The sequence below is a fragment of the Cupressus sempervirens genome, chromosome 9 (assembly GCF_028749045.1).
Source record: "Cupressus sempervirens isolate cs-2001-9-10 chromosome 9, ASM2874904v1, whole genome shotgun sequence".
NCBI lineage: Eukaryota > Viridiplantae > Streptophyta > Pinopsida > Cupressales > Cupressaceae > Cupressus > Cupressus sempervirens.
Window position 1 is genome coordinate 423,019,800 of NC_143126.1, and position 72,089 is coordinate 423,091,888.

Sequence of the window (72,089 nt, forward strand, 5' to 3'; positions counted from 1 at the left end):
TCATTACCTTTCTTCAGAATCTTCACTTCAACTACTTCTTTTGCCTTCATCTGAATAATCATCTTCAGAAGGGAAACACACTCTTCACATCTTCCTCTCTTTGTGGCCAGAGTATGTTGATTAGATGCGAGGTTATCTTTCTCAATCTCTAGTTGAATGATAACATTTTCAATCTGATCAATCAACATAACTCCATCCGAATTGAGCTTGTCAATCCATTCCTTCCTGATCTAACTGAAATGTCAGTCCTTTTGTAGCTGGGAGATGAAAGCTTGTACTTCCTCTACCATGGGATTTTAAGCAGTAGGTACACCAGTAATAGTTGCCAATGGGAAAACTAACTACCTAATGAACCTCTTAAGCTCTTCTATCTCAGACTTCATTCTGATCTTTGACAACTTGAGATCCTCCAATTGATTTTCTATGATATCATTACCCAATCTCCATAGGCCCACCTTTGTATCGTGCCTGGCTTCTCCAAGATCAATAGAATGCAGAGTAAAATCTCCAGGAGTCAGGTCTTCAATTCACCCTACCCTACTGGGTTTGGCAATCTCCATGGTCAGATGTCCTATTTCTGGATCTTGTCTCAGAATTGAAAAAGTTTTCTGCTTCTTGGCCTTCACCATGGTAGAACCAGAACGAACTATCTGAGACACAATGTCCTTTGCAAGAACATTTTCATCCTTTCTTTTCCTTTTTCTTTCCAGTGAGTCTTCAAGCCAAGACTTTGTTCCAATTACCTTAGAAGTTGCTCCTAATGATTCAATGCTAAACATCTTCTTCTTCACTGGAGTCTTCACCATTGTTTCTGTAGAGAAAGGATTCTTTGAATCTCTAGAAATAAGTCTAGATGAGCTTGGAGCTTTTTCCTCCTCTTGTGTTCCTCCTTCAGCCTTGTCCAATTTAGTGGATTCACTGCTACTACAGTCTCCATCTCCAATCTCTACTACCTGAATTGGAGAACAAGGTGGCTATAAAATGGGAGCCTTCTTAGATAGAATATGGCTATGATGAGGAGATGGAAGTGGTGTAGTATGAGGAGAAGGGACAGGTGTATTCTATGGAGATGGAGATGGGGAAACATTAGGAATGAAGAGTGGAGGAGAACCACTATCTTTTTCCTTATCAGTCTCTTTTTCTTCAGCAGTAGACTGGGTCCCAATAACTAGCAGAGAGCCACCTTGACATGTCAAAGATATGGGAATATTCTTCTTAGGTGGTTGATCTCCTCCTCTTCCAAGCATAGCTAGTCCTTGAGTGCCTGATATTGATACATTGGGTGTGGCACTATGAGAAGAAGTGGGAGTAGCAGCAGCTGGAGACTATTGAGAAGCTTTGCCCTTACTTCGGCCCTTCTTGGCTGTCCATTCTACCCATTTTCCTATTCTTTTAATGATCCTAGCCACCATAACATCAAGATCTTCATCTATATTAGTGTAGGGCTCTGACCTGACTGGGGTATTTCTCAACTTTGTTAAATATGTATTGCTATACATATTTTGGGCATCATCCTCTAGCCCTTCTACATCCAAATTGATACCATAAGTCTTTACTTGATCCATCATGAATCTAGCAAAGGCATGATCTCTACTCTCCAACTCATCTTTACAATTTTCCCAATAGTCCTCTATGGTGGTGATATGTTTGATCATGCTTCCAATCTGAAGCACATCTCGAGCATACCCATTCGGGTCAAACATGGGTCTCAAAACTTCATACACTTGTAATTTGAACCTTCCTTTGAATGCTTTCACTATGTTCTTAGCATCTGACCTGGATTCATAGTTGTAAGCTCCAACCTTTATAGGGAATTCATATCCCTTCTTTCGTAGTTCAGCACTCAACGCGTTCACTTGGAGAGCCTGTTTCACGATCTCCATCAACACGATCATGTCATCCGAGTATCTAGGCATCTTTAAGGGAAACCCATCAGATGTTGTAAGACGCAAATAGGAGAAGGATGAGAATTGTATAAAGAAGCAACCAAACTGACTGATTACTGCCATTGCTTCTGGGCTTAATTTCCACTCTGAACACCCTTGGAGTTCCCTACAAATTCTCATAGTGAACGCATCATTAATTCTAATAAAATCTACATAGCTGTTTTGTAGCTGTAAGCATGGATAAAATTCATAACTTTTAACATTTTCTAGCGCATCCTCAATTCTAGGAGGGCCTAGCCATAACTATGAGGAAGCCAACATATATATTAGGAAGGAAGACATATAAAATGAATTATAAAACTTGGCTACACTGAGAGCCCTAGATAATTGCTCACCGACCTCAAATGCCCAGTCAATATATTGCGAATCGGAGCAAATAATTTGCACCGAGAAAAAGTATTGCTCTACAAAATTAAAGGAATCTACCTCACCTTTGAGTTGATGCAAAAGAACCATAATATCCACAATCTCTGGCTTGAGATCAGTGCCAAACAAGGTTTTAGGGACCTTATTCTTGGCTCCCCTTGGTTTCTGGAACCAAAACTTCATGATTGCTTTCCTCCATACCATCTTTTTTAGAGAAAACTCTGACATAGCTCCTCCAACTATTAATGTGGATAACTCCTCACATTTTGGGTTTTGCAGACAGTTCACCACTGCTTTCTTATGAACTGAAATCAATACAGTCTGATCAAGCAATAGAATCTGCTTAGTGTCTAGATTGTAATGATTGATACATTCTACAATCAACTCCTAAGCTTGAACTACCATAGGAAATCTAGCTGCCTCCACCAGTCCACTCTTGTGGAGCTTCTCAGTAATATGATGAATTGGTTCAGTCCTTATCCTTCTTTGAAAATCTAGAATATCATAAAAGTGGAGTGAAGCATTTGTGGTGTTCTGCCATGTTGATCGGACTCCACCCAAACCATCAAATCCAGAGAAATAAGCCATTTAAACAAACAGATGTAGACTATGAAACTTGAGAATGTAAATAATTGCGAGAAATAGCTTTGCAAGTATTGTATTAGCAATGTTCAATTCAACAGCATAATGATTCAAAGCAGGAAAATGGTAATTTGAAAATCGGTTATACTGTTCTTTATATAGAAACCTCAATTTACCCGTTAGGTTTTCAAGATCCGTGCCACACAAGCGAAATAAATGATCAATCCACTAGACTGGTTGTTATAACAGGTTCCTCCATGTCTTTTCCCTTTTTTTTTTGGCTTAACAGTAACTTCTTTTATTAGTGACTTACTTTCCCATTTTAACCCTATTTCGGAAAAAACCAAAATGGAGTACTCTGTTGGTGGAAATCTGCTCAGCTCAATGCTGCATTTAGACTCCTTTTTAGATGTGACTATTCACTTCTCTTGTATCCTTTAGGCTTCTTTTGATTAATTTGTTACATAACCAAGCCTGCAAGATTAATTTTTTGGACAATGCAGAAAATCGCCTCTGAAGGTAGAAACTCCGCAAAGCAGAAGGCAATTTCCAATTTTCCGCGAAGCCTCCGTTATGTCTTTTCTATTTTAACTATTTTGTTTTAAGCCTTCAAAAAATAGAAAAAGTACTTCACCAATAGAAGTGGGGCCCACTAACTTCCTTTACTTTCTTTAGTTATGCTTGTTCAGAAAATTGATTTCTTGGTGCGAAAGCTTGTAAAAGGAGAAGCTATTTTTTAGTTTTTTGGAAATATTCCTTTTACTCATCTCAATAGGTTTTAAATCATTCTCATTATTGAAACACCCCAAAATTTAGATGATCTTATGCAAAACATAACTCTTCTTTTTGAATTCATCCTGTAGACTGCATTTACATTTCTGGCAGAGTTTCACCTTTCGACTATGAAAGTTCGTAAGAGGAGAAGTCAGTTCTGAGTTTTCTGTCAATGCCTTTTCTGATCACTTTGGCAATTTTTGAATGATTCCCGTGCTAGAATATGATGATAATCAACTAACTTATCCATAACTTCACTCACTTTTCTATTTTGAAAACTGCAAATTGTATTTAAAACTCATTGCGGAATTTTACCTTCAAGGTGCGAAAGTCCGCAAAAGGAGAAGGCAAAACTAAAATTTTTGCCCCTTCATCTTTCTTCATATTCAATCTGAATGATCTGCAAGTAAATTCATCTAAGGTAGTATCCTTTGAGAATGTCCATCGAGTAAGGATCTAGACTACCCAAATGAACCATGACCATGAGGAAAACCCACCCGGCTATACAATGTGCAAGAAGGGGGAAGGATGGAAACCTGATGGAGAAAATCATCACCTAAAGAGAGAAGATTTATTGACTTGACATGACCAAACATGACGGAACTCCGATCTCCACTTTGCAAAATTACTATGGGATTAAAAGTGGGGCAACACACTATTAAGTGGAAAATTATGTTCCTAACACCTTACCAAAACCTTTTCAAGATTCATCATTGCTTCCTCAAAAGTGACTCCAAATGTTGTGAAATCATCCATATATATTTCCATACAATCATGTGATATATCAATAAAGATGCTAATAATAGCTTGTTCGAATATTGCAAGAGCATTACATAGATGAAATGGAAAAATAGAGTATGCAAAAGTACCCCATGGGCATGTAAATGTTGCTTTCTCTTGATCTTTAGGAGAAATACTAATTTGATTATAACCACTATACCTATCTAGAAGAGAAAATTACTTCTTTTTGGCTAGAGTGTCTAGAACTTGGTCTATAAATGGTAAAGGAAAGTGATCCTTTTTGGTGGCCTTGTTCAATTCTTTGTAATCTACAGAAATTCTCCAATTTTCTCACTTTTTGGGCACTGTGACCAGGGGTGACATCCATCTACCATCAGATATAGGATAAATAAAACCAACATCAAGCAATTTTTGCAATTCAGTTTTAACTATTTCTCTAAGGCTTGGATTTATCCTTCTTTGGGGTTGGCAGAATGGTAGACACCCTTCATTGATGTATATCCTATGGGTGCACAATGTAGGACTCAACCCTTTTATATTACCATAGTCCCATTCAAAGGTCTTTTCATGCCTTTGAGGCAACTTTGTTAAATATTCCATCTCTATGCGTGTTAATTTGGGATTAACATGGACCTATAGATAGTACAATAGAAGTGGTAGACTCTATCATAGCATCTTTAGAGATTGGACTTGCTTCTAATTCACATGGTAAGAGTGGATGAACAATGTCAGGTTCTTTGAGAAGAGTACAACTTTAATCACATTCCTCATATGTGATTAATCCCAATATAGAACTTTTAGATACATCTTTTTCTACCACACAACTATTAATAAGGATACTATGAGGTACTAAATTTTCCTCTCGTAGCTTTAGAAAGGATTGTATATGTAACATCATGAGTTGTACTATAGAATTTACCTCTTCTTTTTCATCCCCTAAATCTAGCCAAATAGATGTGCTCAAATCTGGTAATGGTTGTGCTAGAGGATAGAAATCAAATTTATTTGTTGCTTGGCCATTAGATATGGTCATATTCCCTAATCTACAACTTATATTTGCATCAATTGTGGCTAACCATGTTGATGACAAGGTAACTAAATAGATTAACTTTGGGGGACAAAACCATGAAGTTTGCAAGATACTCTAGAAAATCTAAGTTTACAACTATATTTTCTATCATCCCATCAAGGGTGATAGTATTGTTTGAGTAGCCTTTAATCCTTCTACTTTAAACTTCTTCATAGTGTCCTTGGTCATGACATTTATAGAAGCAACAAGATCTATTAAAGTATTTTTAATAGATTGACCACTTACACTGACATTCACTATTGGAATGCCTAGATTAGAATATTTTTGTGTGACCAATTTTCTTAACATAATGTCAGCCAGTTGTCCCACAACATGGACTATGGTAGGGTCCTTTTTCTTCCTTCTAGGTTTCTTTACAAAGACATCTGTAATGACTTTTCATTAGATTGGAACATCTTTAATGGATTGGAATAGGGGTATTTAGACATGTATGTTCTTCAAACAATCAACAATATCAAAAGATTGTTCCTCTATTTGTATAGGTTTACTTTGTATAAACTTTTCTAGAAAAGGAGTTTCCACCACTAGTTGAGCTAAGGTTGAAATTGTGAAATTGGTTGGGTCATCCATTTTAGAGACTGGGGGTTATGATGCTATAGGAGGATATGATATTTTAGTTGTACCAGATCTCAGATGTATGTCTACAACACTCAGAGAAAAAGTAGAATATTGTTGAGCATCAGCACTATATATGGGTTGCTATGGCTATGGCTATTTAGATTTGGCTGAGGTTGTGTACGTAACTATGTTTTATTTTGAGGTCTAAGATTTGTAGGTGGTGGCATTAGAGCAGGTTGTTAAATTGGAGGTGATAATTATGGAGTACTGGTATTTTTGTTAGGCCACTATTGAGATCCCCTCCACTAGTTTGTAGACTACCAATTCCCTTGGGGTGGTTTCCATTGGTTCTACTAGTTTTGCTAGTAGCTTTGTTGATTCTACCATTGGTTATTCTATTGGTTGGGAAAGGATTGTTGGGAATTTTGAGGCTATTCGATTTTTTATAGATAGTTTTTCGTAGCATTATTTCAATTAGGTTGATATTGTGGAGGACCTTGGGGATTATGGTTTTTCCATTGATTACCATATGAATTGGAATCTTGTAAAGGATCTTGAGGCATACCTTGACATTGAGCCTATGGCCAATGTTGAGCAACAAAAAATGCTTGCTCATCATCTCCATCTATCTTGAGGTAATAAGTTGGAAGATGTTGAATCTCCATGCTTGCAACCAATTTGCATTGGCAATCCTTCTTCTCTTTTAGTAATGAGGTTAGTATTTAGGTAGTTGTAACTCAGCTTTTGCATACTTCTTCTTTGTAGTCATTTTGTCAAGATGTGTAGTGACATCATTGATGATGTCCTATTTGAAATCTAATAATAGATTAGATATCTCAAGCTTTGAAATACCTTGACCAATTCCTTTAGTGACTATGGAATGAGGTCCTCAAATTTTCTTCAGGGTAGACCTTGAATAGTTTTAAAAGATCTTTTTGAGGTCATCCCAAGAAGCTTAATATACATCATGACCAACCATTAGGTCTTCCAACCATATGCTGAGGGTTCTTCTGTAGTTTATATAAGAAATGTGAAACATAGTCTTACAATGTTTCTTCCTCCTTCTATGATATCATGAAGACATCATATCCTCTTGAACCAAATTCTTTTCAATACTCTTTATATTTATCCAGAAATAGAGTTTGCATTTCATCCCAAGTTCCTACTACATTGGCTCCTAAGCAAATAAACCATCAGCTTATGGGCATTAGTGTTGTAGTCAAAACTACAAAAAAGTATGTCAAATTCAAACAAGATAGTATCAGGCTCTTCAGTTGCAAGGCCATAGAACTTTGGCAAAGCAATTGCAGGTATATTCTTGAGATTTATAGTATTTATGAGGCTTGGGAGAAGAAATGGAAAAGTAGGTTGTCTCATTACTAGAGGTATTAGATTATGAGGTTGTTGCTGAAAAGGAACATTGAGTACTGGATTATTAAGAACTGGTGGATTTAATGTAGTATTATCAAGGAAACTAGCATAAATTTTAGTAAAAGGTTGAAGATTGCTTGTATCTATTGGTTATGCTCTTAAAGATGATGCTGTAAGAAAAATAAGGTTTACATCTTCAAAAGGCAACTCAACTTCTTCTTCTTCAATTTCTTTGTTCAAATTAATAGACTCCCATGGAAGAAATTTTCCATATTCATCTCATCATCTTTCTCATTGATGCATACAATTGAACTCTTCACACTAGTGAAGGAAGCTTTAAAACTAGTTATTTCTAAAAAAAACTTTATCTAAGAACTATGACTCAAGAATGCTCCTAGCTTGACACCATCCCCGATAATGGCACCAAAAATGGTCCACCTCAAAATAGGTGTATAATAATCATTCTCTAGGCCATGTTTAGGAATAATTATCCAATCTAAGGACTGTTTTTCCTACTATGAGGTGCATTTAATCTTGTCAACCTAGGGACGTAAACTCGAAATGGTCAGCACAATATGTGCACTAGGTCTCTTAATGAGTGACTATGCTTATGTTGTAGGAAAAGTAAAATGCAAGGAAAGAACTTAAACTATTATTTTAGGAAACTAACACACTTAACTCATTATGAATACTAGAAATAAAATGAAAGGCTAACAAATATTCCAACTCAATTCATCTACTATAATTGTTCTCATAAATGTTGTAGGAACATTCACAAAGTATGGTGCTACAGGAACTTACAACTTCTACTTGCAATACTAAAAATGCTTGGAAATAAATCTATACTATTATAATCTAATCCACCTCCCAAGTGGGCCCTATTGGTTGGCTTCTACTAATCTACTAACACAGGATAGAAGCCAAAAACTATTTCATTACATTTTAGAAATTCATTACATGGAAACAATACATAGAACTATAAAACCAACTCACTGCAAAAGTTAATAGTTTATTTTCATAAACTTTCTCCTTCTAACTAAACTAACACACTTGGTATGATCCCTACATATAGAAGATTGATGCCTATACTGAAACAAAAAAGTAAACAACCTAGCTATAAATTTGTAGGAGAGAAAGAAGGAAAATAACAGCTCAAATCAGGAAGAAGAGATATCAACTCAAGGCAGGAATAATAAAGTCTAAACAATGACTTGCCATAATAATAAATGTAGAGAATGCAGTAAGTCTTCATAGCTCCTCCATACTTTCAGCCATGTCCTTTGGTATTGTTATGATTTTTCTCCACCATGGCTAAACCTCAATGTTCTTTTCTCCTTGAATGGTATTGGTTGTCTTCAATGTTCATCTTTGAATTATTCCAATCATCTTCAACTTCATTGCTAACAGGTTAGTTATAATGTGGAGATAATTGTAAATAAGCATTATCAAATTAAATTCAAATATAAGAACACACATTTTGATAATTATATGAAATATTGCATCATACATATGATATTGGCAAAAGATGACATACTATATACTCATAGGTTAATCATTTGTTTAGGTAAACATAAGTTCACAAATGTCCTGATGAAAATGAAATAGAGTATTAACAAAGTGTTTAAAACTATCATCAAATATAGGCAATAATTAGGCTCATCACATATTATCATTATTAGCTAAGTGCCTATGTGTTTACCAACAAATAATATTTTTAGTAGTGTTTTGTTGATCTTAGATTGGTTTTGAAAAAGTGAGTGTATACACACTTAAGCCATTTACTTAGTTCATGCCAAACTAGTAATGCAAGTTGAGCAGAACATGTAAATATTAGACCATGCTGAGTTGAAATAAATGTCAAGTCACTCATGTGCTAATTCACTCAAGTGTCAAGCAGATAGACCGCACCAAGTGATTCAAGTGCCACATACACAATAGATGTTCATTAGTTCAGGTGCCAAGTTAGAATTAGAAACATAGTGTATTCTTAGCATTAGAGACTTCATATGCTAAGTGATGTAGATTAGACATATAAACAACTTTGTAAACCATCTTTTAGCTGACATAAAGATAGATTTTGATCTTTTGGAGATAAGGAAGAATCTATATGTAGATTCTCTATGCAATTACATGCAACCAATCAAAAAATGGGAAGGTTTAAATGGAAAAATGGATGAATTTTAACTATAGATTCATACCTAACCCTAAGTCACCTAAGTCTTCTTAAGGAGGAAAAAGCCCTACAAATTTGATGATGTTGAAAGCATTACAAAGGGGTGAATGATCAAATTGGAGGAGTGAACAAGATAGTTTTTAGAGCATTCAAGTTGACTTAGTAGTATGAGTGAATTGGAGAATTAGTAAAGTAATGAATAGAGGATAGAGGAAGATACAAAATTAATACATTAGATCATGAAGGATTAATTAGAGATTGGATAGAGGTAATCTATTATTAGGCAAGCAAGTGCTAACTATAGAGTCTATGCTGAGACATTTTGATAGGTGATTTTAATTAAATCTCTTAATAGAGTAGTCTTAAAAGGTTGTATGAAATCCTTTTATAGGGTGCTTACTTAAAATTTGTAAGTTCAAGTCCTCTAACAAGGTGGGATTTAATAGTCTTTGTAAGCCTTTAACAGGGCATTCCTTTCATAGGGTAGATCATGATTCATGGTCAAACCATTGTAACCTAAATTGGATACACTTTATTTCTACAATAGTGAAGATTTGTGGATGTCATCTCCATCGCAGTTTTACCTTCTCACTTGATAGGTTTGTAGGTAATCATATCTAGTGTTAAGTGTGTGCACTTGATCACATGTTTACATGATTGATTCATATGCTTTATATGTTATTTCAATATGTTAATGCATGTGATGTATGAATAATGGTGAAAGTTTTATGGGTCCAAGTTTAAACTCCTAATTCACCCCGTAGAAGTTTACTCCTTTTCCACTTGTAGTTCTAGCAATTGTTATGAAAGCCTTGTTCCCTAGAAGAGGAGCTTTGTAGCTTATAGGAAAGATCTTGAAAAGGAAGTCTACAAATTGGGAAAGACTTTTGAGAACCAGGAGATTGAAATAAATCTTATACTACATCAACTAATGATGCTAGAGATGCTTTAAAGAGTTCCTTGAATAGAAGCAAAGTAATTGCTGTTGTAGAGAACGACACACTATACAAAGAGATATACACCACCGAGCTATTTGTAGATGGTGATAGTAGTGAATTTGATGCATCAATTGTAGATCTAATGGAGAAGAATAGAATGCAAGTTAAGGAAATAAAAAATCTCAAGTTAGAGCAAGAATCACAAGCTATACTACTATGTGAAATGACTAAACAAAAGGAGAAAGCCATAGAAGAAAAATCCATGATTGAGGAAGACAAAATAATTTTAGAAAAAAATTTGGAGGAAAAGTCAATAGAGCTAACCAAGATCTCCACTATGCAACTAGATTCTCTAAGTCAAATGAGGAATGCCAACTATGAACTAAATGTCAAAGACATTGAAATAACCATATTGATGTTACAAAATGAACAATTGCAGAATGATCTAAAAATAGAAAAGAAATTTGTTGAAAGTTTAAACAAGCCAAATGAAGCCATCAAATGCTTTGAGCAATTATTGAGATCTCCTAGATCTAACAAAGATACATTAGGATTGGGCTACACAAGTACTAAAGAAGGAGAATCATCCCAAGTTGCTAAAGAAAGGAATAATCAAGGTAAGAACTCCAAAACTACTTGTCATAACTATGGAAAGAAAGTACATACGGCTAATGTGTGTATGAGAGATAATAAAAATCCAAATGTCAAGCCTAAGAACATGGTTCATTGTCATAAGTGTGACAAACAAGGTAATCAAGCACATGAATGCAAAGTCAAGACCATGCATAAACCAAGATTTGAAGGTTATTGCTACAATTGTCAAAAGTATAGACATTGAGCTTTTGAATGTAGATCCAAATCCATATAGTCATCAAACTAGCCAGCAAGGGTAAGAAGCTATGGAAACTCTTATAATTGGGATTACAATACAAGATATAGCTACCATGCCAAATAACTGGCAATTGGGATTTGTCACGAACTATAATGGCGAGGGGGGGGGGGAGGGGGGAGGGGGTTGTGACACCCCTTTCCCATAGGCAGGGTAGGGTTCTCTGCATGCACTAGCATTTTGGAGCCTATTCCATTAATGCAATGGAAAGCCCATCCATAAAATTCTAGATGGAATGGAGGTGGGGGATCAGGGGCAAGGGTGGCAAAAAATGGTGCTGCAAAGATAGTGGTCGGTGGGACCAAGTGATTGAAATTTTCCCTAACTTCTATAGGGGTTCAGGACACACTTCATTGGTAACTATAAAAGGTGGTTGAGTCAAACCACATGCTTTATTTATTTGAAAAATGGTCACCTTAGTAAGCATTGTCCAACTAGGTCAAAGGCACCAAGTTGTGAATTTGATAAAGGCAAAGGCAATGAAAATGTTGAAGACATTAGAGATGAGATGAACAAGACATGGAAAAATAAAGATGCTTGCAACACATGAAATGAAGTAGAGATCACTTCACCCAATGGGTCAATTGATCATACCTCATCAAATTAGACAATCAAGAGGTATGTGGGACTGATAATTAAAGTGTTATATCATACATTAGTTCCAAAAGAAGTTAGTACTAAAAGGACTACATTAGGATGAGTGAAGATGCAAGATGTTGAAAATTATTTTCATGTCATTGCTAAGCATAAAATGTTTTCAATGGATACCAAGGGGGATGCTAGTTGATGCCAAGCTACTACGCTAGCTAGTTGTTGCCTAGTTTCTAGTAGCTGTTGAGTGATGGAAAGATCTATGGATGTCAAGTAATTCTAAAATTAGTCGATGCTGAGTTTACAATTGTACAAGCACTAAGCATTAAATGTAAGGGTTTTGAAGGATATATGGTTTTTTCACTCATTCTTCATCATTTCAAATTTGAGCAAGAGCAAACATAGTAGAAAGAGAGTCAAAAACTTTTCCAAAGCACTTGAAAAGATTTCAATGAAAATCTTGCACTAGCATACAAATTTTACAAGGTATTTATCACAATTTGAGCTACGCAGTTTTATTTTGCACAAAACCCTAGTTTGACAAATGGAATCTAGTTGGAGGAATGTAGAAGGGAAAGAGGTTTCAAATGTTTAGCTTATCAATAGAAAAAACAAACAACCCATATTCAATATCATCCCTGACATATCATATAAACATGATTCCTCTAGCACACTTTTAATGATCTTGCCAAATGTTATTATGGTACAAGATGTTAGGAAATGTTAGAATTGTAAAATTAGTAGCATTGGGGACTTAGAAATTAGATAAGTTTATGATATATTATGTGATAATGGTATTCTAAAAGAAGAATATAAAATAGTTGAGAGAAAGGGTTTGACCTATGCCCTAGATTTTCCTAGCATTTTCAAGACTAAATGGATTAGAATTATGTTAAGTTGAATACATGATGGATCCTTATGGCTAGAAGGTGGACCGATTAAGATATCAAAGAGGATGATTCATAGGGTTGCTGGCTACCCAACCCTAGATCAGCCCAAGACTCTGAAAAGTGACTCCAAGGAAGTAATAGAGAGAAACACTGGAGCAAAATAGAACAAAAGGGGCATGATAATAGATACTATCATTGATTCATTAGTGAACTTTTCTATTAGGGTAATCTCACACAGATTTTATCAATCTAGTAGATTAAATACTATGCCCTGTATTGTAGTAGATGTTGGTTATAAAATTGTAAAGAAAGATCATACATATGATCTGATAGAACTTCAAATACAACCACTAATGGAGAACCTTGGATCTATAAGGAAAACCAAAAGTGCACAATGCAAGTTTGGTGCAATAATTGTCTGCATATTCTTCTATGCAAAAAATACATTTCCCTCTTTTGGTATAGCTAGATGGAATACCAATAGGTCAATTTCAATATAGATCAATGATTATATTGAATAGATGGGAGAAAATTTTGAGACATTGATGACTAGCTACTTTGAAGATTTTAAGAAGTGAATGAATAAAAAAATGAGGATACCTATTTATTTGGTTGAGAAATGTTACAATGATGTATGTTTTCTAGTTGATGTTGATTACACCTTTATATAGGTTGCCACACCAAGGGTTAGATGGTTAAGACCACTTGGATATGAGATCAATGTTGATGAAGCATCAACAATAATCATAGCACTCCTAGTAGATGAAATTGAGAAGACTGCTAAAATATTTTTGAATTATGATGAGATGAAATTAAAGATTGAAATGGAATCAAAAACTACATCCACACTCAAGAAGAAAGATAAATTGGTAAAGAAGCTAAAGGCTAAATTTGGTGAAGGTGCAGGTGAGGAAGAAAAGGAAGAAGATGACAAGGATGAAGAAGAAGAGCAAGAACAAACACAAGGACCTCTTGCATTGACCCAAGGCATGGGAGAGGAAAAGGAAGAAGAAATATAAGGTACCAAGGAAGCACCCACATGAGCCAAGCCAAAGAAGAGGAACATCAAGGCATGACTTGTGGCTAAGGAAAATAAAGTTGTCAAACCTAGCCCAACCAAGCCTACTACTCCTACCACCAGAGCAAGTACATGTGCAAACACACATAAGTCCAAGGAGGAGACTAAGGCTATAGATCAAGGAGGCCAAGTGTAGAAGAAATAGAGAAGAAAATATGTTTGACAACTTGATCCAGATGAAAAAAAGATTGAATTAGATGATTTAAGTCAATTCAAAGTGGTAAGTCACAAATCACTTTTTGATATTGAAAATGTGTGTGAAAATATAAAGAATAATGTAGATTTGTCTAGATTTGAGCACATTGATCTTGAGAAACTTGAAAACAAAAAATAGAAATTAGTAGAAGAAGTTGTATATGCAATGATGTCTAAATTTAAGACTACACCATTAGAATTTGCTCACTCAAAACCTAAGAAATTATATGATTTAGTTGAGCAAAATAGGCATTATAGTTTAAATTTGGAAAAACAAATAAGGTAAACTAATTTGGCCCAAGTAAAGCCAAAACTAACAAAAGGGAAAATTCCTAAGGCTACTAAGAAATGCAGGATTAGGTTTACACCTAAGTATAGAGCCTTCAACATTCTTCAAATTTTTTTTGAAGATGTGGTCAAGAAATCTACCCAAATATGGAAATTTATCTATGGGTTGACCACTATAAAACAAGGAGAAGCTTACCCTTTTGAGGTTAAAGATGATGATAAAGATGAATATGAAAAAGAAGATGATGAAAAATAATAAGGTGATAAGAAATATGATACAATGGGGAAGAAAATTGAGAAGCAAGATGATGACAAGGCTATAGTCGAATAGTAGCAAGATGAACAGAGTTTGCAAGACACACAATTGCCTAGTATCAGTTGCCCACATGACAGTCAACTCAATTGAAACTATTATTGTCAAGGATGTTCCTAACATTTCATCTCATAACATCAATCCACTGACTATAGATGACTTGATCAAAATAGTGGACCAATCTATAGTACATGCTAAGTTATGTGATAATCTAGTCTTGGTTAGTGTAGATGAGCTCCAAAAGATAGTAACTAGTATCACAAGGGACAAGGTGAATCCACAAGAACCACCTTCTACAATCCCTCTAGTTACTAAAGTGTAGTTCCTTTGATTCAAACTACAATAGATATATCTACTAATTTTGATACACATGTCATAGTTGAGTAGAAGTAGATTGCAAAAGAAGAGAAAGATACAAATGTACAATAGGAAGTAGGACAAATAGATTCATGTATAATTGAAGCATAAGGACAAAGTGTTATTCATGTCATTATATCAAACAAGAGCCAATCTAAAGAAAGTGAGAAAACACCAAAATTAAAGGAGAAAGAAGCCATCTAGGCATTGGTAACTCTACCTACATCCAACACTTCTCCTACAAAAGTTCTTAAGAAGCCAAGCATGGAAGCTATACCATTGCAAATCTTAGTGCTACGCTCAAGCTCTTCAAAAGCTGAAAGGTAATTCACTATAGAGGTATCGATCTTGATACATGAAAGCTCTTCAAAAGCAGAAGCAAGCACTTGAAGACATTAAAGACATCCTTTTAGATGCATTTAGTCTACATACTCCTAAAGAGTCCAAGCCACTACTAGAACAACTTTTAGATATAGTAGAAAAGGTAAATAATAAGGACATTGATACTAGTGCTAAACTTTTGGAGTGGTCTAAAATGAGATTCCAGAGCAAGGTCAATGAGAAGATATATCATGAGGTAGCACTGACTCAAGTTGCATTAGCAAAAAAGGTTGAGGATGTGAAGAAGGTACTTGAGAATATATTCTCATTGTACACCAAATTATGTGACCCCACACTCTTCACTCCCTCAAAACCCAGTATAAGTACAAGCCTACCTCAAAACCCAACTCAGAGTGAGAAGCATTTTAATACATAGCTTCAGTCTCAGAGTTAATTAGTTGTTTTAATAGTAGAAGAGGCTAGCATAAGAGAAAAATTGGCATATACTTAGGTTTCCCTCACCCCTCATATGGAGATACTGCATAAGGAGCTAAGCTATGAAGAAACTTTGCTAAAGAAAGACCCCAAAAATTCTACTCTGGATGGCCTAGTACACCTTGCTACCAAGCTTGCTATCCAAAAGTAGTCATTGGGTGTTGCATGTTACAATTGGGATGTAACTCTTAGAATTATAATGGAGGTCCATAAATCACTTTTGGATAGACACACTATACGTGTATAGCCCTCTTGACATAATTGTCAAAAAGTGTGAGATAGACAAAATGGGGAGATAGATTAAAAGGGGGAGATAGCCAAAAGGGAGAGAATATCTTATGGGGGAGAATAAAGAAAGGGGTATGAAATACAATGTAGAGATAGAATCAAAGCAGCATGAAATAGTGTATGTGCATTGAAGTCAAAGAGTATCAGTAAAGACAAATCTTCTTAGAATGGAGAATAGATTTTGGATATAGAGTAGACATATTAACTTAGGGGGAGTTATAAATTTTGAGGTATATAGGTTATTGCAAAATTTTGAAATTTTGAAGCTTTGTACATAAGCAAAGTCATGGATATGTTATAATTGAGAAGATTAGATTGATTATGTATATTCAAGTGTTTTTGACACTCATGTCAAAGAGGGAGATTATTTATCTTAGATTGGTTTTGACAAGTGAGTGTCAACACACTTAAGCCATTTACTTAGTTCATGCAGAACTAGTAATGTATGTCAAGTACAACATGTAAATATTAGACCATGCCAAATTGCAATGAGTGTTGAGTCACTCATGTGCTAAGTCACTCAAGTGCCTAGAAAATAGACCATGCTAAGTGATTCAAGTGCTAAGTAAATAGTAGATGCTAACTAGTTTAGGTGTCGAGTCAAAAGCAAAAATATAGTGCATGCCAAGTATCTGAGACTTCATATGCTGAGTGACATAGATTGAACATATTTGTTTGTATTTTTCAGCCAACCTAAAGATAGATTTTGATGTTTTAGAGATAAGGACAAATATATATGTGGAATCCCTATGTAATTAAAAGCAAGAAATCAAAAGAAGGGAAGGTTTAAGTGGAAAAATGGATGAATCTTAGCCATAGATTCATACCTAACTCTAAGTAACCTAATTCATCTTAAGGAGGATGAAGCCTTAAATTTTTAGTCATGTTGAGAGCATTTTAAAGGGGTGAATGATAAAAAATGAGGAGTTAAAAAGACACTTTGCAAAACATTCATGGTGACCTAGCAGTAAGAGTGAATTGCATAATCAATTAAGTGAAGAATAGAGGATAGAGGAGGATACAACATTGATACATTAGGTCATGAAGGATCAATCAAAAACTGGATAGAGGTGATATATTATTAGGTAAGCAAGTGTGAACCATAGGATCTATGCTAAGACATTTTGATAGGTGATTTTAGTTAAATCTCTTAATAGAGTAGTCCTAATAGGCTGTATGAAATCCTTTAATAGAGTGCTTACTTAATTTTTAGTTGAAGTCCTCTAACAAAGCATACTTCTAATATGGTGTTGAAATCCTCTAACAAGGTGGGACTTAACAGTCTTTGTAAGCCTTTAATAGGGTAGTTCATGATTCATGGTCAAACCATTGTAACCTTAATTAGATACACTATATTGTTGTAGTAGTGAAGATTTGTGGTGTCATCCCCATTGTAGTTTTACCTTCTCACTTGAAATGTATTTTGGGTAATCGTATCTAATTTCAAGCGTGCATGTTTGATTACATGTTTACATGAATAATGCATATGCTTTATATGTTATTTCAGTATATTAATGCATGTGATATATGAATGTGAAAGTTTTATGGGTCCAAGTTTAAACTCCTAATTCACCCCCCCTCCCCCCCAAAAAGTTTACTCCTTTCCCACTTTTAATTCCAACATGTTTATGTTCTATGATGACATTAAAGGATTCAGGGATTTATTTTTGTGGTAATGATTCACCCCTCCCCTCTCAGTTACTATGCTTATATTTCCAACATAAAAAATAACATAAAGTAAATTGCACAAATTGAGGGTGAATCCTCATTCCTCTATCTCCTTTGAGGGGGTTTGGTTTTGAGAATAGTACCACCAACCAATCATCTACTAGGAACCTATGTATCCTCTATAAGCAATCATTAGGGTATAATTTAGTGGCTAATATTCATAAATTGGCTAATTTTACAATTTTTTGGCTAGTATTTTGGCTAATAATTTAAGATTTGATACAACCTAAATCGCCATAGTTTTATAAAATTCAATTCTAGAATTTTAAAATCGCTCAATAATTTATTTCATTGAAAAATTTAAACTCAAATATTCAACACAATATTCATTACATGAATAGATTTGAGTAACCTAAATATAATTTATTATTGGAGAAATTAAATTGAACTAACCAATAATTATCATAATTATTAGTTAATTTAGGGATATATCACCAATATTTATTATTCACCATTGATTTAAAGTATATGTAAAGATTCTCATAACATTCCACAAGGTAAAAAAATGTTCAATTTTGATTTTTAATATTCCATTATGATTAATGAAATTCCTATTATTATTGAGATTCATCAATATTTTATACAAAAAAAATTATGATTCAAAAATAATTGCCAAAATTAATCATATTTAGAATTAAAAATTGAGAGTTTCGCCAATATAAATAATTTTGTGTTTTCAAAATAATAAAATATTCACCAATATTTTATATCTTTTCTTGGAGGTGGCTTTCTTAAAGTTTACCCTGGCAATCATCTTCTATCTCTTCGTTCGCTTGCACCTTCTTGTTCTACAAGCAATAGATAGCAGTAAGCATTCCATGCAAAACTTTGACAAAATGTATTGTTAGGGTAATGAACCTTACATCCAACTCTAATACTATCTTCTTTAGATTATCCACCTCCATCCTTATGATCTTTATCTTGGCTACATCTTGCATGTTTTTTGATCTTTGATTCATTTATGGATGATATTATGTTTTGAGGAAATGGTGAAGCTAAAGAGAACTTTTAATGTGAAATGAATAATGAATTTTAAGATATTGATATTTGGATAAATGAAACATTTTTTTGGAATTCAAATAACATATAGTAAATATTCAATTTTCATATCTTGGGATAAGTATCCTAAGGATTAATTATGAGGATTTGGTTTGGAAAGTTGTAAACAAAGTGGAAAGCCTATTGTGGTTGGATGCAAATTGATAAACAAGGATGATTCAATGTTAGGAAAAATAGGTACAAATCTATGATGCAAAAGGAATAGTTACATGATTTGAAGGAGATCCTAAAGAGACCCTTTTAGAAATGGTAAAATGGATATTGAGATATTTGAAGGGAATGCCAGATGTTGGCTTATTGTATGGAAGGTCTAATGGTTTTGTATTATATACATATACTGGTACCAATACAAGTAGCTTCATCTATAGATCTCTTTTCTTTTATTGTGGGTGATTTTGAATTATTAAAACCTCTTCAAAATGCTCATAATTTTAAGTGATACACACTTTGAATCCAATGTTTTACTATGAAAACATCCTTTGTAGGTCCATATACTAATTTTGTACAAGGAATTTTGACCTAATTACTCGTGTGGTACTCACAAGCCTTACTCCTCTTGCTAGACTTATTGTTACAATAAACATGGTACAAATTTTCATGGATATTTGAGTGATTTAGACCTCTTCTAGGAATCCTCTCTAGATTACAATTATTTTTTCTAAAAACAAATTTATAGCTTTCAAGAAAATTTTAGGTGTAGATTGGAAATCATTTTTTATTCTCCTAGGTGTTGTTTGTCTTGATCTTGTTTGCTTTATTTATTTTCATCTTGTTGCCAATGCTCATAGAATGATTATCTTTTGTGTTATGTTTTCTCTTTTAGTCTTTTACAATTCCTACCCTTGTTATCCCTTGTAGTAACCTTTGGTGGAGATTTTGAGGAGGTTCAGCCATTGCCTTGTCCTAGCTTGTTTGATTCAAACATAACTTTGGTTAGATATTTTTTCAAAGGAGAAGATAAGATGCAAAAATGTGTTCATGAAAATTTAAGGTTGCTCAATTATAATTTATTATCTTTCGACTTTCATTTTATTTTTCAATTGTTCCCTTTGTTAGTCACATCCCCTATTGGCTTAGAGGTACTAAATAGATTGCAAGATGTAAATGGTTCTATTGGTAGCAACTTTGTATGTTGATTGTTTGATGTAGGAGCATCATCAGTTGCCTTGTTATCCTGCCCATTTTTGTTCATCCTCTAGTTGATGCCGAGTGGTTTCTTCAGGTGACGAGTTACTCAATGGATGCCAAGTGTTTCTTCAGGTGCTAAGTTACTCAATGGATGTCAAGTGTTTCTTCAGGTGCTGAGTTACTTAGTGGATGTCGAGTGTTTCTTCAGGTGCCGAGTTACTCAGTGTATGCTAAGTGTTTCTTTAGGCACCGAGTTACTCAATGGATGCTAAGTGCTAGTTTTTTAGTGGGTCCTAAGTTATCTAGTGGGTGTCGAGTTGTCTATTTTTGTTTCTTAGTGGGAGCTGACTTGCATATTTGATTTTGATCATGAATTTAATGATAGGATCTTGTGTCAACCTTTCTCTTATGTAATGTTCTAGAATGATATGTAAGCCATTTTGGCAAGTATAAATAGAGAGTTTAGGCTTAGATTTGGGTAATATTTGAGGAAGAAGAAGTTTGATCTTTGAATGTGCATGTATTTGTAATTGGTCGTATCCCAGAAGGCCTTACAGTTGGGCATGTATGGTGAATATTTGATGACTTAATACAAGATATCTTGTTCTCTCTCCTTGGTCTTGTGTTTGTGTTGTGCTCTCCACTATGTTAACTCTTGCATGGTGCTATGGATAGCTGGGTGAGCCTTTAGCCCTAGTTATTCACCTTTTTTCCTGTGTCAGTTGGTATTAGAGCTTGAGGATCATCCTTGTGGAGATTGGATCATGTAGAACCCTGATTTGGATTTGGTTGTAAGGTGGTAGATCTGTAGATTTGACCTATAACTTGCAGAGGGTTACAATCTTGCACGAACTTGATTTGTAAAGATGGTTAATGGTAGAGGAAATTATGTTGATAATGCTATATTAGATTAGTTGAGACAAATTGAAGCCAGATTAGATGCTGTGGAGATAGCCCAAAGGAGAGGAGCACATCTTGATGATGTAAGTGATGATGAAGCAGTAGCACCAAACCCTAATCAAGAACCTAAAGAAGACCAAGATGAAGTAAAATTGTTGAGAGTATTGTCTAGAGAAAATTCAAAGCCTACTATAGAAGTTGTTCCTTATGATGGAAAATTGTACCCAATGCTGTGTTGGATTGAATCTCTGATATGATGAGGTTCTTTTAGTATGAAAACACTCCTGATAATAGAAAGGTGAAGATTGTAGTCACTAGGCTGAAATGTCATGCATCACTATGGTGGGAGCACTTGCAAACTAATAGACAAAGGAGAGGAAAGGAGAAGATCAAAACTTGGCCAAAGATGGTGAACAAGGTAAAGAACAAATTCCTCCCTGTCGATTACGAAGTTAGCTTGTTGAGAAAGCTGCAAAATTTGAAGCAAAAAGACATGATTGTGAAAGAGTATACTAAGGAATTCTATAGATTGGACATCATATTTGGACATGTGGATGATGATGATGAGAAAATTGCAAGGTACATTAATGGATTGAGATCTAGAATACAAGATGAGATAAGTTTTGTGAAGCTGGAAAGTGTAGAAGAAGCATATCAGTATGCCTTGAAAGCTGAGGAGATCTTGACAAAGAAGCATGAACAAAGACAAAGAGGTAGAGGTGGTAGATTCCAGAGAGGCAAAGGTAGATCTTATGGAGAAAATGGTAGATTTAATAGTTCTATGCAAGATAAAGGCAAAATTGAATGGACGAATGATGATAAAGGTAAGACTGAATGGAAAAGTGGTAATTCTTACCAAGGAGGCACTAATTCTTACCAAGGAAGAGGTAATTCTTATTCTAGAGGTGGATTTCATGGTAATTGTTTTAGATGTGGTAAAGAAGGGCATAGATCCTTTGAATGTAGATCTTCTGAAGATGGGCAGAATAATAGAAATGCTATGATTCAAGAAGACATTGAGAGTTCACCAAGTAGACCTGAGGCTAGAGAAAATTTGATGGTGAGAAGAACCTTATGTAATAAGGGAGGTGATGAACCTATTTTAAGGAGATGTCTTTTCAAGAAAAGATGTAAGATGGCTAGAAAATGTTGTAAAGGGATCATTGATAGTGGAAGTTCTACAAATCTGGCATCAAAAGAGTTTGTTACCAAGTTGTAGTTACAGAGGCTAAAGCATCCCAAACCTTATCATGTTTCATGGATCAAAGATGGGCATAAGATATTGGTAAGTGAGCAATGCCTTGTGAAATTTAAAATTGGACATTACTTTGATGAAGTTTTGTGTGATATTATGCCCATGGATTGTTGTCATATTTTTTTGGGTAGACCTTGACAATATGATAGATATGTTGTACATGATGGAAGATTGAATCAATATACTCTTTGGTTAAATGGCAAGAAACAAACATTGTTGCCTTAGATCGAAAGTCTAGACGAGGTTAATTGTTCTGCTATAAAAATTTGCATGATTAATGGGAAACAATTTGAAAAGGAAGTGAAGAAGAATAAGGTTTGTTTTGCTATAATTCCAAGAAAACCAAGTTTTGTCAATGGAGACCGAGTGCAAGAAAATAGTGTTAATCGAGTGCTAGTCAATGGTGACCGAGTGATAGCAGAAACTAATGGAAGCCAAGTACCAAGAGAAATTGCAAAGTTACTAAATGAGTATAAAGGCATTATTGCTGAAGATATTCCTTATGGTTTACCTCCTATAAGAAGTATAAGTCATTGTATGGATCTAATTCCTAGAGCTAGTTTGCCAAAAAAAGCACCATATAGGTTGACACCTACAGAGAATGAAGAACTTAACAAACAAGTGCATGAGTTGTTGTAGAAAGGTTTGATTAGAGAAAGCTTGATTCTATGTGTTGTACCTATTGTATTAGCACCTAAAAAGAATGGATAATGGAGAATGTGTACTGATTATAGAGCCATTAACAAGATAACAGTGAAATATAGGTTGCCTATGCCAAGGATGGATGACATAATGTATTGTTTGAGTGGAGCAAATTATTTTACAAAGATTGATTTGAAGAGTGGCTATCATCATATTAGAATCAAAGAAGGTGATGAATGGAAGACTACTTTCAAGATAAAAGATGGTTTGTATGAATGGTTGCTTATGCCTTTTGGTTTGACTAATGCACCTAGTACTTTCATGAGGTTGATGATTGAAGTTCTGAAAAGATTCTTGGGTAAATTTGTGATTGTTTATTTGGATGATATTCTGATATTCAGTAGGACTAAGGAAGAATATATTGAGCATATTAGACAATTATTGCAGAGGTTGAAAGAGGAAAAGTTGTTGATTAATCTAAAAAAGTGTTCTTTTATGCAAGAGGAGATTGTGTATCTAGGATTTCTGATTTTAGATAATGGGTTGAAGATGGATCCTAAGAAGGTGAAAGCAATTTTGGAATGGCCTACACCAGAGAATGTGAGTGAGGTAACATCATTTCATGGTTTTACTAGTCTTTACTAAAAGTTTATAAAGAATTTCAGTGATGTTTGTAATGTTATGATAGAAACAAGGAGGGGAAATAAAAAGGAATTCAAGTGGACACATGGAGCTGATAAGACTTTTCAGACTTTGAAACAAAATGTTGTTGAATTACCTATATTGGCTTTACCTGATTTCAACAAAGTATTTCAAGTGGAATGTGATGCAAGTGGTAATGCAATAGGAGTTGTATTCAGTCAAGAAGGTAAGCCTATTGCTTTCTTTAGTGAAAAGTTGAATGATGCTAAAAGGAAATATTTTGTGTATGATCAAGAGTTTTATGCTATTGTTCAAGCATTGAAGAAGTGGATACATTATTTGATTCCTAAGGAGTTTGTGTTGTATACTAATCATAAAGCTTTACAATAATTGGGAAGTCAACAAAAATTGAATCAAAGACATCTGAAGTGGGTTGAGTATTTGCAAAGTTTTACATTTGTGATCAAGCATAAGAGTGGATTTACTAATAAAGTGGTTGATGCATTGAATAGAAGACATTTTTTGTGTTAACCTCATAATGGTTTTTGGCAATTGAGTGCCAACACACTTAATTACATTCTACATTGGAGCCGAGTACATCATGTATGCCAAGCTACAACATGATCCGAGTCAGAAAAGACATTAGGTGCCGAGTAATCTTCAGGTGCTGAACAACTTTAAGTTGTCATGTGAAGATCAGGTGCCGAGTGAGTATAGGTGCTGAGCATGATCCAAGTACCGAGCATCATTCAGGTGCCAAATCTTAAAGGATGTCGAGCAAGATAGGAGCATGTACAAAAGCTGAGTTACAGAAGGTGTCGAGCATCTGGAAGCAGTAAGTGTCAAGTAACACAAAATCGGCATATGAGTTTGAAACTTCACAAACTCAAATGTAAAACATTTTCATAGCCAAAATAAGACAAATCTTGAAGGATCTAAGTGATAAGATCAAGTCATTTATATTTCCTATGCAATCTAGATACGACCAATAAGAAAAATGCATAAGGCATGCAACCAATAAGCGATGTGCAAGCAATAAGAAATATCAAAGATTAAATATGGATCGTAGATCCATACCTAACCTGAAGTCTTCAAATGTATTTATAAGGAAGATGAAATTAGATTGAGATCAAAGAGAGCATGAAAAAAAAATGTATAAGGAAGTCTAATATCAGAGAGAAGCAAATCAGATCATAAAGGATCAAGATCATAGAAAAGCAGATCAAGTGCCTATATTCAGCAATCGAAGGATTGTAAGCCATTAGGTTTATCATACCTAATACTCTTTAGCCATTGTATTAGAAAGTAAACCCTATGATGATAGGTTAGCTTAGCAGCTATTTTGTAAATCCTTTCAATAGGTGATTAAATCCTTTAATAGGGTAACACTTCATGTAAAGTGTATGAAATCCTTTAACTAGGTCACTATTGATATAGTGTAAAGCCTTTGACAGGGCTGGCCTTTAATAGGGCAGACCATCAGAAGTGGTTAAACATTATTACTGCAGTGATTTTGTGGGTATCATCCCCACCCTAGTTTTACCTTCTTATTTTTGGAGGGTTTCTGGGTTGTCAAATCTTACTTTTATGTGGTGATGCATATTTGTTTATTATGATTGCTTAAAGTTTATATGCATACATGCTCATTTCAAAAATATGTTTTTGAGGATTTGAAACAGTTGAAAAGGCTAGTACTTCTGATTCACCCCCCCTCTCAGAAGCATTCTTTCCAAAAGACAATCCAACAATTAGTATCAAAGCCTAGTTTCTCTCAAAGAGAAGCCTAATAGCTTGGAGGAAAAGATCTAAGGATGGAAGTCTTCAAACTTGGAAAGATCATTGAAAACCAGGTGATAGATGTGCATCTCGCTCGACAAAAGGTAGAGGAAGCTAGAGTGGAATTAAGAAAATCTTTAAAAAGAAGAAAGGAGATAGCCATAGCTAAAAATGACATACACTACAAGGAGATTAACACCACACAAGTGTTTGCCAATGGAGACACTAAAGAATTTGATGCAGCAATAGCAGAACTGATGGAGAAAAACAAAGATCAAGCAGATGAGCTAAGATCTCTCAAGATGGAACATGAATCACAGGCCATAATGTTATGTGAAATCACTGAACAAAAGAAAAGAGTAGTTGAGGACAAAGCCATGATGGAAGATGACAAAAGAAATCTTGCAAATAGACTGGAAGAAAAGAGTACTGAATTAACAAGGATCTTAAACATGCAAATGGATACACTTGCTCAAATGATGAACCTTCATCATGAACTTAATATGAAAGATATTGAGATCTCTACTCTGAGGATGCAGAATGAACAATTACAGATTGAACTAAACAGAGAAAAGGAGATAGCAAAAAATCTCAACAAGTCAAGGAAAGCCATAAAGTACTTTGAACAATTACTAAAATTCCCAAGATCAACCCATGATACATCAGGACTTGGATACAACAGCACTAAAGTTGGAGAATCATCAAAGAGTATTGAGCAAAGAAGTGACAAAGGTAAGGAGTCTAAACCCACTTGTCATTTTTGTAATAAAAAGGGACATACTGCTAATATTTTTAGGAGTAAAAGAATTAATTAGTATAACACACATAAAAGCAAGAGTTACTTTCACAAGTGCAAAATGCAAGGACATATGACACACGACTGTAGATTCAAAATCCCAAGAACACAAAGATTTGATGGAAATTATCATAACTGCAAGAAATATGGACATAGGGCATTTGAATGCAGATCAAAGCCCATGTGGACATCATATCAACCAGAAAAAGGGAATGAAAGTCACTACTATTGGGATTACAATACCAGGTACAGTTGTCACTATTCCCAAGAATATGGACATACACCCCAGAATTGCATAAGAACACATTTCAAGGGAAACTATAAAAGATGGTTGACCCAAACTACATGTTTCAGTTGCTTGAAAACTAGTCATACCAGAAAAAACTATCCAACAAGGTCCAAAGCACCAAATATTGATGCTAACAAAGGAAAAGAAAAGATTGATGTCATAAGAAGACAAATGAACAAGACTTGGAAGAAGAAAGATGAGTGCAGTACATCAACCAAAGGGATCACTTCACCTAATGGGTCAAGTGATCACACTTCATCAAATTAAACATAAGGGAGATGTATAGGACTGATATACAAAGTTATAGCATACATCAATCCCAAGACAAAGAAGCACTGAAAAGAAGAATTAAGCATAAGATAAGATGCTAAGACTAAACTTGAACAATGATGCCGAGTCGTCTTTGAATACCGAGTGAAACTAATTTGAATGCCAAGTTATCAGCAAAGTTAGTAGATGTCAAGTAACCATAGCTGCCGAGTGGATGCTGAGTTGAAGAACATTTGGAAGCCGAGTGACAGGTGTAGGTACTAAAATGCATTAAATGCAAAAGTTTCTTCTATTGTTTAAAAGTAAAATTCAATTCATTCCTGAGTCATTCAAACGAAGAGCGATTATTTCAAGCATGTCTGAGCGATTTTCAAGCTTTCAACAAGTGATTTGCAACAAATCAACATCCAACCAAGCGATCAAAGTATCTATTTAGGTATTTCCCACAAGTACCAAGTTTTACAGTTTGAAAAGTTTTTCTTTAAAATTGTTAAAACCCTAGTTCGGATACAAATGGTGACAAGCTAAAAAATGACTCAAGAGAAAATGAGTCATGAAATTCAACTTGTTAGCAACGAAGTTAAGCAACTCGAGTTTAGACCAATACCAGAGGTTTCATACAAAAATGATCCCATTGGTACCCTATGCACCATCCCTAAAAAAGTTGTTATGGTTTAGGATGTGCGAAAATGCTACAACTGTAAAATAGGAGCAATACGAGATTTGGAAATCTTCAATGCCTATGACAAACTCTACGAAAATGGTATTCTAAAAGATGAGCTTTCTATCATAGAAAAGAAGGGTTTAACCAAAGCTCTAGTTTTCCCAATCGTATTAAAAAATGAGTGGATAAGCATTATACTCAACAAAATCCATGATGGATCATTCTGGTTAGAACAAGGGAAACTTAAGATTACTACAAAAATGGTTCATAGGGTTACTGGTTTTCCAACCCTAGATCAACCAAAAACATTGAGGAGCGAAAAGAAGGAAACAATTGAGAAAAACACAGGTGCAAAGTGGAACAACAGAGGAATGACCATAGATACTATTACTGATCCTCTTTTAGATTTTTTTGTAAGGATCATATCACATAAGTTCTACCAATCTAGCAAGTTAAATAGTGTACCCTACATATCAGTTGATGTGGCATACAAAATTGTAAAGAAAGACCGTACTTATGATCTTGCAGAACTCTTGTTGCAACAGATTAATGAGAATCTTGGAGCTATTAGAAAATCCAAGAGAGCACAGTAAAAATTTGGTTTAGTGTTGGTTTGTATGTTCTTCTATGTAATGAAGCAATTCCCTTCATTTGTCAAAGTCAATTGGAGTCAAAATAGAACAATTGTTGATCAAATTAATGATTTCATTGCACAAATGGGAGATAGATTTGATGATCAAATGTATATCTATTTTGAGGATTTCAAAAATGCAATGAAGAACAGAATGAGAATACCAGTCTCACTAGTAGAAAAGCATATAAATGACATATGTTTTCTTGTTGATATTGATTACACGTACAACAAGCAGTTCTTCCTAGAACAAGATGGCTAAGACCATTAGGATATGAGCTTGATGTTGACCAAGCTTCTGTAGCCATCACAGATTTACTTGTAGAAGAAATGGATAAATCTGAGAAGGAATTTGGGACATATGACACTGTAAAATCAAGAGTTGTGACAGAACTCAAGACAGTGTTAGCAGTAAAGAAAAAGGGCAAACTGGTAAAGCAGGTAAAGAAGAAATTTGGTATTGAAGAATCAAGTGTAGCAGATGAAGAAGAAGAGATCAGTGAAGGAGAAGAAGAAGGTGAGCCAAAACAAGAGCCACCTAAACTAACTCAGAAACAAGGTGAAGAGAAAAATGAGAGTGCTGAGGAAACAAAAACCAAGCAGCTATCAAAGGAAAAGTCATTAAAAGGAAAACAAAGACCTCTCTTGCCTCTCAACCCTCACCAAAGAAAGATGTCATGCAAACACCAAAGAAGTCAACAACCAGAGCTACAACAAGGGCCTCTACCCAAAAGGCTAAAGAGGAAGCCACAAAGAAGAAAAATGCAAATGCACAGGAAGAGCCAAAGAAAAGGAAAAGATATGTGGCCCAACCTGATACTGATGAAGAAGATTAGATTGAAGAGGTAAGTCCTCCTAAATCTTCAATTGATATATTATGTAAGAAGATTAGGAATGGAGACATAAATGAAATGAAAAATATTGATTACAATAAGTTCAATAAAGAGGAACAAAATAGCATAGAAGAATCAGTCTATGCATTTATGGCACAGTTCAAGTATACACCTCTTGAACTAGATGGACAATTGCCAAAGGAATTGTCTAAAATTATAGAAGACAGATGGCATTTCTACCTAATGATGGAGAAAGAAATGAGGGAATCAACCCTATCATACTTATTTCCTAATTTGACAAAAGAACAGGTAACTCAAGCAGCCAAAAGCCATAATAAAATGTTTACACCCAAATATAGGGCATTCTCCATTCTACAAAACAAAAGTTGAATAAGTTGTGCAGAGAACAACAAGAGTATGGAAAAACTTGTACAAAACATTTGAAGATGTTCTTGAAGAAATATACAAAGAAGAAGCTGTTACCAAACTAGAAGAATGAAGGAAGAGGAGAGAAGAGAAAACTAAAGAAGAGAAAATGGTTGAAGAAGAGGAAAATAAGAAAGAAAGAGAGGTGGAAAGGAAAGATAAAGAAAAAGGAACTGATGAATAGCAAAGTGTGCAAGACACAATCCTTCACCTCCTACCTCGCCTCACTCACCTACCACACCTGCAAAAATCATAAAGATTAAGGATGTTGTTGACACCACTTGTCAAAACATCAATCCACTGACTGCAGCGAATCTTACCAAGATCCTTGACCAAATGAATCTACAAGAACAATTATGTACAAATCCAATATTGATTAGTATTGATAGTCTTCAAAAGTTAGTAGATAAACTTAAAGACGTCAAGGTGCCATCACAACAATCACCTCAAATCACTCAAACTACTGGACTTACATTTCTACCACCTCCATCACCACCTTGAGATTAGGCACTCAAGCTCATCAGGAGCTAAGTGCAACAATAGAGGTTATCACAAGGACAACAGTGAGTACACCTCTAGCAGCAGTAACACAACAAGAAGAGGAGAAGGAAGAAACCCAAAATAAAGAGGAGTCTGCAATACAAACTTTAGTTGAGTTACCAAAAATAGAAACTCCCACAAAACCCAATCATGAGCAGAGTACTAAAAAGATAATTTTATATTCCAGTACTCCAAGTTCAAGTTCTACAAGGGTAGCCAAGACCATCCATTATGGTATTCCTGAGCTTGATGAAGAAATCAAAATACCCTATTGTGATTCAAGCACTCTCAATGAAGAGAAGATGAATGAAATAAAAAGTGCATTGGATAAAAGGATGAGACAAGAGGCAATAAGAAAAGACTACAAATACAAGCGAGCACTAAATGAAATAAAAGATATATTCATGGATGCTTTTAGTCTTCAACCTCCAAATGCAAATAGGCCAATACTTGAGCAATTATCTGATATAGTTGATCAAGTAAATAATGAAGATCATGATACTAATGCAAAACTATTGGAATGGTCAAAAAAGAAGTTTTTGGGCAAAGTCAACTAGAAAATAGATAATAACATAATTTTGGGATAGGTTGACCTAGCTAAGAAATTAGAAAATTTAAAAAGTGTATTGGGGAACATATTCTCCCTTTACAGTAAATTGTGTGATTTTTCCAAGTTCACACATGAAATAAATCAAAAAAATTTGAATCTTGAGAGTAAATTAAAACTCTCTAGCATGCAACTACCCTCCGATCTTGCACAAAGTGCAACACAATTTGCTCATACTTTACACACTCAGAGGGAATTAGCTGCATTATTAGAAAAGGAGGCCACTATCAAAGAAAAGTTGATGCAAATTCAAGCCTCCATAACTCCTCACTTAGAAGTATTGCACAAGGAGCAATTGTATGTAGAAATAGTCTTGAAGAAGGATCCCAATATTTACACACATGAAGGACTTGTTGATCTTGTAGTAAAGCTTGCAATCCAAAAAAAGTCATTGGATATTGCCTTAAATAATTGGGATGCAGCTCTCCAAATACTCCTTGAGGTAAACAAGACATTTTTGGCCAAACATGGCATTACTATTTAGGACCCTTTGATGTAAGTGTCAAAAAAGGGGGAGAAAAGATATAATGAAGGGGATATAGATATTATACATAGGGGGAAATAATGAGTTAATAAAGGAGCATAATACATAGCACAAGATAGCATAGATACTGGCACAATCAACTCAGGGGGAGTTACACAAATTTTGAGGTACATATACATTTTGCAATTTTGAGTAAGGTTTTTCAACCTCTTTATATACCGAGTAAGTTTAGTACATGTACTCATAAGGTTAGTTAAGTTTTTTTGTCTCTCATTTCAAAAGGGGCAGATTGTTAACCTCATAGTGGTTTTAGACAATTGAGTGCCAACACACTTAATTACATTCTACATTACAGCCAAGTCATCATGTATGCCGAGCTACAACATGAACCAAGTCAAAAAAGACATCAGGTGCCGAGTAATCTTCAAGTGCCGAATAGCTTTCAGGTGCTGAGTGAAGATCAGGTGCCAAGTGAGTACAAGTGCCAAGCATGATCCAAGTACCGAGCATCATTCAGGTGCCAAATCTTAAAGGATGCCGAGCAAGATAGGAGCATGTACATAAGCCGAGTTACAAAAGGTGTCAAGAATTATGAAGCAGTAAGTGTCGAGTAACACAGAATCAACATATGAGTTTGAAACTTCACAAACTCAGATGTAAAATGTTTTCATAGCTGACATAAGACAAATCTTGAAGGATCTAAGTGATAAGAACAAATCATTTATATTTCCTATGCAATCTACATGCAGCCAATAAGAAAAATGGAGAAGGCATGCAACCAATAAGTGATGTGCAAGGAATAAGCAAATATCAGAGATTAAATATGGATCATAGATCCATACCTAACCCTAAGTCTTCGAGTTCCTTTATAAGGAAGACAAAATCAGATTGAGATCAAAGAGAGCATGAAAATATATATATATAAGGAAGTCTAATATCAGAGAGAAGAGAATCAGATCATAAAGGATCAAGATCACAGAAGAGCAGATCAAGTGCCTGTATTCAGCAATCGAAGGATTGTAAGCCATCAGGTTTATCATACCTAATACTCTTTAGCCATTGTATTAGAAAGTAAACCCTATGATGACAGGTTAGCTTAGCAGCTATTTTGTAAATCCTTTCAATAGGTGATTAAATATTATAACAGGGTAACACTTCATGTAAAGTGTTTGAAATCCTTTAACCAGGTCACTATTGATACAGTGTAAATCCTTTGATAGGGTAGGCCTTTAATAAGGCAGACCATCAGAAGTGGTTAAACATTATTACTCCAGTGATTTTGTGGGTATCATCCCCACCCCAGTTTTACCTTCTTATTTTTGGAGGGTTTCTGGCTTACCAAATCTTAAGTGTTATGTGGTGATGCATATTTGTTTCTTATGATTGCTTAAAGTTTATATGCATACATGCTCATTTCAAAAATATGTTATTAAGGATTTGAAACAGTTGAAAAGCCTAGTACTTCTGATTCACACCCCCCTCTCAGAAGCATTTTTTCCAACAAGACAATCCAACACTTTGTTGACTAAAATGAAGGTTGAAGTTCTTGGTTTTGATGAAATGAAAGAATTGTATGATGTTGATCCTAATTTTTCTAAGGCATGGAGAGACTGTAGAGCACTAAATACGATAGATCACATAAGTAAGTATGATGAGTATTTTACTCAAGAAGGTATGTTGTTCAAAGGCATTCAATTGTGTATTCCTAGAAGTCCTATGAGGTTGAATTTGATTAAGGAAAATCATAGTGGTGTGTTAGCTGGATATTTTAGAATTGCTAAGACATTGAGTTTACTGAAAGAGAAATATTATTGGCCACAAATGTATAAGGATGTTAAAAAATTTGTAAAGAGTTGTGGAGTTTTTCAAGTTGCAAAGGGAGTGAGTCAAAATATTGGTTTGTATACACCTATTATTGTTCCTGAGAAACCTTGGACTGACATAGTATGGATTTTGTTCTTGGGTTGCCTAAAATAGTGAAGGGGTATGATTCTATATTTGTTATAGTGGACAAATTTTCTAAGATGGCTAATTTCATACCATTTAAAAAGACATCAGATGTTAAGCATGTTGCTGAACTTTTCTTTACACAGATTATGAGATTGCATGGATTACTAAGAAGCATTATTTTAGATAGAGACAGTAAGTTTGTTGGTTATTTTTTGAAGACTTTATGGATGAAGATGGGTACTGAATTGAAGTTTAGTTCTACATTCCATCCACAAAGAGATGGATAGACAGAGGTTTTGAATAGAAGCTTAGGTAATTTACTGAGATGTTTAGTTGTGAATAACCTGAGTAATTGGGAGATGGTATTGGCACAAGCTAAATTTGCATATAAAAATTCTATGAATAGGAGTACAGGGAAGACACTTTTTGAGATTATTACTAGAATGCATCCTAGAGGTACATCAAATTTGAGAGATGTTGCTAGTAAAGAAAAGAAAAGCATTGCAAGAGAGGAATTTTCTGATTGCATGGAATCTTTTCATAAAGAAGTGAAGTTGAGGTTGGAACAAAGCAATCAGAAGTATAAGGAGAATGCTGATTAGTCTAGAAGACACCATGATTTTCAAGTTGGTGATGAGGTGATAGTTCATCTAAAGAAAGGAAGATTCATAGTTGGAACATATAGCAAGCTAAAGATGAAGAAATTTGGACCTTGTAAGATCCTAAAGAAGTTTAACAGTGGTAATTCTTATGAAATTGAGTTACTTGATGACATGGATATATCTCCTATATTTAATATTACTGATTTGTATAAGTATCATGAGTTAGAGGATGAAGTTGTTGTACCTAATGATTATCCTAAGAAACAGATTGAGGAAGTTGAACAGATATTGGATCAAAGAGTTGGCAAGAGTACAACAGGAAAAGATTACTATGAATATTTGATGAAGTGGAAAAATAGACCTATTAAAGATGTTTCATGGATTTCTCAGTTTGAGTTGGATTTAGCTCAGGTTGGGAAATCTCAATGATTTAGGAGAATCATTTCTTTCAACCCTAGTTGTCTAATGCAATAGCATCCTAGGTTGCCTTGTTATCCTGCCCATTTTTGTTCATCCTCTAGTTGATGCTGAGTGGTTTCTTTAGGTGCCGAGTTACTCAGTGGATGTCGAGTGTTTCTTCAAGTGCCGAGTTACTTAATGGATGCCAAGTGTTTCTTTAGGTGCCAAGTTACTCAATGGATGTCAAGTGTTTCCTTAGGTGTCAAGGTACTCAGTGTATGCTGAGTGTTTCTTTAGGTGCCAAGTTACTCGGTGGATGTTGAGTGCTAGTTTCCTAGTGGGTGTTGAGTTATCTAGTGGGTATTGAGTTGTTTGTTTTTGGTTCTTAGTGGGAGCTAACTTGCGTATTTAATTTTGATCATGAATTTAATGATAGGATCTTGTGTTGGCCTTTCTCTTATGTAATGTTCTAGAATGATCTGTAAGTTGTTTTGGCAAGTATAAATAGAGATTTTAGGCTTAGAGTTGGGTAAGATTTGACGAAGAAGAAGTTTGATCTTTAAATGTGCATGTATTTGTAATTGGCCATAACCTAGAAGGCCTTACAGCTAGGCATGTATGAAGATATTTTGATGAATCAATAGAAGTATTTTCTCTTCTCTCTCCTTTGGTTGCTATTTTGTGTTGTTTTTTCTATTGTGTTAACTCTTGCAGGGTGGTTTGGATAGTTGGGTGAGCCATTGGCCCTAATTACTCTTACCTTGCCTGTGTCATTGTTATTTTTAAGATTTGCAATGGATTGAAGTCATTCCTTGACTTATCTTAAATAAAAATAATACCATCATCTATGTGTCCACAAATAAAATTAAAATGTATATTTATTTACCACATATTTTTCTCATTGTGTATATCTATGTTTTAACTTTCAGTGCATATATACATATAAAAAATGTTACTTTTATACAAAAAAATTTATCATATGGGTATAGGTATAAATTACATATTCTAATTTTCAAAATAATCTTAAATTTAATGTTTGTACACCTCTTTATAATTTTCTATGTCATTTTCTAAAATTATAATAGAATGAAAAAATCTACATTTGTACGAAAGAAATACTTTAGTTATTTCAAAAATTAATAGAGAAAACTTATTCCACTTACTCATATTTATGTTTCATTTTTTGGAATCTCCTAATATTGTTAGAAGGTAACTATATATATTCACATGTGTCCTAATATTCAATATATTCTCACACTCACTAATATTAGTATTTGACTTTTTGTTTGTTTTTGTACAATACTTCTTAATATTAAATTTATTCATTGCTATTTAATTACCTTATGTATACATTTAATTTTTACCTTCAAAATAAATATCACTTATATACTCACCTATTTTATTGCAATGTCCATAATAATGTATAGTAAATCATTGTTCAAAAAATCAACACATATCTAAATCACACTTTTGAATGTCACACCTAAATCAAAAGTGTAACAATTGCCAAGTCTATATTTATATTTTTTTACTCCTTTTGAATCTTTAGTTTCCCCACACATGGTTGTTATTATTGTATTCTTAGCCCTACATTAGGGGAAAATAAAAAAATGGAGAAATTGTATTTATAGGACCCAAAACTTTACTGCAACAACTTGTTCATCAAGTCAGTGAAGTCGTCACAGCGAGAGTAAGATTAGAAGTAGTTAGAATTTATTTGGCTAATGCATCTAACAAGAATTCAAAGGTATATAAGAAGGATGTAAAGTCAACTTTTTTGAACAATGAACTTGATGAATATATGACGAATATACATACCTACATACATACATACATATAGAAACACACACACACACATGTATATATATATGTGTGTGTGTGTGTGTGTGTTTGTGTGTGTGTGTGTGTGTGTGTGTGTGTATGCATGTATGTATATGTATATATATACATATATACACATGTATATATATGTATATATAAAGATGTATATATATATACATATGTATATATATAGATGTATATGTATATATATATGTATACATAAATATCTATATATATACACACACATATTTATACATACATACATATATATATATATATATATATATATATATATATATATATATATATACGTATCTATATATACATAAATATACATATATATACGTATATATAAATATATATGCATATATATAGACATATATATATATATATGTCTATATATATATATATATATATATATGTCTATATATATATATATATATATATATATATATATATAGATACATACATACATACATACATACATACATACATACATACATACCCATTTAATAAAGATAGAGACATGGTATGTAGATGAACTAAGATATTGTATGGACTAAAGAAAGTGCCTATAGCATGGTACATGAGGTTTGATAAATATTTACTAAGTTTGAACTTCAAGAAATATAATGAATACAATAACATGTGCTTAAGGATAAATTTAGATGGTTTGTTGATTATTATTTTTTATATTAAGAAGTAGTAAGAAATGGGTGACTAAACCAAAGAAGAAAACCAATGATAGAGTCACTATTAGTCAATTAATAGCCCATTGACAACCAAAACTACACATTAGTCACTGATACTCAATGTCAAAAACACAATGCTACAAATAGAGCTAAGCATCCATCTATCTAACCATGCATTAAAATAGTAAAGAGATGAAACTAAACTAGTAGCATAACTAACTATAGTCATAACAGTTTCCATTATCCAAATATTCTTAACAATCACACAAGCCTTTTAATTAATCATATTAAAAAAATCATAAGATAAATAACACAGAGTGAGGTTTAATTTTGATTCCTTCTTCTCCTCATGAGGGATTAGTTTCAATAGTAGCACATGCAAATAGTCATCCATTAGGAACCTATAGAGAATCTACAAACTATTAGCTACCACCTTCTCATGTTGCAAGAGTTGGAGGGTGGTAGTGCATGCATGAATTTGACAAAGAAATATGTGAGGGTATTGATCGTCAGGTCTAGCTCTAATACCATCTTCTTCAAATTATTCACCTCCATCCTAAGGATCTTTATCTAAGCTACATCTTGCATGTTTGTTGATGATTGTTTCATTTATGGGTGATATTATCTTTGGAGGAAATGGTGAAACTGATGAAATTTTTTTTTGATGAAATGAAGAATGAATTTAAGATGTCTATGATAAAATCAATGAAATATTTTTTGTGAAATCAAATAACATAGAGTAAATATGACATTTTTATATCTTTAAAGGCTAAGTATCGTAAGGACTTATTATGAGGATTTAGTTTTTTAATATTTAGCACTTGAAACCCTTGTTATCTTATGTAGTAACCTTAGGTGGAGCTTAGGAGGTTTCTTCATTTTCTTGTTGTGGGTTGAGTGATTCAAACACAACTTTGATTAGATAGCTTTTCAAAGGATAAGATAAGATGCAAAACTGCATTCACTAAAATTTAAGGTTGCTCACTTCTAAGCAGTTATATTTTCAGTGTCCATTTTGTTTTAATTTTTTCCCTTTGTTAGTAACATCTCCTATTGGCTTAGATTTATTAAATAGATTGCAAGATTTCAATGATTCTATTGATAGCAACATTCAATGTCAATGGTTATGTTCTAGATTTGCATTGAGAGGTGATTCACTGACTTATTTTAAATTAAAAAATACAATCATTTATATTTCCAAAAAATTAGTTTAAAATGTAGATCAATTTACCACATATTTTTCTAGTCATGCACATGCATGTTGTAACATTTAATACATACATAAATGTTACTTCTATACAAAAACATTTATCATTTCTTCTAGACAAAACCTTTTATCATATTGGTATAGGAATAAATTACATATGATAATATTGAAATTAAATTCATAAATTTAATTACTATACACCTCTTTAAAATTTTCTATGAAAATGATTAAAATTAGATTAGTGAATAATGTAATCTAAATTTGTATGAAAAAATACTTAAATTAATATTTGGGAACATTGTTAAATAGAACTTCCAAGTAATGGATCAAATCCAAAAAGGATCTCGAAATGTAAATGTTGGCAATAACGATTCCCAGATCTTCTCCATGGATCAATGTAAAAAGGATGCATTGCCCATGAATTGTGTACTCTGTGGAGATTATTAGAACAATATGAAAATGAACATCTATTATGTCAACTCAAAAATTGGTGATCGCCCCTATCTCCTCATCCTTCAAATCTTAGTACATACTTCTTTAGCATTATACATGTTCTTCTTCTTAGTTATTTGTAGTCCTAAAAAGTTGAGTGAGTTTCATACAAAAACTAAATATGATCTATTTGTTAAAAAAATTGATCTATCGAAGGAAATAACCCTAGTTTGGTCATGTTTGTTTATCCAGATAAACAACAATACCCACTTTCTACAACTGATAAAGGTCTTGATATTTTTTTTTTGATAAAGAAAACTTGATAGTGATCAAATTGAGTTACCACTTCATATGCAATCTATTTTCACTCTTGCAAGTTTGTACTATCATTTTATTAGATACAAAATTTGTACAATAACAAGTCATAGCATCAAGTCGCCACAACCATAATTAGGGTAAAATGGTCATTTTAATAAGGGTACAATGATCATCTTTCATCTATGTCAAGTTGAATATTTGAAAACTATGGAACAATGATTCATCTTTTAAACTTTATTGTCTAATGAATAGAAATATGATGAATGATTATTTGACATAATAATAATTATCAAATGAAATATTCATATAGTTCATTTGAGAGATTAATCAGTTGATTTTGTGAAAATAGAAATCATAATCCTTAAATTTTTCTTAGCAACCAAAGGTACTAAGTGGTAGGGAGATGGTGTTGAGTTACTTGACACATGAAGGAGCCAAGTGAGCTCCATAAAAATGGGATAGGCTAACATAGGGTATACCAAGTGAATTTAGTAGGCATCTTGGCACAAAGTATGCCAAAAGAGCTCAGTCTACAAAGGGGGGTGGAACCTAACAGGCTCAATAAAAACCTAGCACAATGACTGAGTGAGCTCGATTAGAAAGTGAACTAAGCGTTCTACCATCAGACTTTATGTCTAAACTTTTCACCTTTAAAATATAAAGAGGATAAAAATGAAGCTTCTCAAATACAAAACACCATGCAATAGTGAATAGAGATGAGACAAAAAAGAACCAACTCAACTAGATCAATAAGTATGCCTGCTTGCTTGCTTTCTACTCAACTAGGTTAATTTATTACAAAATCTGGGAGTATTCAACTTCAACTAGAAAACACTAAAACTTCAAACTAGTAAAACTTTAAAATTAAACTTATAGCTCTAGTGGTTGCATACAATCAAGCCTAGAGCAATCATTGCTTCATAGGACAAAATATTAGAAACTTGTAAAGAACAAGGAGATCAAGACCTATGTTGTTGCAACTTTTGTCTTCTTTCTAGAAATTCCTTGTATTCTCTAACCTCTAATTTGATTCGATGACCATCTTTCTATCTTTGCTTTATGCTGTACACTTTTCCTCTGCTCCAACTCTCTAGTTTCTCCAACTAATTGAATGAATCAGATTCATTCATTTTGTCTTTAAGGTAAAAAATTTCACTCTCATTTGGATTTCAAACTCACCTATCAAGTAAATGATGGTTAGGTAGGTAGGTGGGCATTTGGCTCTAGAGGCAGTTGACCAACCACAATAAATTTTGTAGACTCTCCCTTTGTCCCAAGCAAAACAAAACAAGTATCAGTCTTAATCCAAATCAACTACACCAAGACTCATTCTTAAATGCACAAAAGTTCTAATGCCCAATAGCATAGTGAATACGTATGTTAGCTAAAGACTTACAAAATTACATGTTGATATCTCTATTCTTCACCAACTCTTTGGTGAAGTCATATTTGAACTCAATGTGCTTACTTCTCCTAGGTAAGGCTAGATTCTTAGATAGTGCAATTAAGGAGACATTGTCACAAAAGATTGTGGTTTAATCCTCTTGCCTTTCATTAAAATCTATCAAAATCCTTCTTAACTGAATAGCTTGACATGATGCTACATTTTCTACTATGTATGCAACCTCTACTATAGATTGAGCAATAATTGCTTGCTTCTGTGATAGCCATGAAATTGAATCTGATCATATATGGAACATGTATCCAAAAGTTCTCTTCCTATCATCTAAACTTCTAGCACAATCATTATTAGTGTAAGCAACCAACCTAAAATCATTATCTATAGTATAAAAAATCTAAAAAGTCTTGGTACCATTCACATACCTTAGGATCCTCTTTCTTGCTTGCCAAAGTGAATCCTTTGGTGCTTACATAAATCTCAAAATTAGACTTATTGCATGCATCATATCAAACCAAGCTACTTTCAAATAAATTAAACTTCTAACCATACTTGTGTATAGTGTTGGATTCACACTTTTGCTATGATTTTCCTTGGCTAACTTTAGATCTACTACTATTGGTGTTGAGGCTGCCTTACTATTCTACATTATGAATCTCTCCAAAATCTTTTTGCATACTTTTCTTGAGATATGAAGATGCCATCATGCATATGTTTTACTTCTATTCCTAGAAATTACTTGAGGAGACCTAGATTTTCCATCACAAATTCATTCTTCATGGCCTCTTTAAACTCAGTAATTAGAAAATTGCCATTTCCACTGAAGATTAAGTCATCAACGTACAAGACAACAATCATCACATAACCATTTTTTCCCTTGATGCAGAGGGTGGGGTCACCATCACTTTTTCTAGAGCTATTGCTAATCAAATATGAATGAATCCTATTATACCATACTCATGGAGCTTGCTTGAGCCTATATAGAGCTGTCTTCAATCTATACACATTTTGTTCTTCACCTACAACTTCATAACTAGGTGGCTACTCCATATATACTTCTTTTAATACACCATTTAAGAAGGAAAAATTCACATCCATTTGATATATACCTTCAATTTGTGTTGGGTTGCAATTCCTATGAAAACACACACAATTTCCATTCTTGCAACTAAGGCATATGTGTCATCATAATCTCTACCATATTGGTGTGTGTACCCCTTGACCACTAAATGTGTCTTATGCTATCTATTTTTCCTTCAACATTGCACTTGGTCTTGTAAAACCATTTCACTCCAATTACTTTCGTCTTGGGAGGAAAAGTAGTTAACTCTCATATCCCATTTCTCTCAATAGCATTTATTTTCTCATCCATGGAATTACACCATTTCTCTTCCTTTACAACTTCCTCAAAATAAGTTGGGTCACTATGAGAAAATAATACAAAATTTACACTCTCATCATAATCTTCCTCATACCTTTCTTCTCGGTATATCTCACTTAGGCTTTAGTATTTCTTGGCAATAGGAAGGCTAGAGTGGGATCTAAATATTTAGTACCACTATTCCTATTATTTTTCATACTAACTTAGGGCTATTTTGAAATGCTTAGAGTTTTCACTCAGCATGTAAGGGGCTACTTTCCTTTTTACCTTCATTTGAAATTTATGTTTTTTTCTCCATCATCTTGCTCATCACCAATGTCTTCCTCTTCCTCATCAATAGTAGGAACTTTACTTGAGGTGATTGAAGATCATCAACCAACCAATGGCATGACTAATTTTCAAGAAACTCCACATCTTGTGAAATGATGACCTTCTTGGCGATTGGTTCATACAACCTATAAAATTTTTATTCTTAGCTCTGACCCATGAAGATAAAATTCACATGTTTGTTATCTAGCTTTTGTCTTTGTTCCTTCGGCATGTTTGCATTTGCTACACATCCAAACACTCTCAACTTCTCAATTTTCCATCTATTCATTGACCATGCCTCAAAAGAAATCTTGTCATGAGCTAACTTTGCAGGACACCTATTAATCAAATATGTTGTTGTTGCTATAGCCTCTATCCAATATTTAGTTGGGAGCACTTTTTCTGTCATCATATTTCTAGCCATCTTAGTAGTGGTCCTATTCTTTATGTTAGCCACTCCATTTTTCTGTGGAGTATAACTATTTGTAAGATCTTTATTGATGCCATTTTTACTACAAAAATTTACAAACAAATTGGAGGTATACTCCCCTCCTCTATTTGATCTAAGGTCTTTTACATAGTGGCCACATTCCTGTTCAGTGAAGGCTTTAAATTTAACAAATTTATCAAATGTTTTAGATTTTTTCTTCCAAAAATACACCCATGTCCTTTGATTGAAATCATCTATGAATGTCATAAAATAAGTACTCCCCCAAATAGAAGTAGTTTTCATAGGGCCTACTAAATCAGAATTCACCAATTCTAATGGTTCTCTAGCCCTTCTAGAATTTCCACAATTAAAGGGAAGCCTATGTTTCTTACCCAGAATGCAAGCCTCACACTTGTCATATGAATCTAATATTCTTGGCAAACCATCTACTATTCTTTTCTTGGACAACAAATTTAAACTAGCAAAGCCAAGATGTCCATACCTGAGATGCAAAAGCTTGGAAAGGTCTTCAATCACTCTCTTAAGAGTTGATTGCTGGTGGACTATTGTAAATACATGCTTGGGAGGTGCAACATTGATTTAAGAAGAGAAGCATGCCTCTATCCTCAAAGGGAACATCTAGCTCTTTGTCATTTGCACAACTGCAAGTAATATATTACTCCCATCCTTCTCATGAATAACACACTTGTCATTTTCCATCAGCACCTTATATCCATTTTGAATGAGTTGTCCAACACTCATTAAGTTTTACTTTATACCAAGTGCAAAATATGCATTCTATATCTCCTTTTTCTCACCTTTCTTGGTGAAGACCATGATAGATCATTTTCCCACTATGGAAATGGTTCCATTATTTCCCATCTTAATTTTAGACTTGAAAGTCTTATCAATGAAAGAGAATAAAATTTCATTACCACTCATGTGGTTGCTACAACCACTATCTAAATACAATACCTCAGGGCTGCCTGCTTCACAAATTTTGCACATGATGAAGGCTATGGGATTGTTTGCATTTCCCATGTTAACATTAGCTTCATTAGCAATCTACTTTGACTGATCACCCTACTTACATTAACTAAAATAATGCCCATACTTATGATAGTAGTAGCATTCTACATTGCTCTTATTGAAGTTGTAACCCTTCTTGCCTCCTCTAGAGTTGTTTTGAGAGGTGCTTGCTCCCTCTTGTTTTCATGCTCATCATAAGATTTCTCCACCAAAATTTTTTTGACCATTCCTTCCATGAACTCTACTTATTGAGCCTCTATCAGAGTCATTTCTTCCTCTTCCCCTACCTCTTGAATTCTCTTAAGTCTTGAAAGACTGCTCTTGGGAAGTTGTTTTTGATTTGATGATCTAGTGCTCATGGGTTTGAAGAGTTCCCATCAAGTCATCCATGGTCAATGTGGTAAGGTCCTTTTCTTCCTCAATGGTCATAATTCTGAGGTAAACTCAATATCTTTTCTACAACCCTTTTCTCTTCATAATCTTCTACATTTGATTTGACTTGGTTTAGCAAAATGGAGATTCGTGAGCTAAACTATGCAATAGGTTCATTGTCCTTCATCTATATGTTCTCAAATTCCCTTTTGATCATTTGTAGCTTTACTATTTTGTCCTTATCAATCCCGTTGAAGTTTTTCATAATGATATACCATGGCTCCTTTGAGTAATTTGTTGCTACAATCCTAGGAAAAACTATCTCTATCATTGTTGCCTTAATAAAACTTAATGCTTTCACATCCTTTCTCCTTGACTCATTCCCCTAAGTCTTCTATGGGTTTTTAAGGGAAAAATATTGTGCTAGGACTATAATATCATTGAATCAATTAATCATAAACTCCCAAAAATCATTACCTACCATTATGGTTTACATTTTATTTGCATGTGTATCATAATTTTGTCCATTAAAGGACAATAGCTACTACCATATCTTTCCTTGATCTCCTACCATGTCAAATATACCTAGAAAAAAATTTTCTTAACTCACTATAGATGTGGAGCCTCAAAGCTCTAATACCATGTAAAAATAGAAATCCCAAACCTTAAATTTTGCTCGATAACCAAGGTGCCAAGTGACAGTTTTTCTTGGCACAAGAGGGTCATTGGTGGTGGCGAGATGGTGTCAAGTTACTCAATACATGATGGAGCCAAGTGATCTCAACAATAATGGGGTGGGTTAGCTAAGTGTATACCAAGTGATCTTGACAAGGAGCTTGGCACAAAGTATACTGAGAGAGCTCAGTCTACAAGGGGGGGGAGCTCAACAAGCTCAACACGAAAACAATACAATGACTGAGTGGGCTTGGTTAGAGAGTGAACTGAGAATTATAGCAACACACTTTTTGTCTAAAATTTTCACCATTAAAATGAAAATGGGATAAAAATGGAGCTTCTCAAGTACAAAACACCATGCAATAGTGAATTTAAAGATGAGACAACAAAGAACCAACTCAACTAGATTAATAAGTGTAAGAATTTTCCTAAGTGAAAAATTCACCCAGGAACTAAGAACTCAAACACAAGAACATAGTAGACCAAAGAGAGAGAGTATGATCAGAATGATAATGTATTCAATATGCCATAATTCATGCAATGTAAAAGTATACTAGAAGTGCCTGTATATAAAGGCCTCTAAGATACATCTAGAATGCCTCATAATCAACACTATGATGTGTCATACAACCAAGCACATGTCCACCAGATATGGGTTATCCTCCATTAAGCACAAAAGTAAGTGTGGTGATGAGAGGATAAGCCTACAAGGGTATGACACGCAAAATAGTATTGTAGACAAAATGTGCTAAAATAGAGTTGCGTACTCCTGTGTTATCTACATGAAAATAGAAAAAGGTGTGCAAACTCCTAAGTGTCTCACAAATAAAATTAATAAAATAATGCAAAATAATAAACTGATGCATTAACCTAAGTAAACTTAAGTAAGTGTAATAAGTAAATACTTATTTACACCAACACCCCCCCTTAAGTGCAACTTAGGGAATGCCCTTAAGCTAACAAACTAGGATGAAGATGCATAATGGGTCCTGGCTACTAGGCCATATTAGGTAACCATGTACATAATGAAAATGCATTCTCTCATAAAGCGAGGAAAGAGGGAAAACCTCATGGGAAAAACCCTCCCCCAAAAAGAGAGATAAATAAGGATGCATCGATGGATGGAGTAGTCAAGACCCCTCCATTATTACATACATCTAGTATGTACATAAGAGAATAAGAGAAGGAAGAGAAACAAAATAGGCTCCCCCCTCAAAAGAAGAATGCTGACAAGTGAAAGCCACTCTGATGAACAAGCTGGTCCAAGAATGCAGAAATGTGTTCCTCCCCTTAGGAAGAAACAAGGGAAAAGGTACACTGTTGAAGATGTTTGGTGGTCTTGAAACTTGATCAAGTATCCTTGTACTGATGTTGATGTTCACCCCTTCCAACTGTGCTGAAAAGAATGAATGTAGATCTGGCAAGGATGTCTGTTGAACCTATTCCACTAAACCATATGTCTCCTCTACTGACAAAGAGACCTCCACTAATTTTTGTTCATAAGGATCCACAATCACACCAATCTATGCAGATTGATCATGTAGACAATGGACATGAGGGTTAGAGTGAGCCCTCACAACAATTGTAGAAGAATTGCCTTCATCAATGAGAAGATGTAAGTCCTCAAGTCTGTCTCCCTTTTCAACTAAAGTTGTAGCTAGAAGATGAGATGTACCATGATGTGATGGACCTTTCACTATGGAAATATAAGCATGTGGACTAGATGGATGTGCCCTCTCACTGCAACTGTCAATAGAACACCACATGTCTGAACCTGTTGAAGCAATATCACTGGTGTCAGTATCAGTTTCCACTATGTATATGTGTGGAGAGGAGTAGAGGATAAGCTCGATGAACTTTCCTCAAAATGAACATCCTTCTCCACAAAAATCTCATGAGTCTCTCGATCCATTAGTCTATAAGCCTTCACATTGTCTTCATAACCGATGAAGGTACAAGGGCTAGGTGTCGGTGCCTTGCAACTCCTAGAAGAAAGTTTTTCTCATGTTGGACAACCGAAGACTCTAAGGTGACTCACAACTAGTTTTCTACCACACCAAGCCTCAAAAGAAGTCTTTCCATCGAAGACTGGATGAGGAGACCTGTTAAGTATGTGAGTAACACTGCTAATGGCTTCAACTTCAAGTGTAGGATCAAGAGACTTTGCCTTTATCATGCAACTTGCCATGGTCTTGAGAGTCCTAATCCTCATAGCTACAAAATCTATCTTGTGCGAATTGAATGCTAGTGAGTTTTGAATATCAATCCCCTCAATTCTGCAAAAGTTCTTAAGTCTTCTTTCTACATATCTATTCTCATTGTTCACCCTTAGTACTTTGATGGCTTTTCTTGACTTGTGTTCAACATTAGTCTTAAAGTCTTGAAGCTTATGAACTAATTCATTCTTATGATGATGGAAGAAGACCCAAGTGAATCTTGAAAAGTCATCAACAAATTTGAGTATGTAGCAGCCTTGGCTGACTGAAGTCACTGCAAAGGGTCCTGCTAATACCTTGTGAACTAGCTAAAAAAAACTAGAGCTCAAGAAGACTTTCCTTTATCATACTTCTCCTTGAGATTCATATCCACTAAACAAGATGAACATTCTTCCTTAGAAAAGCTGATATTAGGTAGACCTTTGACCATATATTTTGAGCAAAGTTGTTGAAGAGAGCGGAAGTCAAAGTGACCAAACCACTCATGCCATAAATTGATGTTTGAAGTAGAGTGAGTCAACAAAGCTTGGGAAGGACTCTTAGGCATAAAGTGGGAGAAGGAATAAAGCCTCCTGTCATCATTGGCTTTCCCCACTACTACCAATGAATCATCTTTGAGACTTCGCACCTTCACTGAATCAAGAAGGAACTCAGCCTTATGACCATCTCCAAGGTGAGTGATTTTATAAACTGATAGGAGATTGGAGCTTAGATTTGGAACATAGAGAACATATTTGAATTCCCCATTTTCCATTTCCACATGTCCTTTCCCTTCAACTTCCAGTTTAGCATCATCTCCCATGAAGATGTGTGGTACCTTTGATTACTTCAATGAACAAAAGTCATCTTTTGAAGAACCCATATGGTAAGATGCACCTAAGTCAAGTATCCATTCCAAAGAAGAACTAGTGTTTGCCATAAGTGCTTGACCTTTACCCTTCAAAGAGGTTGGAGTTGAATCCTTAAAAGTACCTAGCACTTGAATCTTGTTCTTCTTGAATAGGTTTTCTAGCTCATCGATTCTTTTTGTTTTGCAATGATGCTCGTCATGATTTGGCTTTTTGTAGTATGCACAAAAAGTTTTTCCTTCTTCTCATTACTTCCTTTCTTGTTTGAAGAAGAGCTGCCTTGTTGAGAGGAGTATTTTTGTGTCTCGGATTGTGTTTTCTGCTTCCACTACTTCTTGTTGTTGTTTATTTTCCCTCCTCGACTTGATTTGTGATCATCACTAGCCACAAAGGCTTTGGTCTTAGATGAATTGAGAAGTCCAAAATCCACCAAGTGAGATTGTTCAACAATCAACATGTGTGCAAATCCATCAAAGGAAGGCTTCTGGTAAGCAAATCCCATGGTCAACTTATGAGTATTAAAACTCAAAACAAAGTTAGTATACTCAAAAGGTAGCCTCTTGAGGATGTGATGAATCAACCTATCATCCTTCATGGGATTTCCACAATCTTTAAGAAGTGCCCTATACTCATTGACTTTAATGATGTAATCATGAGTTGTATCATAATTCTTAGGATCCAAGAGAAGTAGATCATCCTCAATTTGAAATCCCTTTTCTTCGTCAACTTTACCATACAACTATTCAAGTTTATCCCAAGCTTCTTTAGAGTTTGAACAATTTTTAATGTGGAAGAGAAGATTGCTATGTACACAACTCTTGATAACACCTAAAGCTTGTTGGTCTTGTCTTTGCCAATCAATGAGTTCTTTAGCATTAGTAGGTTTGGTAATTGTACCATCTACATAAAGACTATAAACTTTTTTCCATTAATCTACTCCGTGCAATATCTTTCCATGTAGAATAGTTGCGTGAAGTTAGAGGAGGATATTTAAAACCCATGATGCAAAAAATGAAAGAGCACAAAATAGAGACACATAATACACAGTACACACCCCCCCCCTTTTCACTCAATCAAAAGACACCCCCCCAAAAAAAAGATGTTGTTGGCACTTTATAAGTAGTGCATTTACAATGGGCCACTTGTCAAAATGAACAAAGTGGACTTTCTAATTTTTCTTTTATAACTACCTTATGAGGCTTAAATCTGTCACTTAAGCACTATAGCTTAGATTTACAACAATTCTGAAAAAGAATCAAAGCTTTACAATGCTAAAGAAGGCTTAATTCTGAAAGTGAGAAATTGGTCCACAAAACTCTAGAATCTGACTTTAGATCTTGAAAGTAGAAAAAAAAATATGCACTTTAAAAAAAAAAAACTTGAAAAAGTGACCATATGTGCTTGTACGGAGCTTTTGAAGTTGCAAAACATAGGATTATGCAGGTACAGTTGACAAAAATTGCAATTTTTGCAAAATTTGTGCACCAAAACCCAAAAAAAATACCGCCACTAGAAAATTGATGAAATTCTACCCAATTTCAAAAAAAATTGCACCTAAATTAGAGTCTAGATGTTCGAGATACGAGCTCGCAAATTTAGGCTGCCAAACTAAAAAGCAATCTAGAGAGGGGTCTGGAAGGAAAATTGTGAGTCTAAATTTGATGGTCAAATGGCCATCACTATAGTTGTAAAATGCCTGAAAATGATGGTCAAATGATCGTCAATTTTAAGAGTGTGTTTTGATGACATCAGTAAAAATTAGGGACCTAGGCTGATGTGGCATGCTGAGTTGGCCATCCATATTGTACGAAAAGTACATGTGTCAAAATTTCATATGCTTACATGGTGAGTATGTTGGTTTCCACAGGTGATATGGCAATATGGGACTGACATGTGACAAATGCCTGCGTGGATGATGATATAGGTGCGTATTAGGACCTCCGCTGGCAGATGTGGTGGCGGGGTCGGCTGATGTGGCTCTGCATTAATGGATGTCCATGTGGATTAAAGAATATTATTGTCTCCTATTATTAAATGCCAAGTTTCCTTTTGTGCAGATGCCATGTGGGTAGAAGAGATGCCATGCACTAGGATTGAGGAGTGTTGTGGGTGTATCAAAATGCACCATGTGGCACTAACTGTGCAAAGAGGACTATGCATTTGAGGGTATGAGCGAACTCCACATGTCGTTGGGCATAGCTCACAGAGTGCCAGAATATTAAAGTGCTCACTGAATTTTCTCCGCCAAGAATTTTGCGATTACTCCCACATTGGTAGTGGGAGCACAGAGTGTGCTTAATAAAATGAAACTTGTGCACTATTTAAACAAACAAGTCTAGCCGACAGTTGGTGGCCAGTCTGAGGTTGTTGCCGCTTGTGTGATGGAGATTGCCAATTAGAGGTGTTTAGTCCATCAGGTTATGTGGAGCACTGCCCAAGATTTTAAAAGGCAACCGCTATAGATTAGATCCAAAATGGCCTCTACGCTAAGGATAATAGAATATGCCTGCAGAAATAAAACAATATTCCTGCGAGCAAATATAAACTCTCCAAAAAAAGGCAGATCCAGGGTATCACTGCTTGGGTCTGCTAAAAAAAATTTCTCTGAATTTCCACAAATATTCAGATGGAAAATAAAATTGCAGAGAATGAAAAATGCAGATCTAAAATAAAATTAATTTAATCTATGAAAAATGACCATACCCATACTACAAATCGGGGCCTCTAGGTTCCGATTTGCAAAATTTTTTTGCCTCATGATTGACTTTGGGCCAAGATATCCAAGTTTATAGTCAATTTTCATCAGTTCAGCATTTCAAATGCAAAGGAAAGGTCAGACATGACTCTAGATGCTCCCAATTTCTTCAATACTCTAGATTCGGGTTGAGATATTGAAGTGAGTGTGGTCTCGAATGGCTATGTGATGAGAAAATCTCCAAGTTTCTTTGATACCATGTAAGAATTTACCTAAGGTAAAAATTCACTTAGGAACTAAGAACTCAAACACAAGCACACAGTAGACCAAAGAGAGAGAGAGTATGATCAAAATGATAATGTATTTAATATGCCATAATTCATGCAATGTAAAAGTACACTAGGAGTGCCTATATATAAAGGCCTCTAAGATACATCTAGAATGCCTCATAATCAACACTATGATGTGTCATACAACCAAGCACATGTCCACCATATATGGGTTATCCTTCATTAAGCATGAAAGTAAGTGCAGTGATTAGAGGATAAGCCTACAAGAGTGTGACATGCAAAATAGTGTTGTAGACACTATGTGCTAAAATAGAGTTGCATACTCCTGTGTTGTCTACATGACAACTCAAAAAGGTGTGCAAACTCCTAAGTGTCTCACAAATAAAAATAATAAAATAATACAAAATAATAAACTAATGCATTAACCTAAGTAAAATTAAGTAAGTGTAATAAGTAAATACTTATTTACACCAACAATAAGTATGCCTTCTTGGTTACTTTCTATTCAACTAGGTTAAACTACTACAAAATCTAGGAGCATTCAACTTCAACTAGAAAACACTAAAACTTCAAACTAATAAAACTCTAAATTTAAACTTACAACTATAATGGTTGCATAAAATCAAGCCTTGAGCAACCACTACTTCATAGGACAAAACAATACAAACTCATAGAGAAGAAGGAGATCAATATTTGTGTTACTGCAGCCTCTATCTTCTTTCTAAAAATTTCTTCTATTCTCTAACCTCTAATTTGATCTATTGAATATCTTTCTATCTCTACTCTGTGCTTTATGCTTTTCCTCTAGTTTAACTCTCTAGTTTCTCCATCTAATTGAATGAATCAAATTCATTCCTTTTGTAGGTCAAGCAGGTAGGTGGGCATTTGGCTCTAGGGACAATTGACCAATTGTATTAAATTTTTGATAGATTTGGCCTTCTCAATAAAAGAATAGTTAGAAATATAGTTATTTATGTATATTAAAATTAAATCTAATATTTTGTTTCATAAAATTTAACATAATCTCACTTATGATTTATCTATATATATGGTTTCTAATTTTTGCTATTGTTTTTTCTTTTTCCAATTTCTATTATGTTTTCGTTAACTATGAACTCTAGGCCCAAAAGGGTTGTTACGTATAAGTGGACTTATTGTACCAAGTATAGTAGGATCTTTAGGATTTACTGCTATTATGGTTTTTGGTTTGAACATTGGAATATGATGTTTAGAACTCATGTTATTGCTAGGATGATAGATGATAATCTTTTTGGGAAGATGGAATTTTTTTTTGGATGTTTAGAAAAGAAATAGGTTGAATCACTATTAACATGACTACGGGCTGATTTTCAACCTATTGTATCCTTGGTCCAACTCCCTTTTCCTTTACTACTTTCTAATACATAAAAAAAAATTGATGTTGTCGATTAATCCTTGTCGATTAATCCTAGCCTTAATTTCTATGTGTCATAGTAGGATTCAATACCTCTATATAATTATTAGTCCCACCTTTTTATAGGTGGAGACTAAAGTTTTCATATCACTTTTTATGTATTAATTTATTTATTAGAAATTCTGCATAGTTTCTTTATCCTATGTTGGTAGAAAATATTTCATTAGAGTGTGATTGTGTTATTTCATTTTTATTTTTTGATTGGTCACTACTAATTCTTGGTAGTATTTCTAGTTTTCCTATTGCTAAAAATGGTAAATTTTATTTGTGAGCATAAGGCATTTTTTGAACACTACATGTAACTTAGAATAATTTGACAGTTGCAAGCTTTTTATGAATCTGATATTTTGCATGCCATGGAAAACATTTCTTTATAACATATGGTTCAATAATACACATGCCCTACATTTTTCTTCATATTTTGCATGCTCTAACTTGTCTTTCACTATTGTTTGTTATAAATTTTTATTTCTATTAAGTTGATATCTTGTTAGGGATAAGTCTATTTTGAGATTTGTTCAATCTTGGACTGTATTTTTGTATTTTTTTCAAATCCAAAAGGGATGATATAATTCAATTTTCTTTGGTAGGAAGAAAGGAATCAACTGTGTGAATAAAGCATAAATTCTAGCATCTTTGTCATTTGAGAAAGCATAAATTTGGTAAAGTGATGTAGAGAGCTACTAACAAACTTTGTCAAGTGTGAGAGATTTGCAAACAATGGTTAGGCTGATTACTTTTTATTACAAGTCAATTTTGAGTCCCTATCTCTAATCATAGGACTAAAGTTTTCAATCTACTCTTTCATATTAGTTGCGGTCTCAATAATCCCACAAACTTCAAATTTTTAGATTTAAACTATGGTCTCAAGCAAGATTTCTTATTAAATAGAATTTTTGAATTTTATTTACTATTTTTTCATTGGCTACAGCCAATTTTGTTGGTAGTCATTTTCTAACTTTTCATCAAAATACTATGAAAAATATGAGTGGATGATTATATGCATTTTAGAGATGCTCCACTTGGCAGGTTATTCCTTTCTCATTTTGCATGTAGTGTGCATGTGCATTACATGTTTTTTTTTTGTTTTTTGTTTTTTTTAGGAAACTATTTGAGAGGGCAGCTGTCACATATGGATATTGCATCTTCTTTTTATCATGATCATTCTTCTTTGTCCCTCCCTTTAGTTTATGATAATCCTAATGCATTTTAGCTATAATGAATTGTCTCAATGAATTTGACCCACCTTGAATAGGGCATGGGTAGAGCTCAATACCATGATTAATTTGTTCTTGTATAGCTTATGGATTGGTAGAAGTAGATATGTTGAAAATTCTACCATAAACAATAGTTTCCACTCTCATTTGGAAAATTTCTTAACCTTGATCTTATTCTATTTAATTGGTAAGTTTATTCTTGAATTTTTGATGCAAAAATTATTGCATGGTTAAATTTAGAAATGTATTGCAATTAGTAGCCTTGAATGTATAATTTGGTAAATTAATCTTACTATATTAAATTTCTAGTTCTAATGTAGGATTTTATGCAACTATTCACTCTTGTTATTGAGATTATCAATTTGTTTGAATATGATTTTGTGAGAAATTTAGTGGATAAAATAATAAAAGAGATTATGATTAAACTATGAAGCTCTTTATTTTGGCTTTCTATGTAAAGAAATTTGATTCCTTTTGTGGAGTATATGAATGAACTTGTTTTTACCGATAACAATTCTCTATCCACTGGTAGGTATGTTTGGAATCATTGTTTTGCCTCTCTAGCTTTAGTAGTTTTGAAAAACTTATGGGATATTTATAGTGTTTGGTTCTAATTTTGATTCTACATTTGGAAGCTAATGAATTCAGTCTAATTGAGTGTTGACAAAATATTTAAAAACATCACAACACTATTTCATATTCCTTTGGATCTTTAAGTGATTGAATGATTTAAGTTGAACAAGTTTGGTACATATGTGACTTGATGGTCCTAAACTATGCTCTTTCTATTTATTCTTTTAACTTTTGCACTTATAAAATTGTTCTGTTAGTTAAATCTAAAGTGTATTCACATGATCACATTATGATTACATCACTTTCTTCCACACAATCTTTCCCAAGAGTTGTTTTCTCTTCAGCCTATGTTTACTATTTATAACAATGTTTTACACTTTCGTATTCTAAGAAATTCATTAATACAAAAATTATTTCCTTGATATTGTACTCCTCTAGTCTACCCCTACAGAAGAGCCATGGCATTGGATGAATAGGTGTTAATTGTTGATCCATGAGGTCAGCCCTCATCTGAATGGAGTGATGCAAGTTGACTTGTTACTGATGTGTTGATCAGCATCAAAGTGCTACAATACCATGCTACAACACTCTAGCTAGCTATTCTAGTAGTACCCCTTTGTTAGATAATTATTGTTGATGTGCTTTCAACAGATTCTATGCTCCTATCAAATGGAGGGTGGTTCTTCCAAATTTCTTGAATGAACAATGTATGAGCAATGTAAAAATATTAAATCTCTTAAAAATCTTCTTTGATGACCTTATTCACATTGTTATTTGTCTTCATTATTTCTACAATAGTCAAGTGCTAGCTTAAGGATTCTTTAGCCCTTAATTTGGTAAAAATAATCGAGATGACTAGCTATCTCTCAAATATATTTTGATAGAAAATAGTGAAAAAATATTTTGGTGATGCAAAGAAATAAACCTATCCATTAGAGGTGTTGCAAATATGATAAAAAAGTTTCTTCTAAGACAATAGTATTATGCTAAAATGATTAGCAATCACTTTAAGAAAAATAATAACTTTCACATTTACCCATGAATTTAGTGAGCCCTGCCCTATAACAAGAGGTTTGGTGAAGGTGAACTAAAGCAGAAAAGTGAGGATGATATTCGTACACGTATATAGAAGTACCTTATGAATGGTATAAAATATATGTGTTCTCCTTGCTGAACTTTATTTTGCCACTTAAACCAGAACAACATCATTGATTTTCTTCACAATTAGTTATGAAAAATGCCGCTATCCTCCCCTATCTTCCTTCTCTTAAATTTATCTTCATTTATGTCCTACACCCAACCCTTGTTTGTAATAGAAAACAACTTTGAGGTATTGTTGGGCCCAATGGTATAATTTCTACAACCTTGAATATAACATGGAAATTTTCAGATATAAATCAATGTAGTAGACGATGTCCTCCTCCATAAGACCTTTTACGAGAGGTTTGATATTTTTGAATTGAATTACTATTTTAATATATAGTAATTCAAGTATCTTTTGGGAACAACCTTTTTGATTTTTCAGTAGTTTTTTTTGCATATTCAAATTAATGATGTAATTCCGTTGTCTACATAAAATAAGGCTTTTCCAAATTTGAAGTTGAACTTTAAGTTGCAAAAAAAACTTAATAGTTTGCTCTCCATGTATTTGCAGGCACAATCCTGATGCCTATTTTTCTGATAACACATCTATGTTCCTATGGCGATATTCCAGTAAATGAACAGATATAGTTTAACGTCCTAATTCAGTTGTGTCAAAAATGATCTATGCTCTTAGAAATATATGAACAGCTGCATTTCCTATAATTATTTTTAAATGTTAACAAAACAAACAATTAATTAATCTTTATTATTTGTAAAAATTAGGAATGGCAAAAATCTTATATTAAATTTTTTCCTAATTGACATAGAATCTTAATCACAATTCTTTTTCCACTATAGGCAGGACTTCAGCTGCAGCAATGCAGCTCTTGTTATAATAAGCCTTTTGTAATGCATTCCGCACTAACACATCTGATCAATATTAAAATGAAGTTAAATAGATCGAACAATCTGCGAGATGATGTAATAATAATGACCTAGTCGAAACAAAAGATTCATATCAAAGCGGTACCAAAGTATCACGTCTTGTATGTGAGTAATAAATGACAAGAGTTCTCGTGCCACTTGAGGTTATTTGTGGCAGAACCATTTCAAAATAATGTTATGAAAATCCAATATATTTGGTAATGTTACATTGCACCTGTGCAGAAGCGAAGATGAATGATGAGGAAACGACTATAAGGAGGAGAAGAGATTGTAAGAAACATATAATCAAGCAAGGCATTCCAAAGAAAAGGCGTCGTTCCAGAGGAGTGAGAGAGAGAGCGTGGGGCAAATGGACCGCAGAAATAAGAGACCCAAACAGAGCAGTTAGGGTTTGGCTGGGCACTTTCTCCACCGCAGAATATGCAGCAAAAGCCTATGATGATGCCGCATTAAAATTCAGAGGAAGAGGGCCCAAATTGAACTTTCCATAGAAGGCGTCCCTTTCTCAGCATGATAATGGTGTGAACTCAAGTAATAAAGATGTTCCAACGGTGCCGTCAATATTAGCAGATCCCTCTTTCAAATTAATTGCACCCGCTTATGAAATGCAACGCACAACCAAAATTCGAGAAACCGCTGCTCTTTCTGACTTGGTTTCTTCTTCAGCATTAACTTTAGCTACACTTGCCGACTTTTGTGAGAAAAAGGAAGCCGTAGATAGTGATTGTTATCTTCCTTATGATTCAACTCGGCGCTATGCCGGATTCACAAGGTGGCAGCAAATGCTGAGAAATAGATGTGAACAACAACATATATTTCATAGGCAGACTGTGCATATGTCACATCTCAGGAGTTTGTAGTAGAAATAGATTTGAACATCTTAGCAGATGCTTCTTATATGAAAGCAAACATGAAACATAAAAGATACAAAATAAATAAATATTCTACATATAGCTATGGGGCCATCCATTAAGTTCTAGGAAGATACAATATAAATATTGGACTAAATACAATATTTATTGATGATAGGTGAGAAGAAATGGCGATAACAACTTGGACTGACTGTAGACGGTGCTTGGTCGGCTTGTCTGTGCGCGCCACAAATAACATAGATAGTTGATTTATCTTATTCTTACGATTACCTGTGTTTTGAAGAGTAAGAATTTCACAACAGTCACTCAAATTCAATCATAGTTGAAGAAGTAAGAAACGGGACTCTGCTAATTATTAATATTGATTCTTGTGGTAGCCTGAAAACGTAAGGTTTGTAAAAAAAAAATTGGGACAGAAACTGTTTCTTTCGTACCTCTTATGTTTTTGTTTGCTGTTTAGCGGTTTTTCTATTCTTTAGTTGAAGCAAATTATTAATTTTCTTTTCAAAATTTTAATATTAGGTTCTATAATCTACAATTAATAATATGATAAGAACTTTTCCTAAAATTGACCTTTCTTCTGTTGAGTCATAAAGATAAATCTTATTGTATTTCATTATAGTTTTGACTTTTCATGTCTAATAGTTAAAATGATATTCAATGCATAAATATCATTAGAAGAGATTTTAAAAATTATTTAAATTGATCATTCATATGACCTGATTTTTTTCACATTTATTTTATCTATATATTTGTCTTACACTTTATTTATTGCCTTGTAATGTAAATAATTAGTGTAATTCTAGTGAAAAGTTAAATCTCAATTGAAAAATTGTCAATTGTTCTACATCCATAGCTTGTGAAATGGCATCGTTGTTTATTTCTTCTAAATCATAGTGAGTTGAGATTTTGTACTTTGTGCATACTTTGATATATATTTTGATAAATATGTAGCCAAAATGGGGATGCTCAAAAAAGAGGGGACTATAACATGACTACAATACTCGACTAACTCATCTTGTAAGGATAGTTTTTTTAATGTGTTTTCTTGTTTGTAATGTGCTTTCCATGGGATGTGTTGCTTGTTATACATTATGTTTAGCTTCCTTTAAATGAATCATGTTGCTTCATTGGTACCAGGTGACAATGGAATGGACCTATCATGACATTCATCTATTTGCATCTCAATTCTTTTCTATGTCACATACATATGTTTTTCATGCATGTACTTTTGTATTGTTTGATTTGGAATACTTAAAAGAGATATCAACTATTAATGTTTTACCATCAGTAGAAGTAAAACATTGATTATTTGATATATTAATATGTATTTTTTTTTATAGATAAATTGTTATTGGTGATTCTTATATATATAATCTATGTAATATAATATATATTATATATATTATGTATTGTATATTATTATATAATAACATAATAATATAATCTTATATTACATATATGGTTATATTAGTATATATATATATATATATATATATATATAAGATGAGTTATGCATATAGTTATTTATAAACTAAATGGTGATTCACTATTGAGACATGTCTCTTCATGTCTCTTGAAGAGACATGCCTCCTCTTATACATATATGAGATCTAAATCTATCATTGGAAATCATCAATCACATTGGCAATGAATGTACCTTTGCATAAATGATCTCAGTTACTTTAACATGGTATCAGAGCCAACTGCAAATGCACTAATAAATAAGAGATAGGGAAAAAGAAGTACCATAAGATTTGTAGAACAATATCGTTCTCTATTATAAACTATTGTTTTCAAACTGGTATGACATCAAGGAGTGAAGTGTGGTGCTTGAGGAAGATAATTATTTAAGATTCACACATCATAAGGAATATCGTTGTAGAGAATACAATTTTATGAAAAGTAACCTAATGTGTCCGACGAAATCCCCCTAGAAAGAACAAATTTGAATTCATTAGTCTTGTCAAATTTTGAAACATGATTGTGCACTTTGTAATGTTGATAACCTATAAACTTGCTGAATGATGAGAATCTTGGCTCGGTATGTATGAAAGCTCATTGGGATAGTTTTTGACAATGTCTTATGGGATTATCATAGAAAAGTATAAGAACTATTTTGGCCCAACATGAATCGAATTGCCATCTACCTAGTGCAAAGTGTACAGAAATCAAATGATATGTGTTTGAAGAAAATGGTGAAGCTTAGAGTCTTGGTTATGCAAGGATTGAATGTTGATGGAGATCAACATTGAAAAAAAATCATCAAGCATGACACACTGATGATGAAATTGAGTGCATGCAATCCATGGATAGGAACCAATGAGTATTTGATAATATGTCATACCAAATCTGCAATGTGGTCACTGATAAATAATACCAAATGATGAATAGCACCACATAAGGTAGTTCATACCTATTAGTAGGAAATAATCAAACATTATTTGTGAGGGGAGATTTAAACAAGGAAAGGACAACCACTTAATCTATAAGTTGCCTACGGTCTATCACTATAACTTACAATTTATATGCATTAAAATTATGACATAATCTTCAGACATTCGAAGGAATCAATATTTATCCATGTATACATTTATAATCTGTTTCAAGTGCTACATTTTTAAATGTCACATTATACTTGAACTGTTGTTTCAATATCTTAAACATCATTAGCCAAGGCTCAATGCTTATTTTCATGCCATAAGGGTCTCACATAACCAACTTGTATGCAATGTTAAGCGTGTTGTACATAGATGATGCAATGGGGAGTCGAGAAATTTGTTCTTCTATGTAAATACAGAGAGACTAGATATAGTTGATGTAGTCTTGAGGTTCAATACCACACACACAGTCCATGGTGGAAGGCCAATGAGAGAGGATAGTTCAAGGTAAATTAGTCACAAAATTAAACCCTTGTTGCCTATAATAACAGTCATGTATGGACATTAAAAGTGGTTTAAAGGAGCTAACGTGGAAGGAGTGATAAGGAAGGAAAATAACAGTGACATGGACCAATTATTAAGAGCTTAGGATGATGTTATACGCTTGCAAGGTGTGCACCACAGGGATACCTCCAAGTGGGAAATGATGTGATTTATGAAAACTTTGCCCCTTAACCTTGGAAACAAATAAGAAAGGTGGTACCATGGAGAATTCAAGTGGAGGAGGGCTCTTTCAAGGCAAATAGCAATGGGGGACCATGTGCAAGTCAAACAATTGACCATATGGACTTTGATACCCACAAGTTAGGTACAGTATTGGAGGTATGTAGAAATGAATATATATATATATATATATATATATATATATATATATATATATATATATATATATATATTTATATATGTATGTATGTATATATATATATGTATATATATATATATATATGTATGTATGTATATATATATGTATGTATATATGTATATATGTATATATATATATATGTACATATGTATATATATATATGTATATATGTATATATATATATGTATATATGTATGTATATATATATGTATGTATGTATATATATATGTGTGTATATATGTATATATGTGTATATGTGTATATGTATATATATATGTATATATGTATATACCACATATATACATATATATATACATATACACATATACACATATATACATATATACATATACATATATACATATATACATATAGATATATACATATATACATATATATATCTATATATATACATATGTATATATATAGATATGTATATATATATATATATATATGTATATATATATATATGTATATATACATATATATATATACATATGTATATATATAGATATATATATGTATATATGTATATATATAGATATATATATGTATATGTATATATACATACATACATATATATATATATATACATATATATCTACATATATATATACATATATATATATGTATATATATATATATATATATAAATAATTATTAATATCTATTATTAAATAATATATGATTTAGATGTGAGTGGCTAATAATTAGTGACTTGTTGGTATTATTGTCATGAGTTACTAATATTATTATTTGGAATGAAATATGAAATAATATTATAATCAAGGAACAAATTTATTAATGAATAATAATATTATAGAGTGAATTGTTTTATTCTAAAGGAATAATATTTAAACTACTATGATTATTACGAATACTTGATTATTCCTTGTACTATTATTATTATTGTTTTTTTTTTAAAATTAATATAGTAGTTTCTTTCTTTTCTTTTTATATATTTCAATATGTACAATAAGTGATATGTACCTTGATCTTTTCCCTTTGAGAATGCTATTGAAGGAAAAGAAAGATAGATATCACATTGAGAGGGAGCTTGACATTTCATTTGAGGCTCTTGTAGAGCAAGGAAAAATTGTGAAGGGGAGCAGTGTGATAGAGTGTAATAAATGAGTGCCATTGAGTTCTGAGAGAATTGGTCATCACACATGCTATAGAATATGGTGAAGGGTTTTCTTCTTAAACACCCACATATGGAGAAATATAATTAGTTTCATTTTCATCATCATGGATGGAGAAAGGTAAAATTAGGTATTGTTATACTTGTTTGGTATATATAACCATATTTAATTTAATTTAATTTAGAAATATAACATTATCATATTCCTTTATGAATATATATGATGAAGAATTATATATATGTAATTAGTTAAAGGGGCATATAATTCTTATTAGAATAATAACATTAATTTTGATTATTATCATTACGATCATTCATTTTAATTTGTATAGTATCATGAGATAATATAAACCTAAATATGTGATCTCTAGTAATGGACATATATGTCTTTCAATATCATAATTTTTTTGATAATGAAATATGTATAAATGGAAGAATTAGATAATATAATTTCAATTGGAAATTCTTTATAAGGAAGATACAAGTAATGTAATTAATAAAGTATCCATGAGAGCATTAATCTATTAGTACCATCAAAGTGGATCATGTATTGTTTAAAGAGCATCGACATTTGACTACATAAGTATTTTTTTAAACAAAATTTCTTAGTACTATATTCCTAAAGATGTAAATATCTCTTAATTGTATTTTTATTATAAGGGCTTTTCGCCTTGATCTTTTCCTTTGAGTATGTTCCTGCAGGAAAGATGAATTGATATTAGATTATGATAGAGTCTGACATTTCATTAGAGACAACCTTGAGAGAGAGAGAGAGAGAGAGAGAGAGAGAGAGTAGATAGAGGATGTGATTCAATCAATCGTTAGCGATTTCGATCATATTGATTCAGAGGGAGTAAACCATGTTGTGATAGAATCTTAAATAATCAATAAATTGTAATAGTCAATAGGACTATAATTCATGCAACCCTGTTATGTAAATGGGCCTACAATTGTGTACATCATATGAAAGTTTTGACTTAATTTGAACCATCTATGATAAATGTTACTTGATGTATAAGTTATAGAGTCATTCAAGTGGCATAGTCATACTCAATCAAGATACTGGTGTATTATGGATGAGTTTGTGTTTGCTTCTAAATGAATGTTTGGATTTTCATTGAATAAAAAGAGCAAGTTCAAACTTAGAAAGAAGTAATTATATTTGATACAAAACAATATAAGAATGAGTGGGAATTTTATATTGTGGGGGGAATAATAGTCACTTTTCCATTCCCACTTGAACCATCCTTAGAAAAATGAGATATTCCATGACCCACTTGGGGAAAATAAGTACATGTATTTTTACATTTATCTATTCATTTATTAAGGGTTATTTTCTTTAATCTTTTCCTTTATATTTGAGGATATTCTTATAGGAAAAGAAGGTTGGTACTTCAAATATGCTACCAAATATTGTGCAGACTAAATCTAATGATTGTAGTTCCAAACACCCTAATGATCAAGATGGATCTTGATGCAAGTATCTTTGATTATTGAGATTATGAGATTCTTCTACATTAAGATGGAGTATGACACTTCTCCAAAGGCAATGTTGTAGCTTAGAAGATTGATACTTAGAGGGAGTCTAGAAATCCATGTGGGTGACTACATGATGTTGATGTGCCTACTCCTGTGTATATCATCAGGGAGTGATGAGTTTGATAAGAATCCTTGGCAAAAGAGAGTTTTTGAGGAACTAACAAGAGGACTTGACATCCCATGATCAATATTTAGAGGGAGAAATTTTGAGATGCAATCCCTTATGGATGATATCTTCTCTATGAGGAGAAGTTCTAAAGGGAAATGTTAAATTGAAATATTTCAAAGCTAAAAATTGATATGTTGATTTCAATCTATATCTGGTTATATAATTGTTGTTTTAGATATGTAATGAAAGGTTATGATCTTTCATTGGCATATATAAACAAAAGGTAATCATTGTAAGGTGATGATCTTACATATGATAGGCCTTTTATCATGGTTCTTTGGGCTGGAATCTACTGGACACCATGATAACAAATAGAAGGTAACATTTGTAAGGTGACAATCTTACAAATGATAGTCCTATTATCATGGACATCTCTAGATATTGTTTTTAGGAAATTATAGATCATAGGTAACAAATCTTTTATGTCATCATGGACATCTCTAGACATTGCTTAAGTGCAAGTAGAGATCATATGAAATACTTTATGGTGCTATGAGATTTTAATATACATTGTTTTGATTACATAATGATTTTGATTCTAATCTAATGATGTTTTACTTCTCCCTTGTTGAAGAGGGAGTGTTAATGTTTTAGCATCAATAGAAGTAAAACATTGATTATTTGATATATTAATCTCTGTTTATATTTTTCAGATAAATTGTTATTGGTGATTCTTATATATATAATATATGTAATATAATATATATTATATATTATGCATTATATATATATATATATATATATATACATATATATATGTATATATATATATATATATATATATATGTATATATATATATATATATGTATGTATATATATATATATATATATATATATATATATATATATATATATATATATATATATATATATATATATATATATATATATATATATATATATACATATATATATATATATATATATATATATATATATATATATATATAATAATAACATAATAATATAATCTTATATTACATATATGGTTAATATATTAATGTTATATATATAAGATGAGTTGTGCATATAGTTATTTATAAACTAAATGGTGATTAACTATAGAGACATGTTTCCTCCTCTCATATTATACATATATGAGATCCAAATCTTCCTTTGGAAATCATCAATCATAATGGCAATGAAAGTACATTTGTAGAAACGATCTCAATTACTTTAACATCAACCACCTACTCTATTTTCTATCCATGACATTGAGACAATGTTTTTTTTCAAGTGCATCCCATCATTGTGCTAGTAGTTATATTACTTTTCAAGGATGATGCCAAGTCATTTTTTTCAGTAATTATTGATAAACATGAGTTCTCATATGATCCTATTGAACCTATATTTAGTAAATCCCTTGATGCTTCTTTTTTTTGTGGTGTGTTCTATTTCCCTTCCTTTGTCCACACTTAAGGGTATATCATCAAGGAAATTTCTTTTTGATCCATGGATGTTCCATTAAAAACATCTCTCCTACTAGTATGTTTTCTATCAATTTTCTTAAGATTTAAGATGTTCACTCACATATATCATTTGGATTCTCTTAATATTTGAGAGATGTTTACTCACACATTTTCTTTATATATTTGGGCACTACTATCTTTAGAGAAAGTTCATATGACTTTCTTTCCTTGTGCATTATGGAATTCAATATTTTTTTTTAACATTATGAATAGGTTGATCAATTTGAAAGCCATCTTAGCTTCTTGTTCCTTTTTCATTTCTAATAGTATTTGAAGATGAACTTTCACACATGCACATGCACATGCGTGCCCACACACAGACAGCTTCTTGTTCCTTTTTCAGTTCTAACAACATTTGAAGATGAACTTTCACACATGCGCATGCACATGCGTGCCCACACACACACACACACACATCCTGGTGAACTCATTTTTTATTTTTATTTTAAAAACTTTCAATGTAAATGTTTTAGTCTATAATGGGTGGGCACATTATAATTTTTTCAAACAAAAATCATTCCTCCACATTGAATAACATTCTTTAATTTTAAGTTGTTAATTTCTTAAGTTTGATACAAATGTACATGCTTTTGATTTATTTCCACTTTTGAATATTCTTTGTCAATCTATAATAAATGTTTTAAATTGGAAAGAATTATATTTTGAGTTGTATCTTCTTTCCCCTAATATTATTTTCATTGAAATTGTCTATTTTGCACATCTAATAAGGATCTTCAATAGTGTCAAGTGAGAACTAAACTTCCCTTGAAAAGATAATCTCACTAAATTTCCCTTAATGAGATAATTTATATTATTTTCTCCATTTCACTACCACTTAAAATCCCCAAATTGAAAAGTAGAAACATAAAAAGTATTAAGAGAATTCAAATAAAAAAATTGAGAAACACGAAAAATAGAAATTCTACACTTATATTAAAGATAATAAATATTATCAGTCCTTAAATAAAAATTCAAGTGGAGGTGGATGAAATTGACTAAACTACTATAAATGGTATGATTATGAACCCTAGATATTTATGTCATGTAAATAGTGAGATGAAATATTGAATTGCATTGATAAAAGTCAATATACATCTTACTATTATCATAATAGTCCTTGCTCTTTTGATTCACCTTTTAGCCATATTCTTCCCTGAGTTGATGTTATACTTGAACCTTCATATTATACCAAGTTGAAGTTCATGTTCAAGTTGTCTATGAGAAAGTTAAAATCCATTTTCTTTAAGTCGTTAGTTAGTGATATACCAATTTGTGAAGTCAAACTTGAACCTTCTAGTTTCAAGTTCAAGTTCTAAATTGTGATTTTACTAATTTATTATGGCTTGATGATTCTTCTTTGGATGTGTTTCTTCTCTAAAAAGAAATCAATCCTAAAACATTGCTTGTATTCCCCAAAACTCAAATGTTGTACATGATGGGACTATTGGATATTTATAAATTGGGGATGTCATTATTGTATATGAGCAATGTTAGTATGCTAATAGAAACCAAATTTAAATAAAGCTTCTACAAACTAAACAAAATTCATAAACTTCAAGATAGACTAAGATGAACTCTCAATTAAGAATATGAGTCATTAATGGGCTCTCTCAATAAGAAGCTCTCTTGTTGAGTGGCTTTGTCTAATTAGATAGGATGTATGCTCAAGCTTATGCTTCAAAAAGGGCTTCAAATGGAGTTGGAATTTGGGTGTGAGTGTATGGTTTTGATGTAAAATGGATTCTTAAAATGGCATTATGACTTTACTTCATGGATTGTGTTATTTTGCAAAGGGGAAGGATCTAATTTACAGGCAAGAGGCTTGAGGGATTGAGGGCTAAGATGCAAGGATGGGAAAAAGCTCATGGAGGGCTTAGATTGCATGAGAGGAGAGCACATGGATTGTGCTTCCTTACAACCAATCAAGGAGTGACACATGTCACATGGTGAGAGGATGGAGGAAAGGGGAAGGATGAGTCAACAAAGGAGGCTCAAGGGATAAAATCTTCATAAAGACCCTTCATAAGTGCTTTGTAAGAACATTTATGACTTTGTGGGCTTTATAAGGTTTTGTGGTTGAAGATATTTCTGAGAGATACCATGAAATTCGAATTTGAGGGTTTAGGGAGGTTTTAAGCTTGCTTAGGGTTGTAAAAATGATTAGAGGAAGGGTTAGAGATGGCTTAGGACTAGGCAAGTGGATGGCAAGTGGATGGCAAGTCGATTGCAATTAATGAGGGTGGGTGAAGGAGGAGATATTTGTTAACTTTGGCTTGAGTTAGCAAGTCTTAACCCATGTTTAGGGAATGTGACAAGGTTAGGAGGGGATTAGGATTAGGGTTAAAGACATTTTCTAGAAGAGTCTAGGCTTTGGATGAGGATGAAGACTTTCTAGAAGAGTCTAGAACTTCCTAGGATAAGATTTTACGAAATAAATAAAGTTTTATTTATTTCAAGGGTTTGGGTTGAGGAGATATTTATTAAAATATTTTTAATAAACACGAGGATTAATATTTAATCTTAATTAAATATTTTGAGTTGGGATTAGGGGTAGGAAATGATGGGATTAGCCTTTAATCGAAATTAAAGAAGGATTAGAAGATTTTGGAAGAGGTTATTGGTCTTAAGGAAATTGGCCAACTTTTGGGAAAAAAAAAAAAAATTATTTATTTTGGGATTTTTGGTCAATTTATTAATTAAATAATTAATAAATAAGGAAATAATGTTTAAATAAGATTTAAACATTTTTGGGAGGGATTTCTTAATTAAATATTTTTAATTAAGATAAATAGATTTAATGGCATAAAAATAAATAAATTAATTAAATAATTAATTAATTAATAAATGATGATGTCATCAGGAATTTTGTAGAAAATAAAAATACTTTATTTTCTAAAGGTTTTTTAGGTGTCTACATTTTGCCCCTCTTTGATGTGATGCCGCAACTGGCATGACATCAAAGATAAGAAAATAAGATGCCAAAGGCTAGAGTAGAAGAGGAGAGAATGGACTGTGAGATTTCCCCTCAAGAAGGCAGCGGGGAGAGAAACCGAGGCTTGATGGCTTCTTGAAACGTACAAGAATCTCAGATGAGCAAGGAAACTCAGATTGGAAAAGAGAAGGGGCTGAATTAGCTCAAACTCTCACTATGGGAGAATGATAAAGGAGAATCAAATGCACAAGAGGAAGCAAGCTTAAGACTTTAGGGAAGGTGGAGGATGAAGGAGCAGAGTGCTATAAAAAGGAATCCAGGATGGGGAGATGGATGAGGGGATTATAAAGCTGATGCAACAGGATTTCAAAGAGTCAGATTGGTGGAAGATGGGTTTCGGAGATCCCTAGGACTAGGATTGTGGATCTCAAAAGATGAGGCTTGGTGGATTGATTTGGATTGGTGGATCCCTAAGACTAGGATTGTGGATCCCTAAAGCTAAGAGTGATGAGTGATTCAAAGAGATACTGATGCATAAGCTAGGGTAGGAGTGACGAATGCTAGATATGGATGGGGGATAATGGAGATGAAGGAAAACCATTGAAGCTTTTTGAGCGGGGGGATACTTCAAAGAGAAGTACCACCATGTAGTTGAGCACTAGATTTGCTATAGGACTATTGGTTAATTGCCAAGGTTACCAAGAACATCAAGGCCTTTTCACCAACTGCCCAAAGGACTGACGAACTGACTCAAAACAAACATGCAAGGATTGCCCCAGTATCACACATGAATCCCAAAGGAAGCAGTGTGGAAATGACACTGGGTAACCCACAAGAAAAAAAGAAAACAAGAAAAAGACATGAGCAAGACCTTACGCTCTGATTGCCCCATTCACAGTATACCATGATATGGAAGGTCATGGCAACCTTGAGGAGGGAACAAGGAGATTGCTTGGAAACAATATTTCAAGACCCAATAGGGAAGAGTCCAAATCAAAAGAAAGCGAAAATCCAAAAGAGGACCGTTTGCCAACAAAATGGGTAGGATGAGGTACTAACGGACCAAGATCAGACATGAGGAAAGCTATATCCTGCAAGGACCTATCGGAGAGCACCTAAGCTGGTGGATTTGGATGAGTGATGCGTCTGGCAAGCTGAACTAAGAAAGATAACACTTTGGTGATAGGAAATCTAGCTAAAGGATGCATTGGAATAGCTAACCAAGATGTGCGATGGGTGCAAGATGCTGATCAAGGACGAACTGACATGAACGCTAGATAGATACAATGGTACTAAGCTAAAGAGGATGTACAAGCTGACAGACCAAGATATTTACAAGCTGAAGCTAACCAAGATAGTTACAAGCAGGCAAAAGCTCAGGATGATAGGATAGCGAGATTGTTCGATGTTGTGCAAGATGTGAAAGCTAAGGGTGGGGTGATAGCAAAAGATATGGATTTGGCAGGACGCATCCAATGATGATGAAAGATTTTGTGACCAAGGATAGCTAGAGGAGCAGGATGAGATGGCTAGATAGGATGGTAGATAGCTAGGATTATGATGGATATAAAGAGATGACATTGGGTTTGCATGAGGATAGCCTAGAGCTAGATACCAATGAAAAGGGAGGATGGACAAGACAAGATCTCCAAGGAATATAGTGCCCCCAATCAGAAGATAACATGTGGAAGGACGTCTTATGATGGATGTGATAGGATTGAAGCTAGGATGGAAAAAGTTGAAGGGGCTAGGGAGATGGATGATAGCTGAGATGATTGGCTGAAGCTGCATAAGATTAGTGGATGGTGTGAGATGGAAGCTGGGGGATGGAGGATAGGTGGATAGATTGGAAGATGGAGGTGGATGTCAAGAGATGACCAAAAGCATGAGGGTGATAGGCTAAGCTAGGGATGGCTGGATTACGCATGATGCTTGTTTGCCAAGTTTTCATCATGGTACTTGTCCAAGGCACTTGAATTGCCAAGTTGTCACCAGTGGATGCTTTATTTTTCTTTATTTATTTTTTTGACTTTTTGAATTTTTGACTTTGGACTTAGCTAGAATGATTTTGGCTTTCTTCAACTATTTTTGGCTTTTTTGGGATTTTTCACTGGCTGTTGGAATGTTTAATTTTGTTGCTACCTATTGGTACACCGAATGTGTGATTTATGCAATAGATCAAATTAGATGGGATTGATGGTAGGAGATGGAGGGATGAAAAGGCTAGAAAGGAGCATGAGATGGAGATGCTTGTAGGATCAATATTGGCACATGTTGGGACGGGTCTGAAAAGAGCAGATGGGGAATAGATGGTAGATGGGGGCTTGATGGAGGATTTGAGGAAGCGCACTTGGGGATATAGGCACCCAAGATGGAGTTAGGAGATGGGGGACACGAGTCACTAGATGGGGGATTAGCAATGGTGGATGCCATTATGCATTGAGTTTCAACTTTTTTCTTGGGGATCCACATGGTTTTGGATTTTCTTTTCATAGGCTTTTGCATTGTTTTGCATTCTTTGATTGGATTTTGCCTTTTTGGAGTATGTCTTTTAGAATAGACATATGATTGCCTAGGATGTGGATTTTTAGCTTTATGCATTTTGAAGTTGGCATTTACATTGTTGTGGTAAGCTTTGGGAAGATGGTTAGGAGAAGCTTTGTGAGATGGAGAGGATATGAAAGAGCATGTAGGGGGCTGATGATGGATGATGTGCCCTGATATGTGCCTTTGTTGATCTTGCAAAGGAATGGATGGAATAGGATTTTTATTATGGCTAATAGGAGGATGGAGGATGGTAGATTTTGGGACATAGGGACCCAAAATGGATTTAGCAGATGAAGGGGGGATATGGTAGGTTGTTTTGGGTTGCAAAGATGGTGGAGGGGGGATGACATAAGATTTATTGAAGGAGTGATGGGAGGTTGGCATGGTGGGCTTTGAGATAGGCTTGGTTTGGGGGTGTGGTGTACCAACACCTTTAGATGGTGAGCCTTTGGATACATATCCAAGAACATGAAATCCTAGATTTTTTTGTGCAATAACAGGCTCTCTGATTCCTTGCTCTTGTGGTCCTAAACCTTGACCTTGATAATGCCATCGATTGAGCATTTGAACAAGCTGAGGATACTTTTTGCTTGCAGAAAATGGTAGAAGTGATTTATTAGGTGTATTGCAATGGGGAGATACTATTCTTAATTCTTCTGCTGAGAGAGGGCCACCGTGGATGAATGTAAGTGAACCAAGAGGGTAGATTATAGATGGTGGAATAGCTTGGATAGGTGGTAAGATGGAAGCATGGAGCAGGGGAGATGGAAGGATAGGATCTTGATGTAGCTGGTGGGATGACAAGATATCTTCTAGTGGAGGAGATATGGCTTGAGGTTTTGGAGATGGAGCAGATGGTGACTGCACTATGGATGGAAGACATGGTACGATGATATCTTCATTTATGCTTTGGGGGATGTCAACATGCTTTTGGGTAGGATCTTGATAGGATTGGTTTGGAATGAATGGTGCGATAGGAGGTGAAGGGATGGATTCTTCAAAGGCAGTGGATGGATAGATGGGGGATTCAGTAGTGGAGATGGGTGAGTAGAAGATGGATGCATAAGGGTTATTAGGAGAGATTTGGGAAATGCTTGGAGGTGATGTGGATAGGATTTGGAGGGATTTGATAGGTGGTGGGATTTTGATGCTTGCTGGAAGTGGAAGGATTTTAAGCAATTTGATGGATGGTATGGGGATAATAGCTATGGGAGATGGAGGTGATATTATAGATGGGGAAGCTTCATCACTGACTACTTCACATGGTTGGATTAGATGACATGGCTTATCGACTGTTGGAGGCAAATTTTCTTGTATTTCCTCTAGGAGATTCCTTGGGGACTCGTGTGTCGAAGGTGGAGGTGGATTGACAGGAATAGCTAGTGTGATGGGGGTGGAAGATTGGAAGCTTGGTTGATGGGGTGATGGAGGGGAAGTTGGAATATCAGATGGCATGACTAGATAGTCTGGAATAACTCTTGGATTTTGAGGGATGCTTGAGGGAATGTTTCTAAGGCTTTCAATATACCTGTCATAGTCAACAAGATTTTCATTATCATTGGAATAGGAGGTGGCGGGAGCAAGGACAATGCGACCAAACACATCATGATAGGATTGGTACTTCATGCTTTGATGATGAGTTTGATGGGGATGGGGTCTTGCGTATGGATGAACACGAAAGCTCATGGTTGGATTTGGGTTAAGCACAGATTTTGGATTGGCTGATGAAAGATTTCCTAGGGAGAGTCAAAGTTGCATGACAGACCTAAGGAGGATTGGCTGGAGATTTTTGGCTTTCCTGTGGATGGAAGACTTCAAGGGCATGTTGTCAAAAGGTGAGAGTTTTTCTTTCCTATGAGCTAGATTTGGTGGTGGCTATGTCAACTTGAGGATAGACTAATGATCCTATGGGCATGACACGAGATTGACCACTTGTGGATCCCAACCTTTAGCTCAAGGTGATGAGGGATAATAGGTGACAAAGCTAGATTACCCTACACAAAGCTCTGTCAAAAGGATAACCATGGTGAGGCTGGTGGATTGGTCGGATTGATTGGATAACAAATTCTAGCAGAATGACAACAACTTTCTAAAGGCTTGGGCGATTTTGGATTGGGTTGCTAGCTGACTGGGGGGATGATTTGGATGGACTTTGGATTTGGGATTGTTCTAAGGCAAAGAACTAGATAGATTCGATTGCAGCGGGGGAGCTTGGATAATTTTCTGATAAGGCAGTGACTACGCTAAGTATGCCTTGAGCTAGGAGATTTCTACTTTTTTGGGATCTCGACCAAAATTGGCAAACATTCATTCAAAAGCTATGAACAAACAAGTAGACAAAAGTTTTCAGCAAGCACGTCAAACACACCAACATCCTAGGAAGCTTTCTACAAGGATGAAATTTGGTTTATCTGGGGAGTCCTTGATATACGCAAGGTACGTGAGGCCCAAATCCGTAGATGAAACCAAAAAGATGTCACACAGCCGAGAGGAGCGGTAACCCACTTCTCCTCTTTCACTTCTCAAGGGTATAAACTTCCTTGAGGCTTAGCTTGAGTGACAAAATTTTGATCCCAAGAGAGGTGTCTTTGGATTCACCTCCTGATCTTTATACTCCACCAGAACGCTGGAGTTGAGGTCGTCCCAAGACTTTCTAGAAGAGTCTAGAACTTCCTAGGATAAGATTTTATGAAATAAATAAAGTTTTATTTATTTCAAGGGTTTGGGTTGAGGAGATATTTATTAAAATATTTTTAATAAACATGAGGATTAATATTTAATCTTAATTAAATATTTTGAGTTGGGATTAGGGGTAGGAAATGATGGGATTAGCCTTTAATCAAAATTAAAGAAGGATTAGAAGATT

At 33.9% G+C, this 72,089-nt stretch overlaps 1 pseudogene; it reads left to right on the forward strand.

Moving 5' to 3' along the window:
• The first annotated feature begins 28,354 nt into the window (after nucleotides 1-28,354).
• Nucleotides 28,355-56,110, forward strand: LOC149539104 (uncharacterized; annotated as a pseudogene).
• The last annotated feature ends 15,979 nt before the right edge of the window (nucleotides 56,111-72,089 follow it).